Here is a 72089-nt window from a genome sequence, read left to right on the forward strand (position 1 = left end):
TGCCACTGAAGGGGTGTCTGTGTGGCCCAATTTTTGGAAAAAGGGAGACTCCGCTTAGAATAACCCTTGCTTGCAGTGTTTCTAAAAATGATCCAAGATGAACAGATCTGGGATCAGCAAAGACTTTGCTACCTACCCCGTTGCCATCCTGGGGACGGTTAAGGATGGCGTATTTTTGAATGTGCTTGATGCAAATCTACCTGTGAAGTGTACAACTGGGGCACAAGTGCTGCCACTGAAGGGATGTCTGTGTGGCCCAATTTTTGGAAAAAAAGGGAGACTCCGCTTGGAGTATCCCTTGCTGTGTTTTTAAAAAGGAGCCAAGATGAACAAGTCATGGTTCAGCAAAGACTTTGCTATCCACACCAGTGTCATCCTGGGGACGGTTAAGGATGGCGTATTTTTGAATGTGCTTGATGCAAATCTACCTGTGAAGTGTACAACTAAGGCACAAGTGCTGCCACTGAAGGGGTGTCTGTGTGGCCCAAGTTTTGGAAAAAAGGGAGACTCCGCTTGGAGTAACACTTGCTTGCAGTGTTTCTAAAAATGATCCAAGATGAACAGATCGGGGATCAGCAAAGACTTTGCTACTCACCCCGGAGTCATCCTAGGGACGGTTAAGGATGGCGTATTTTTGAATGTGCTTGATGCAAATCTACCTGTGAAGTGTACAACTGGGGCACAAGTGCTGCCACTGAAGGGATGTCTGTGTGGCCCAATTTTTGGAAAAAAGGGAGACTCTGCTTGGAGTATCCCTTGTATGTTGGGCAACACCCCATACTTACACCGATCCTGGGACCTCACACCACTTTAAATCGGACCTCTAGTAGGCGGTAAAATTACCTGGTGATTCAATTTGGACAGTAGTAGTTTACTTATTCTCCAATTATTGACTGTGGTATATTGATCTTCTTCAGCTTTTTTCCTGCTAGTGGCTTGGAGTTATTACATTGTACCAATCAATGGTGGTGTCAGATAAAGTAGTATACTTTTTAGTACGATAGGGTATTTAGGTTGCAGTGACAGACTATATATATGTCCTGCATCCCAACTAGAGATGAGCGAACCAGCCGTGGTTCGGCTCGAGTTCAGATCGTCGAACGGAGGTCTCGTTCGAGTTCAGTTCGGCGAACGTTCGACGAACCGAACTTGAACCACATAGGAAACAATGGCAGGCAATCACAAACACATAAAAACACCTAGAAAACATCCTCAAAGGTGTCCAAAAGGTGACAAACAAGTCACAACACAACACAAACACATGGGAAAGTGACAAGGACATATACTCATGCGAAAACAAAAGAGCTGGACAAGGAAAAAGTGGAGGAGACACAGATATAGGCATGGCACGCCCTTCTAAAATCATGTAAAACACCACAAGGTGACTCCAAGCGGAGTTCTCCCATTTTTCCAAAAATTGGACCACACACACACACACCCACCCCTTCAGTGGCAGCATTTGTGCCCCAGTTGTACACTTCACAGCTAGATTTGCATCAAGCACATTCAAAAATACGTCATCCTTTTCCGTCCTCAGGATTGCACCGGGGTAGGTAGCAAAGTCTTTCCTGATCCCAGCTCTGTTCATCTTGGACCATTTTTAAAAACAATGTAAGCAAGGGTTACTCCAAGCGGAGTCTCCCTTTTTTCCAAAAATTGGGCCACACAGATACTCACCCCTTCAGTGGCAGCACTTGTGCCCCAGTTGTACACTTCACAACTAGATTTGCATCAAGCACATTCAAAAATACGCCATACTTAACCGTTCCCAGGATGACCCCGGGGTAGGTAGCAAAGTCTTTGCTGAACCATGACTTGTTCATCTTGGCTCATTTTAAAAAACAATGTAAGCAAGGATTACTCCAAGCGGAGTCTCCCTTTTTTCCAAAAATTGGGCCCCACACACACCCACCCATTCAGTGGCAGCAGTTGTGCTCCAGTTGTACACTTCACAGCTAGATTTGCATCAAGCACATTCAAAAATATGCCATACTTAACCGTTCCCAGGATGACCCCGGAGTAGGTAGCAAAGTCTTTGCTGAACCATGACTTGTTCATCTTGGCTCCTTTTAAAAAACACAACAAGCAAGGGTTACTCCAAGAGGAGTCTCCATTTTTTCCAAAAAATGGGCCCCACACACACCCACCCATTCAGTAGCAGCACTTGTGCCCCAGTTGTACACTTCACAGCTAGATTTGCATCAAGCACATTCAAAAATATGCCATACTTAACTGTTCCCAGGATGACCCCGGGGTAGGTAGATAAAGTCTTTGCTGAACCATGACTTGTTCATCTTGGCTCCTTTTAAAAAACACAGCAAGCAAGGGTTACTCCAAGCGGAGTCTCCTTTTTTTCTAAAAATTGGGCCCCACACACACCCACCCATTCAGTGGCAGCACATGTGCCCCAGTTGTACACTTCACAGCTAGATTTGCATCAAGCACATTCAAAAATACGCCATACTTAACCGTCCCCAGGAGGACACCGGGGTAGGTAGCTAAGTCTTTCCTGATCCCAGCTCTGTTCATCTTGGCTCCTTCTAAAAAACACAGCAAGCAAGGGTTACTCCAAGCGGAGTCTCCTTTTTTTTTCTAAAAATTGGGCCCCACACACACCCACCCATTCAGTGGCAGCACTTGTTCCCCAGTTGTGCACTTCACTGCTAGATTTGCATAAAGCACATTCAAAAATACGCCATACTTAACCGTAACCAGGATGACACCGGGGTAGGTAGCAAAGTCTTTCCTGATCCCAGCTCTGTTCATCTTGGATCATTTTTAAAAACACAGCAAGCAAGGGTTACTCCAAGCGGAGTCTCCCTTTTTTTTCCAAAAATTGGGCCACACACCCACCCACCCATTCAGTGGCAGCACTTGTGCCCCAGTTGTACACTTCACAGCTAGATTTGCATCAAGCACATTCAAAAATACGTCATACTTAACCAATCCCAGGATGACCCTGGGGTAGGTAGATAAAGTCTTTGCTGAACCATGACTTGTTTATCTTAGCTCCTTTTAAAAAACAGCAACAAAAAGAGGACAATGTCCTCCAAAAATTAAGTATTACTCACAGCAAGTTGGGCTGTAGTGTGTACATCGCCCAGGCCAAAAGCTAATGCTCTACCAGGATACCGCTAAACCCCCACTAATGTGGAAGCGTCACAGGTGCAGGAGAAGCAGATCACACACACACCTCCATGGAATGGAGGGGAGGCGAATGCTAGATAATAAAACTGCACACAAGTGGCTTGCATAGAGCGCTGTTCACATGCAGATGGCACAGTCACAAACCCGCAGCCTATTAGGTAACGCCCTTCTATTAGATCAGGCGGGCTGCCAAGCCGTACCCCACTGTGTATCATGCACGGACAGACACTCCACAATGCAAGGCCCAACAGTAAGGGTACCTTCACACTTAGCGATGCAGCAGCGATCCGACCAGCGATCTGACCTGGTCAGGATCGCTGCTGCATTGCTACATGGTCGCTGGTGAGCTGTCAAACAGGCAGATCTCACCAGCGACCAGTGAACAGCCCCCAGCCAGCAGCGACGTGCAAGCGACGCTGCGCTTGCACGGAGCCGCCATCTGGAAGCTGCGGAGACTGGTAACTAAGGTAAACATCGGGTATGGTTACCCGATGTTTACATTAGTTACCAGCGCACAGCTGTGTGTGCAGGGAGCAGGGAGCCGCGCACACTGAGCGCTGGCTCCTTGCTCTCCTAGCTACAGTACACATCGGGTTAATTAACCCGATGTGTAATGCAGCTACATGTGCAGAGAGCCGCGCACACTGCTTAGCGCTGGCTCCTTGCTCTCCTAGCTGCTGTACACATCGGGTTAATTAACCCGATGTGTACAGCAGCTACATGTGCAGAGAGCCGGAGCCGGCAGCACAGGCAGCGTGAGAGCTGCAGAGGCTGGTAACTAAGGTAAATATCGGGTAACCACCTTGGTTACCCGATGTTTATCTTGGATACAGCTTACCTCAGCTGTCAGACGCCGGCTCCTGCTCCCTGCTCGCTTCATTTGTCGCTCTCTCGCTGTCACACACAGCGATCTGTGTGTCACAGCGGGAGAGCGGCTTTAAAGAAAACGAACCAGGGCTGTGTGTAACGAGCAGCGATCTCGCAGCAGGGGCCAGATCGCTGCTCATTGTCACACACAGCGAGATCGCTAATGAGGTCACTGCTGCGTCACAAAAAGCGTGACTCAGCAGCGATCTCGGCAGTGAGCTCGCTGTGTGTGAAGCACCCCTAAGGGGCCTGGCTGTATCTTGTACAAACAAAAAAATATGAGGTTTTTGTTGGTATTTATGGCCATAAAACGTAAGCCTACACCCTCGTCACGGGACCTCATGTCTGTAGGTCCCTACACTAAATATAAAAATAGCAACAAAAAGAGGACAATGTCCTCCAAAAATTAAGTATTACTCACAGCAAGTTGGGCTGTAGTGTGTACATCGCCCAGGCCAAAAGCTAATGCTCTACCAGGATACAGCTAAACCCCCACTAATGTGGAAGCGTCACAGGTGCAGGAGAAGCAGATCACACACACACCTCCATGGAATGGAAGGGAGGCGAATGCTAGATAATAAAACTGCACACAAGTGGCTTGCATAGAGCGCTGTTCACATGCAGATGGCACAGTCACAAACCCGCAGCCTATTAGGTAACGCCCTTCTATTAGATCAGGCGGGCTGCCAAGCCGTACCCCACTGTGTATCATGCACGGACAGACACTCCACAATGCAAGGCCCAACAGAAAGGGGCCTGGCTGTATCCTGTACAAACAAAAAAATATGAGGTTTTTGTTGGTATTTATGGCCATAAAACGTAAGCTTACACCCTCGTCACGGGACCTCATGTCTGTAGGTCCCTACACTAAATATAAAAATAGCAACAAAAAGAGGACAATGTCCTCCAAAAATTAAGTATTACTCACAGCAAGTTGGGCTGTAGTGTGTACATCGCCCAGGCCAAAAGCTAATGCTCTACCAGGATACAGCTAAATCCCCACTAATGTGGAAGCGTCACAGGTGCAGGAGAAGCAGATCACACACACACCTCCATGGAATGGAGGGGAGGCGAATGCTAGATAATAAAACTGCACACAAGTGGCTTGCATAGAGCGCTGTTCACATGCAGATGGCACAGTCACAAACCCGCAGCCTATTAGGTAACGCCCTTCTATTAGATCAGGCGGGCTGCCAAGCCGTACCCCACTGTGTATCATGCACGGACAGACACTCCACAATGCAAGGCCCAACAGAAAGGGGCCTGGCTGTATCCTGTACATACAAAAAAATATGAGGTTTTTGTTGGTATTTATGGCCATAAAACGTAAGCCTACACCCTCGTCACAGGACCTCATGTCTGTAGGTCCCTACACTAAATATAAAAATAGCAACAAAAAGAGGACAATGTCCTCCAAAAATTAAGTATTACTCACAGCAAGTTGGGCTGTAGTGTGTACATCGCCCAGGCCAAAAGCTAATGCTCTACCAGGATACAGCTAAACCCCCACTAATGTGGAAGCGTCACAGGTGCAGGAGAAGCAGATCACACACACGCCTCCATGGAATGGAAGGGAGGCGAATGCTAGATAATAAAACTGCACACAAGTGGCTTGACCCCGGTAGGTAGCAAAGTCTTTGCTGAACCATGACTTATTCATCTTGGCTCCTTATAAAAAACACAGCAAGCAAGGGTTACTCCAAGCAGAGTCTCCTTTTTTTCCAAAAATTGGGCCCCACACACACCCACCCATTCAGTGGCAGCACTTGTGCCCCAGTTGTACACTTCACAGCTAGATTTGCATCAAGCACATTCAAAAATACGCCATCCTTTTCCGTCCTCAGGATTGCACCGGGGTAGGTAGCAGAGTCTTTGCTGAACCATGACTTGTTCATCTTGGCTCCTTTTTGAAAAACACAGCAAGCAAGGGTTACTCCAAGCGGAGTCTCCTTTTTTTTCCAAAAATTGGGCCCCACACACACCCACCCATTCAGTGGCAGCACTTGTGCCCCAGTTGTACACTTCACAGCTAGATTTGCATCAAGCACATTCAAAAATACGCCATACTTAACCGTTCCCAGGATGACCCCGGGGTAGGTAGCAAAGTCTTTGCTGAACCATGACTTATTCATCTTGGCTCCTTATAAAAAACACAGCAAGCAAGGGTTACTCCAAGCAGAGTCTCCTTTTTTTCCAAAAATTGGGCCCCACACACACCCACCCATTCAGTGGCAGCACTTGTTCCCCAATTGTACATTTCACAGCTAGATTTGCATCAAGCACATTCAAAAATACGCCATCCTTTTCCGTCCTCAGGATTGCACCGGGGTAGGTAGCTAAGACTTTCCTGATCCCAGATCTGTTCATCTTGGCGCCTTTTAAAAAACACAGCAAGCAAGGGTTACTCCAAGCAGAGTCTCCTTTTTTTCCAAAAATTGGGCCCCACACACACCCACCCATTCAGTGGCAGCACTTGTGCCCCAGTTGTACACTTCACAGCTAGATTTGCATCAAGCACATTCAAAAATACACAATACTTAACCGTCCCCAGGATAACACCGGGGTAGGTAGCAAAGTCTTTCCTGATCCCAGCTCTGTTCATCTTGGATCATTTTTAAAAACACAGCAAGCAAGGGTTACTCCAAGCGGAGTCTCCCTTTTTTTCCAAAAATTGGGCCACACAGACACCCCATCAGTGGCAGCTCTTGTGCCCTAGTTGCAAACAGGATGTTTTGATTTGCATCAAGCACATTCCAAATCCACAAGCATTTACTCTCCCCAGGATGACACAGGGGTAGTTAATTCCTTGTGGATCCATGACTTGTTCATTTTGATGAACGTTAGTCTGTCCACATTGTCACTGGACAGACGCGTGCGCTTATCTGTCAGCACACACCCAGCAGCACTGAAGACACGTTCAGAGACAACGCTGGCACCTGGACACGACAAAATCTCCAAGGCGTAAGTTGAGAGCTCTGGCCATTTTTCAAGATTTGAAGCCCAAAATGAGCAAAGCTCCATTTGCAAAGTCATGGCATCGATGTTCATTTGGAGATACTCCTCTATTATCCTCTCCAGCCGTTGACTATGTGTCAGACTTAATAGATTGTCCAAGGACAAAAGTGAGCGCTAGATCCAACCATTCACTTAAGATTCTGCAGCTGGTTTGTAGGCAAAAAAACCCCAAAATTGCCTGGATACAACCAAATAATAATAAAAATGGAGATTTTTTTCTCATAAGGAAAAAAGCTCACCAACCAGCGCTGAATAATAAGAATATTTGATATAATTAATTTTTTAATCGACAATATAAAAAATATTGACACTGCTACATAAGATAAGAAACAAAAACAAAAACAAAAAAATATAACCAAGAGAAAATATCATAAATTGCACTATCGTGGGGCCCCGGCCGGTGGCACCACGTATATTAATAATAAATGTGGGTAAACTAGAGATCCAAACAAGAGAAAAGGATTTTTTCTAGAATATCCAAAAAAATAATGAATAGTTTATCCGCCCAAGGGGGAGGGGGGGGGAAAATAACACATTCGTGCTAGCTCGTATGTGAGGGCAAAGGTTCCTTCTGGCGAGTGTTAGTGCACAGGTAAATCCTTCAAAATTAGTTGAATAGTGCTAATATCCACGCTGCAAGTTTTCACGGTTCCATGAAATAGGATTAAATATGCCGCGCTCCTACCGCAGATTCTGGCAGGCAGAGGAATCAGTGCCCCAGAGACTCGTTACAAGTCTCGGTGTAGATTACCTGACACCCGCGCTGGCATGGTAATTGCAATACCTGTCTAAATATATAGATGTTCACCTCCAAAAATGCGTCCCACTTTTACCTGCTTCCTTGAAAGATAGTACACAGGTATTGCAATTACTACAGGAATTCAAATGGGAGAGTAATTTTATTCTTGGTTCTATTGATGTTACTTCTCTGTATACTGTCATTGAACACCAAAAAGGATGTGAAGCCTCAAAGTATTTTTTAAATAAATCGGGCCTGTCTGGTCAGGTGATGAACCTTCCCTTATCGAATTCTTGGAGGGTTTAAATACTAATGAATTTCATTTAAAATTCACCTATACATTTAGTACCAAAATGATTAACTTTTTGGATTTGAGTATTTTTGTTCAAAATGACAAAGTTGAAACTAAAACTTTCCACAAATCAACGGATACCAACAGTTACATTTCTTTAACCAGCTGCCATCTACCCAGCTGGCTCCTTAATGTGCCAAAAAGCCAATACATTAGGGCCTACAGGAATTGCAGTAGGCAGATGGATTTTGAAAAGGAGGCCGCCTCATTGACTAGTAAATTTGTGGAAAAAGGATATGAGGAGAAGTTCCTGGAGGGTGCATATTTACAAACTAAATCAATTATGAGAACAGATTTACTTCAGGACAAGCCTGTTGCCTGCATGCCTCAGGAAAAAGACGAATTAAATATACCAATAATTTTACAATATACAGCACAAACAAAGATTATAAAAAATATTGTGAAAAAGTATTGGAACCTCCTTAAGGATGACAAAATAATTGGCGGTTTGTTGCCTCCTTTTCCAAAGTTTGTTTTCAGAAAAGCCAATAATCTGGGCAACTTAGTAGCACCAACTATACAAAAAAGAAAAAAGAAAAAAGATGGAGGTATATGTAATTTGAAAGGCTACTTCCCATGTAAAAGATGTATTGTATGCAGGAATACAAAGAATATCACACGGAAAACTTTTTTGAAAGGACAGGAGGAGATTTTTATTAGTGATTTGATTACCTGTCATACTAAAGGTGTTATCTATTGTATCCAGTGCCCCTGTCAAAAGAGATACGTAGGTAGAACAATCAGACCCCTATGTAGAAGAGTGGGTGAACATATTAGAAATATCAGGAATAAATGTATTAAACACCCATTATCTAAGCATTATTTGTTGAAACATGGGGGTTCTTTTAAAGGTTCTCAAGTTTGGGGCATACAAAAGGTAATAAAAGATTGGAGGGGAGGTGACTATATTAGGAAAATGTCAAGGGCTGAAAGTCAATGGATTTTTGAGTTGAATACACTAAGACCTAATGGACTCAATAATGACATTGAACTCTTTGCCTTTGACTGAATAAGTTGGCTGCATATATAAGTATCCCTCCTCCCCCCCTTTCTTCCCCCCCCCTCTCCCCCCCCCCTCTTCTTCTCTCCCTTCCTCCCCCCTTTCCCCCCCTTTCCCTTCCCCCCCCCCCTCCCACCCCTCTCCTTCCCCCCCCCCTTTTTTTCCCTCATGTACCATATTAAATAAAGACCAAATTTGCTCTTTTCTACATCTAATATAATTCTTTGTAAAATATTTTTTATATATATATTTTTTACATACAAATTTTTAAAATGAAGGAAAAAGTTTTTTTCAAGTTTTTATTTCAAAAAGATTATTGTGTATATAATGGTGTAAGAAAAATTAAAACTAAAAAGAAAAATTAAATATATGAATAATTTTTTTACAATTTTAAAAAAATTTTTTATAACTACATATTTTTATAACTATATATTTTTATAATTATATTTTTATATATCAGATAATTAGATACATATATTTTTGTATGTTTTCTGAAAATTTTTTAAAAATCAAACATTTATAACATCTATATATCTTTTCTCTATATATATTTATTATATATATTTTTTATATATTTTATGCAATCTGGATGGTTACAGTTTGGTTTGGAACTCCTTATTTAGTATAAAAAATTTTTTTTCTGTAAGAATTTTCCTTTTAAAAAAATCTCTGCACTTGAAAAACCTTTGCACTATATATAGAAGAAATCTCTGCAATAAACATATTATGTAGCATGTGCAACACATGTTGATTTTATTGTTGGAATTTGTAGTCCTTTTTCTTTTGTTATAAATAGGTTTTAACAGAATGACTGCACTAAATATGTTTTGTAATGTGATTAATGTAGGATTTTCTTGTGGGAATCCGCAGTTTTTTATTGCCTCTTTTTTTCTCTATAAATAGGCTTTAATGGATTTACTGAGCTATCCTTGAGGAAGGGGGACTGGTGACGCCCCCGAAACGCGCGTCGGATCTAGCTCAGTGTATTATTGTGAAGTGGACACAGTTATCTGCTTGTTCCTACCGATTACGGACTTTGCCGATTTACTGGCAACTGAATATTTGAGTAAGGCGCACGGAGAAATCCATGTCCTGGGACGGTGCAAGCTTACTTCAGCAACTTTCAACCAATATCCTGCTTGGACCTAAGGGGTTTTTTCAAAATCCAAACCCGGCATTGTTCCCTTTTCTTCAGCGGTGTAAGAGTCATTCCACGCAAGGACCATACTTCACTGAGTTCCCATGCCAGCGCGGGTGTCAGGTAATCTACACCGAGACTTGTAACGAGTCTCTGGGGCACTGATTCCTCTGCCTGCCAGAATCTGCGGTAGGAGCGCGGCATATTTAATCCTATTTCATGGAACCGTGAAAACTTGCAGCGTGGATATTAGCACTATTCAACTAATTTTGAAGGATTTACCTGTGCACTAACACTCGCCAGAAGGAACCTTTGCCCTCACATACGAGCTAGCACGAATGTGTTATTCCCCCCCCCCTCCCCCTTGGGCGGATAAACTATTCATTATTTTTTTGGATATTCTAGAAAAAATCCTTTTCTCTTGTTTGGATCTCTAGTTTACCCACATTTATTATTAATATACGTGGTGCCACCGGCCGGGGCCCCACGATAGTGCAATTTATGATATTTTCTCTTGGTTATATTTTTTTGTTTTTGTTTTTGTTTCTTATCTTATGTAGCAGTGTCAATATTTTTTATATTGTCGATTAAAAAATTAATTATATCAAATATTCTTATTATTCAGCGCTGGTTGGTGAGCTTTTTTCCTTATGAGAAAAAAATCTCCATTTTTATTATTATTTTATGTGTCAGACTTGTTGTCTCTGGTGGTCTTGCAAAGGACGGTCTAAAAAAATTATGAAAAGATTCAATAAAATTGCTGTTACCAGCACCAGATACGGTGCTACTGGTACGGGTAGACTGTTGAAGATGACGAGATCGTCCCACGTTTGTCAAGTTACAACTGGGAGATTCACTCCCTGCACCTGCACGGTTGTTTGGTGGAAAAGCCGAGCTAAGATCGAGTAACAGCTTCTGCTGATACTCCTGCATACGTGCGTCCCTTTCTATGGCTGGAATTATGTCACAAAATTTGGACTTATACCGGGGATCTAATAGTGTGGCAAGCCAGTAGTCATCATCACTTCTAATTTTGACAATACGAGGGTCATGTTGGAGGTAGTGCAGCAAGAAGGAGCTCATGTGTCTTGCGCAGCCATGCGGACCAAGTCCTTGCTGTGTTTGTGGCATAGAGGTGCTAACCGTTCTTTCTTCCTCTGACATCTCCCCCCAACCTCTTTCAACTGAAATTTGACCAAGGTCTCCCTCATCCGCTGAGTCTTCCATGTCCATGGACAGTTCGTCCTCCATTTCTTCATGTTCTCCTGCACCTTCCTCAACATTTCACCTGCTACCATGTGCCCTTGTTGATCCCTGTCCCCCATGGTCCCATGCCTGCCGCGTTGGTGATGATGAACGTCTGGACCTTGGTGATGTTGTTGTGTCTTGCGCATATGAATCCTCCTGTAGTTCCTCCCCTTTCTGTTGTCCCATCCCCTTACTCCGAATAGTGTTTAGCGTGTGCTCCAGCATGTAAATGACTGGAATTGTCATGCTGATAATGGCATTGTCAGCGCTAAACATATTCGTCGCCATGTCGAAACTGTGCAGAAGTGTGCATAGGTCCTTGATCTGAGACCACTCCATCAGGGTGATCTGCCCCACCTCTGCATCTCGTTGGCCCAGGCTATATGTCATGACATATTGCACCAGGACTCGGCGGTGCTGCCACAGTCGCTGTAACATGTGGAGAGTTGAATTCCAGCGTGCCGCCACATCGCATTTCAGGCGATGAACCGGAAGGCCGAAAGACTTCTGGATAAATGCAAGTCGCTCAGCTGCGGCGGTTGAACGGCGGAAGTGAGCAGACAGTTTTCGTGCCCTGGTCAGAAGGACATCTAGGCCGGGATAGTGTGTTAAAAATTGCTGGACAACAAGGTTCAACACGTGAGCCATACAAGGCACGTGTGTCACCTTGCCCAGGCGAAGGGCCGCACCCAGGTTTGCAGCATTGTCGCACACGGCCTTACCAGGCTGCAGGTTGAGTGGAGACAACCATTTATTAAACTCAGTCTCTAGAGCTGCCCACAACTCAACCGCCGTGTGACTCTAATTTCCAAGACATGTCAAGCCAAAGACCGCCTGATGCCGTTGCGCTCTGCTGCCAGCATAGTAATGAGGGGTGTGTGATTCTTTCTGCGCAGTGAGAACGCTGGTGGCCTGACCAGGCAGGCTTGGGGCGGAGGTGGAGGACCCAGATGAGGTGGAGGAGGCAGAAGCAGTGGTGGAACTTGGGCAGACAGAGGATTGACACACAAGTCGTGGGGATGGCAAGACTTGTGCAGCAGACCCTTCACAATCTATCACCATAGTTGCCCAGTGCCCAGTCAGCGACATGTAACGTCCCTGTCCATGCTTACTGGTCCAAGTATCGGTGGTGAAATGCACCCGTTCACACACAGAGTTTCTCAAGGAAGCAGAGATGTTGTGTGCGACATGCTGGTGTAGTGCGGGCACACCTTTCTTAGAGAAGTAGTGGCGACTGGGCATCTGGTACTGGGGCACAGCGACAGACATAAGGTCTCTAAAATCCTGTGTGTCCACCAGGCGGAAAGGCAGCATTTCGGTAGCCAAGAGCTTACAGAGGGATAAAGTCAACCTCTTAGCTTTGTCATGGGTCGCAGGAAATGGCCTTTTATTTGTCCACATCTGAGGGACAGAGATCTGGCTGCTGTGTGTAGACGGTGTTGAGTAGGGTGTCCCTGGAAAAAGGCAGCTTTGTGAGGAAAGTGCAGGCGTAGACATGATGTTGCCTTCATCCAACGTTGGTGCTATCGATGTCTGAGAGAGCTGTACACACGTACTTGTTTCCCCTTTCAAACCAACTGACGACCTACCAAGCAAACTGCCTGTTGCGATTACAGTGGTGGAAGTTGTGCGTGGAAAACCAGGTGTGACAGCTGTCCCCACAGTCCTAGAAGATGAAGAGCGCGCGGATGCACTGGAAGGGGCAGGCGGTGGATTGTTCGTTCCACTAGGCCGCATTGCAGCACGGTGAGCTTCCTACTGGGCCATATGATATTTATTCATGTGACGATTCATGGAAGAAGTTGTCAAACTCCTGAGGTTTTGCCCTCTACTAACAGAATCACGACAAATTTTACAGATCACATAATTTGTGCGATCTTTTGCTATGTCAAAAAAGGACCAGGCTAGGCAAGGCTTAGAGGGCATGCGACCTGCTGAGCCCCCCTGACTAGTGCTCAGAGGCAGAGTGGTGGCTGAGGATGCAGTTGTAGACGTGCTACCAGTGCTCCGACTCTGTCCAGGAAGGCACAAGGTAACTTCGTCGTCGGTTGCATCCTCCTCCACCGCCTCTGTTGACCTCCTCGAGTGCCTGACTGTGGGTTGACAGTAGGTGGGATCTAGAACTTCCTCATCAATTGTTGTGTTTGCACTCCCCTCACCCTCAGACTGAGCCTCTTCTTGCCCTGACCGAATATTTAAGTTATCATCCCAATCTGGTATCTGCGTCTCATTGTCATCAGTATGTTCATCATTGTCTATAACAACAGGTGTTACAGTTTGTGAAAAAGGGTCAACATTATGCTCATAAACTTGGTCCTCACGGCCTGAATCAAAGTCACAAATGTTCTGGGCATCACTGCAGACCATTTTCTGGTCTGTACTCACTGTAGCTTGGGAGCAGACTTCTGATTCCCAGGCTATAGTGTGACTGAACAGCTCTGCAGACTCAGCCATCTCAGTTCCACCATACTGTGCAGGGCGGATGGAGACTTCAGAGCTGGGAGAATGCAAGTGTGATTGGGCTGACATCTCAGAGGACTGGTGTTTTTTGGATGCGGTAGTTGAGGTGGCGGAGAGGGCACTTGTTGGACCACTTGAGATCCATTTAAGCATTTTCCTTTTTTGGCCATCATCTACCTTTGTTACAGTTGTTTGTGTCCGTAAAAAAGGGAGCACATCGGATTGTCCACGGTAAGTAGTAGACATCTTACTTTTGCTGGAAGATGGTCTATCTTCAGCAGATGTTAATGGAGCTTTGCCACCTTCCCCATGGACAAACCCTTTTTTCCCTTTTCCAACACGACTGTTCCCCTTTCCACCAGCATCTGTCATTTTGCCACTCATTTTGATTGCGACAAGATTGGGCACTTAAAATGTGGTAGTAAAAATTGAGAGGTGGTGTAGATTTCAGCGGTGGTCTAGCTTTATTAATAGCAGAATAAACAACAATAATTATCCCTGAAAATGCAACTACGGCCCTTAAACTGGCAGCATAGTTTGCTAGTATAATGGCGTAGTAACAATGAGTTTGAGTGTGCAATGCAGGCAGACGTGCTGCAAATATCTTTGCACTAGTGGGACAATACAGAAGTCCAACAGCCACTTTAAGGATGCCACTAATTTTCCTCAGTGTTTGCTAGTATAATGGCTTAGTAACAAATGAGCTTGAGTGTTCAATGCAGGCAGACGTGCTGCAAATATCTTTGCACTAGTGGGACAATACAGAAGTCCAACAGCCACGTTTAGGATGCCACTAAGTTTCCTCAGTGTTTGCTAGTATAATGGCTTAGTAACAATGAGTTTGAGTGTGCAATGCAGGCAGACGTTCTGCAAATATCTTTGCACTAGTGGGACAATACAGAAGTCCAACAGCCACGTTTAGGATGCCACTAAGTTTCCTCAGTGTTTGCTAGTATAATGGCTTAGTAACAATGAGTTTAAGTGTGCAATGCAGGCAGACGTGCTGCAAATATCTTTGCACTAGTGGGACAATACAGAAGTCCAACAGCCACGTTTAGGATGCCACTAAGTTTCCTCAGTTGTTTCTAGTATAATGGCTTAGTAACAAATGAGTTTGAGTGTGCAATGCAGGCAGACGTGCTGCAAATATCTTTGCACTAGTGGGACAATACAGAAGTCCAACAGCCACGTTTAGGATGCCACTAAGTTTCCTCAGTGTTTGCTAGTATAATGGCTTAGTAACAAATGAGTTTGAGTGTGCAATCCAGGCAGACATGCTGCAAATATCTTTGCACTAGTGGGACAATACCGAAGTCCAACAGCCACGTTTAGGATGCCACTAAGTTTCCTCAGTGTTTGCTAGTATAATGGCTTAGTAACAATGAGTTTGAGTGTGCAATGCGGGCAGACATGCTGCAAATATCTTTGCACTAGTGGGACAATACCGAAGTCCAACAGCCGCGTTTAGGATGCCACTAAGTTTCCTCAGTGTTTGCTAGTATAATGGCTTAGTAACAACTGAGTTTGAGTGTGCAATGCAGGCAGACGTGCTGCAAATATCTTTGCACTAGTGGGACAATACCGAAGTCCAACAGCCACGTTTAGGATGCCACTAAGTTTCCTCAGTGTTTGCTAGTATAATGGCTTAGTAACAAATGAGCTTGAGTGTGCAATGCAGGCAGATGTGCTGCAAATATCTTTGCACTAGTGGGACAATACAGAAGTCCAACAGCCACGTTTAGGATGCCACCAAGTTTCCTCAGTGTTTGCTAGTATAATGGCTTAGTAACAATGAGTTTGAGTGTGCAATGCAGGCAGACATGCTGCAAATATCTTTGCACTAGTGGGACAATACCGAAGTACAACAGCCACTTTTAGGATGCCACTAAGTTTCCTCAGTGTTTGCTAGTATAATGGCTTAGTAACAAATGAGCTTGAGTGTTCAATGCAGGCAGACGTGCTGCAAATATCTTTGCACTAGTGGGACAATACAGAAGTCCAACAGCCACGTTTAGGATGCCACAAAGTTTCCTCAGTGTTTGCTAGTATAATGGCTTAGTAACAATGAGTTTGAGTGTGCAATGCAGGCAGACGTGCTGCAAATATCTTTGCACTAGTGGGACAATACAGAAGTCCAACAGCCACGTTGAGGATGCCACTAAGTTTCCTCAGTGTTTGCTAGTATAATGGCTTAGTAACAATGAGTTTGAGTGTGCAATGCAGGCAGACATTTTGCAAATATCTTTGCACTAGTGGGACAATACAGAAGTCCAACAGCCACGTTTAGGATGCCACTAAGTTTCCTCAGTGTTTGCTAGTGTAATGGCTTAATAACAATGAGTTTGAGTGTGCAATGCGGGCAGACGTGCTGCAAATATCTTTGCTCTAGTGGGACAATACAGAAGTCCAACAGCCACTTTTAGGATGCCACTAAGTTTCCTCAGTATTTGCTAGTATAATGGCTTAGCAACAATGAGTTTGAGTGTGCAATGCAGGCAGACATGCTGCAAATATCTTTGCACTAGTGGGACAATACCGAAGTCCAACAGCCACGTTTAGGATGCCACTAAGTTTCTTCAGTGTTTGCTAATATAATGGCTTAGTAACAAATGAGTTTGAGTGTGCAATGCAGGCAGACGTGCTGCAAATATCTTTGCACTAGTGGGACAATACAGAAGTCCAACAGCCACGTTTAGGATGCCACTAAGTTTCCTCAGTGGTTGCTAGTATAATGGCTTAGTAACAATGAGTTTGAGTGTGCAATGCAGGCAGACGTGCTGCAAATATCTTTGCACTAGTGGGACAATACAGAAGTCCAACAGCCACGTTTAGGATGCCACTAAGTTTCCTCAGTGTTTGCTAGTATAATGGCTTAGTAACAATGAGTTTGAGTGTGCAATGCGGGCAGACATGCTGCAAATATCTTTGCACTAGTGGGACAATACCGAAGTCCAACAGCCACGTTTAGGATGCCACTAAGTTTCCTCAGTGTTTGCTAGTATAATGGCTTAGTAACAACTGAGTTTGAGTGTGCAATGCAGGCAGACGTGCTGCAAATATCTTTGCACTAGTGGGACAATACCGAAGTCCAACAGCCACGTTTAGGATGCCACTAAGTTTCCTCAGTGTTTGCTAGTATAATGGCTTAGTAACAATGAGTTTGAGTGTGCAATGCAGGCAGACGTGCTGCAAATATCTTTGCACTAGTGGGACAATACAGAAGTCCAACAGCCACGTTTAGGATGCCACTAAGTTTCCTCAGTGTTTGCTAGTATAATGGCTTAGTAACAATGAGTTTGAGTGTGCAATGCGGGCAGACATGCTGCAAATATCTTTGCACTAGTGGGACAATACCGAAGTCCAACAGCCACGTTTAGGATGCCACTAAGTTTCCTCAGTGTTTGCTAGTATAATGGCTTAGTAACAACTGAGTTTGAGTGTGCAATGCAGGCAGACGTGCTGCAAATATCTTTGCACTAGTGGGACAATACCGAAGTCCAACAGCCACGTTTAGGATGCCACCAAGTTTCCTCAGTGTTTGCTAGTATAATGGCTTAGTAACAATGAGTTTGAGTGTGCAATGCAGGCAGACATGCTGCAAATATCTTTGCACTAGTGGGACAATACCGAAGTACAACAGCCACTTTTAGGATGCCACTAAGTTTCCTCAGTGTTTGCTAGTATAATGGCTTAGTAACAATGAGTTTGAGTGTGCAATGCAGGCAAACATGCTGCAAATATCTTTGCACTAGTGGGACAATACAGAAGTCCAACAGCCACGTTTAGGATGCCACTAAGTTTCCTCAGTTAGTATAATGGCTTAATAACAAAGCGTTTGAGTGTGCAATGCAGGCAGACGTGCTGCAAATATCTTTGCACTAGTGGGACAATACAGAAGTCCAACAGCCACTTTTAGGATGCCACTAAGTTTGCTCAGTGTTTGCTAGTATAATGGCTTAGTAACAATGAGTTTGAGTGTGCAATGCAGGCAGACATGCTGCAAATATCTCTGCACTAGTGGGACAATACCGAAGTCCAACAGCCACTTTTAGGATGCCACTAAGTTTCCTCAGTGTTTGCTAGTATAATGGCTTAGTAACAATGAGTTTGAGTGTGCAATGCAGGCAGACGTGCTGCAAATATCTTTGCACTAGGGGGACAATACAGAAGTCCAACAGCCACGTTTAGGATGCCACTAAGTTTCCTCAGTGTTTGCTAGTATAATGGCTTAGTAACAAATGAGTTTGAGTGTGCAATGCAGGCAGACATGCTGCAAATATCTTTGCACTAGTGGGACAACACCGAAGTCCAACAGCCACGTTTAGGATGCCACTAAGTTTCCTCAGTGTTTGCTAGTATAATGGCTTAGTAACAATGAGTTTGAGTGTGCAATGCAGGCAGACGTGCTGCAAATATCTTTGCACTAATGGGACAATACAGAAGTCCAACAGCCACGTTTAGGATGCCACTAAGTTTTCTCAGTGTTTGCTAGTATAATGGCTTAGTAACAATGAGTTTGAGTGTGCAATGCAGGCAGACGTGCTGCAAATATCTTTGCACTAGTGGGACAATACAGAAGTCCAACAGCCACTTTTAGGATGCCACTAAGTTTCTTCAGTGTTTGCTAGTATAATGGCTTTGTTACAAATGAGCTTGAGTGTGCAATGCAGGCAGACGTGCTTCAAATATCTTTGCACTAGTGGGACAATACAGAAGTCCAACAGCCACGTTTAGGATGCCACTAAGTTTCCTCAGTGTTTGCTAGTATAATGGCTTAGTAACAATGAGTTTGAGTGTGCAAAGGGCAGGAGGGTACAATGGCAGGGTTGTGGGTCTGTGTAGAGGAAAGGAAGCCTCCCTTTCTATCCCTCACAATGGGGAAATGCAGCGAGGAAATCCCTGACCTTAGCTACACAGACGCTGTCATCTTGTGGAGCTGTTAAAATCTGTTTTCACGGACCTGACTGTCACCTATGGCTCTGACCCTGCCGGTATTAGCCCTTACAAGGGCTGAAAGAAACTTCTATCCCTATTCTGTATAGCGCTGTGTATAGAGCGTACACAGCAGTATTGGAGACAGGAGCTACGCCAGCGATGACTGACACCAAGACGCAGAAGGCAGATAATGGCGTGCTGGAGGAAAATGTCCGTTTTTATAATGCAGGGACATGTGACATGGACATCCTATTACACATGCCATTGCTTCTCTGGCTAAAAGTCCACTTAGCTGTGTGTGTGCCTGGGATTGGCTGACATGCTGGCCCGCCCCACTACACGCGCGCGCTTAGGGAAGGAAGACAAGGAAAAAAAAAATGGCGATCGCCATTATCCAAACAGCAGTCATCTGAATGCGCTGTTCCCGCACACTATACACTGAATTTTCATAATAGTGTGAGTCACAGAGTGACTTACACTATTACAGCGGAAAGCCAGCTAGTAATTAGCTTGTCTTTTTGCTGCTAGAACCGTTCTCGAACGTATCTAGAACTATCAAGCTTTAGCAAAAAGCTTGAGTTCTAGTTCGATCTAGAACAGCCCTCAAAATCACTCGAGCCGCGAACTGGAGAACCGCGAACCGCGCTCAACTCTAATCCCAACCTGGATTGATCACGGAATGATATACTTTGTATAGTCCTACTCAGGATCTTGGTGTTAGTTTCCTGACATGGAACTTTGTATTGGGGTATTTGTTGACTATTTGTATTTTAAATGTTTTTAACCCTTTCAGTGTCTTGTGCGGATATTATGTGTATAAATTTTTGTATCAATAAAATTATTATTTGTGAATTAAACAAAGTTTTCATTGGTTGATCCCTATATACAGCGATTCTTTCCCTCTCTTTTTTGATTCAGTCTTATTATTGCTGATAGTGATCCCAATAGGGGAATGGTGCCCCGTACTTTTTCAATTTGGGTCTTAGAACATTGTGACAAAAGCGCAATTCATTTTTTTAAGAAACTTCTGATTTTTTTAACCCCTTAGATAAAAGTAAAAGTATACATGTTTGGTATCTACGAATTCCTACAAACCTAAGGCATCAGACTGATATGTTAGGTTTACCATATAATGAGCAGGGTGAATAAAAGACTCCAAAACCAATGGTACAATTGCACTTTTTTGCAATTTCACAGCACTTTACATTTACCTCCCATTTTCCAGTACACTATTTGGTAAAACTAATGGTTTCATTTAAACTTACAAACTAGCACTCATTTGGCAATATTGATGGAAAAATAAAAATGTTATGGCTCTTGGAGGAAGGGGGAGGAAAAACAAAAGCGAAAAATGAAAACTCACCCGGGGGTTGAAGGGGTTAAGCATCATGTTTGTTTTCAGCACCACAAATTTAGTTCAGTTCAACTGTTTTCATCTCTGAGCCAATTTGATAGTAGAACAGTGTGGTGGTGACAAGATGCAGACTGAGAACAGAGCTGGTGATTTACCCTAGGTCTGTCCTATCTAGTTGTGCCACATCTTGCTGCCAGAGAAAGCTTTTGAAAGTGAGCAAAAACTGGCAATTCAGCTGTAGGACGCATATTAAAAATTCATTTTTTTTTTCCTTCCAAATGGTCAATAAAGTCAGAAACATTTTTGGCGATTATGTTTTATACTATATTGCAACACATAATTGTTTTCCAAAAGTTCTTAAATACAAAGTATCCTCCATAACATAACATTTTAAATACCTCAAATACTAATTGGTTCACTTCTAACAGGTCATGTTCTTTCCTGTACTTTGCTATGTCATCTGGCATTCCTTAACATGCATATCTTCAGTGAAGCATTACTTTATCATTTCTTTCCTTCCCTGGGGGGGGGGGCAAAGTATTTTTTTTGTGATGCAGGTAGCAAGCAAAAAAATATGTTATACTGTATTTAGTAGTAAAAATTTTATGACAGACAGAACAAAAGAGAAACTATTTTCACATTACGAAAGGAAACACATCTGTCATGAGTACGCACTTCTGCCAATGTGATGGCATTTGAAAAAGAGACTAAAACTGAGTTCCCCAATTACTAAATTAAGACAAAAGGGGTCAAAGTACCCAGGCGGTATATCCACCTATTCTCTACTTGGGATAAGGATCTAGCTAAATTACTCCCTCTGGGTCCCAATGGTGTTTAATAGGTTGGGGTTGGATCCATGATGTTTTTTAAAATGCCTCCGATTTGTCTTTAATGTTGTTTCATCCTTGATACATTTGGCTTTCTCTATATTGAGACAATGCTCTCTTATTCTCACTTTCAATTCCCTTGTAGTAAGGCCAATGTAAACCTTTTTACAAGGGCACTTGGCTCTGTAGAGGACACCCTTTGATTAACAGTTAATAAATCTTCTGATGTCATACACCTTTGAGGCATCATGATTATGGAAGTTTGGGCTTTCACTAAGATCGCACAGGCCTTACATAGGCCAAAGGGAAGAAACCAACTATTCTATTTTTTCCAAAATTTGAATTTTTTTTTCTGGGATCATAGTGGCTGTGGACCAATAAATCATGTACATTTTTGACCCTCCTAGCCACCATGGATTCTTACGAAGGAAGGATTCTACGTAAAATCGGATCCATTTGTAAAACTTACAAATGTTTCTTAACGATGCCCCTAAGGTTTTGCCATTTATTAAAGTAGGTGGTAATAAGATGTACCCGTTGACACTCTTTTTTTATCTGGTCACTAGAGTTTGTGTATAGTAGAGAATCTCTTGAAGACTGCTTGACTCTTTTGTATCCTTTTTTAATGGATCGTCGGCTATAACCCCTTTCTATAAACCTTTGTGCCAATTCCTCCGAATATGCTTAGAAACTGTCATTTTCTGAACAAATTACTCTGGCCCTAAGAAATTGCCTGATGGGGAGTCCTCTGATGGTATTTATTGGCTGGGCAGACGTGGCATGCAGGAAAAAATTTGTAGCCGTGGGTTTCCTTAATATTTGGGTAGATAAACATCCATTTTTCAAGGTTTTTATGTTTAAGTCAAGAACTATGACTTCTTGGCAAAATTCATATGTCAATTTTTTGTTAACTGTATTCCTGTTAAGCAGTTGTATGAAGTCATGAAGATCCAAAAAATCCTCCTCCCATATGAACCATATATCATTGATGTATCTCATCCAGTTCAAAACCCTATCTATATTGGAGGTGTTGTCTCCCAGGAAAATATCGCATTCCCATGCCCTGAAAAATAGGTTTACATAGGATGGTGCGCAACAAGCACCCATGGCTGTTCCTTGAGTTTGAAGATGTCTTTCCTTGGAATAAAATGATGTTATGGGTTATCATAAATTGTAACAATGTAAGTATTAATTCAGCTATGAGTTTTTCAATGTTGCTTGAATCAAGATACAGTGAAACTGCTTTTAACCCGTCAGCATGTTTGAATGTGAACTGACTGTTCAAAAAACAGCAGGAAATTAGTATAACACTAAATAGTCCTGGTAAATAAAAATACATGAAAGACAGCACTGAAAATATGATATATTCTACATTTTCAGCCAAAATGGCTGACAAAAACACTTTGACAAAGTCTAAAAATTAACATGAATTATTTTATTTATAACAATTAAAAACAACAATTCATGCTTCATTCAATAAATTATAATTACAGGGACAGGGACTTAAAAGGTAATATAAAAACTAAACCCCTATTATTAATAAATGGACTTTGTACAATCCCATGCTAAAGGTAAATGAAGACAACACACCCTCAGAATCTGATATAATAAGTACTCAGACCAACAGGTCATGAGATGTAAATAAACATGGTATGTACCAAGCGAAAAGGCTTAAAAAAATCAAGGATTTTACCTATAATCAGCTTTGGTGGTAGAAAGTGCCAAATGGAGTCTGTTTCCCCTCACCCCGACACGTGTTTCACCCAAAGCATCCTTTAGGGGCATGTCTATGGTAGAGGGCACCGTTGTTTAAGTAGTGGTTAATATTTAGTGGCGAGAGGGGAGGGAAAGTGGCCGCAGATTCTGAGGATGTGTTTTCTTCATTTACCTTCACCTTGTGATGGTATTTTTGTCAGCCATTTTGGCTGAAAATTTGGGAGCTATCATATTTTAAGTGCTGTCTTTCATGTTTGATTTATCAGGACTATTGTTACGGTTCGGGGTTCCCCTGAACCTCGAACCGATCCAGTCCCGTCTCTATCTTCTGTACTAGGATTGCTGGACTCCACAGCGCCACCTGTTCATCATTCAAGGAGTCTGGCTGAGAGGCATCAGGTGACTAGAGCCAGTACCCAGCCTGAAACTAAGTGCTCTTTCAGCCATACTGAGCATGTGCGTGATGTCATCGATGACACGGCGGCCACTGATTGGTCTTCATGACATCAGCAATAACATGGCAGCTTCTCTATGGCTGCAGCTGACTCCATTACCACATACCATGTGGCCTGGGCCAGGGAGGCGGCTATAAAAGGTCTGTAGCTCCGCCCATCAGCACGCAAGAGTCATTCTATATGCTGACAGCTAAGGCAGCTGACCTGGCAGTGAGAGTGCGTAGGTTCCAGCGCCATTTACCTGCAGTGCGTGTGGCAGGCATATATATAGAAAAGGAAAGTGACAACTTCAGGGCTAGGCATCGGTGCTGGGTATTCGTATCCGTGCACACCTGTACTTTGGTATGGTAAGGGTCAACAATTGTCCTACCAGTCCTTGGGTCTGACAAGGAAAAATACTAATGCGAAAACAAAACAGCTGGACGAGGAAAAAGAGGACGAGGCACAGATATAGGCATGGCATGCCCTTCTAAAATCATGTGAAAAACAGCAAGGGGACTCCAAGCAGAGTCTCCCTTTTTTCCAAAAATTGGGCCCCACAGACACCACTTCAGTGGCAGCACTTGTGCCCCAGTTGCAAACTGGACAGGTTGATTTGCATCAAGCACATTCAAAAATACGCCAGCCTTAACTGTCCCCAGGATGACACCGGGGTAGGTAGCAAAGTCTTTGCTGAACCATGTCTTGTTCATCTTGGCTCATTTTTAAAAACACCACAAGGGGATTCCAAGCAGAGTCTCCCTTTTTTTCCAAAAATTGGGCCCCACAGATACCACTTCAGTGGCAGCACTTGTGCCCCAGTCGCAAACTGGACAGGTTTATTTGCATCAAGCACATTCAAAAATACGCCATCCTTTACTCTCCCCAGGATGACACAGGGGTAGTAAATTCCTTGCGGATCCATGACTTGTTCATCTTGATGAACGTTATTCTGTCCACATTGTCACTGGACAGACGCATGCGCTTATCTTTCAGCACACACCCAGTAGCACTGAAGACACGTTCAGAGACAACACTGGCTGCGGGACACGACAAGATCTCCAAGGCGTAAGTGGCGAGCTCAGGCCATTTTTTAAGATTTGAAGCCCAAAATGAGCAAGGCTCCAGTTGCAAAGTCATGGCATCGATGTTCATTTGGAGATACTCCTGTATCATCCTCTCCAGCCATTGACTATGTGTCAGACTTCTTGTCTCTTGTGGCCTTGTATTGGATGGTCAAAAAAAATATGAAACGATTCCATAAAATTGCTGTTCCCAGCACCAGATACGGTGTTGCAGGTACGGTTTGACTGATAATGACTAGACAGTCCCATGCTTGGCAAGTGACAACTTCAGAGATAATTCACAGAAGCAATAAGCAAATAACACACAAAAAGTATGAAGCAAAACCAAGAACTTATCTTTGCTTGATAGAGGGGAAGCCAGGAGGACAAGAAACAGATTCCTATGGTCTTTGGAATTTCAGACAACTGGCAGAGACAAACAGCCAGCACACGCCTATATCCAAAATCAAGGTTTGAGCTGCCAACCAGATGTGCAGAACTGAGGAACAGAATCCAACCTACTAACATCAACGACCACAGGAGGGAGTCCAAGAACGGAGCTCCAACAGACAGTGGTCACAACACTTTCCCATGATTTACAGTGCAGCTCTGCTCATTCACGTTTCCTTTCCCATGCTTTACACTGCAGCTCTGCTCATTTACCTTTCCTTTCCCGTGCTTTACACTGCAGCTCTGCTCATTCACATTTCCTTTCCCGTGCTTTACACTGCATCTCTGCTCATTTACGTTTCCTTTCCCATGATTTATACTGCAGCTCTGCTCATTCATATTACCTTTTGTCATGATTTACACTGCAGCTCTGCTCATTCACATTCCCTTCCTCATACTTTACACTGCATGTGCATTTCAAAAAGCATCCAAAGCGCTGTAATTTGGATGCATTTTGAATGTGGTCCCACTAGGCTCTGCTACATCCACATAGAGCATGGCTAGCTGTGAGACAGAGATGTGCAATCAGAATGAACTCGGATGAACTTCACCCGACTTCATTGTCATCGCGCGGCTGTCTGTGGAGCAGCCTGATTTGCGATCACAGGTAAAGGACTCACCAGTGACCGCAAATCTTGAGTCACTGAAGTGAGCCACATTATCAGCGGTGCCGTCACTCAGGTTGCTCGCGGGTAACCTGAGTGACGTCATCGCTGATCGCACAGCTTGCTTCAGTTGCTGCGTGGAACTGACAGAGAGCGACGGTGTTCTACGGCCACTCTCGTCAGCTTCATGTAGCAGAGCTGAAAGCATCGCAGGACCTCGTGGGGATTACGTCGGACCTGGAGGGATGTTTTGGGATTAATAAAGTGGTGAAAGAGGGTGGGTTTTTTTTCGTCTTTTATTCCAAATAAAGGATTTTTTGGGTGTATGTGTTTATTTTCTTAAACTTAGAGGTTAATCAAGGGGAGGTGTCTCAGACGCCTGCCATGATTAACCTAGGACTTAGTGGCAGCTATGGGCTGATTGCCAGCGCACCAGGACAATTCAGGATGAGCCGTGTAGAGTCCCGGGACTGTCGCATCTAATGGATGTGGCAATTCCGGGTGGCTGCTGACTGATATTTTTAGGCTGGGGGGGCTCCCAATAACGTGGGGCTCCCCATCCTGAAAACACAAAAAGAGAAACTTTCAGCTCACCCATTCCATGTGCTCAGATTTTCTTCTGCTGCTCGGGCTGCAGGTGCTGTTACCTGTGTATAATGAAGAGGGAAGAGTTCTGCCCAGCGCAAGAAGGAGAAATACGTCAGTAAATTTCCAGGTGCTTTATTCTGCTTGGTTTCCAATAAAAACGGTCATATAAACATATGAACAGTTAAGACATAGTCCTCCATGGATATTGACACAACAGCGACGCGTTTCGGCTACTGGAGTGTAGCCTTTGTCAAGTGGCTTTACTATGTGAACTGAGTCCTCTTTATACCCATACAGCAGCAAGGGGGGAGAATGCACCACAATAGCAAAATAAATCAATAAAGGGGGTGCTGATAATGCAATGGAACACGTAATGGATAAAGAGGGATAATACCTCTGCTCCATTGGCATGCACAGGTTTTTCCACTTCTTACTCCCTTGGGCTTTATTTAGGTGAGCCCTCCTCCCTCCCTTCCCAGGGAACAGGTTTCAACCCTGGATTGCCAGGAACTTGTGGGCCCTGTGCTTCTTGCCCAGCAGGGCTATGATGCCCTTATGATCATACAATGATTTATTCTGCAGGTCCAGAGGTATTATAGGTGATTTAGCCTTATATAGAGCTATTTAAATTGCATGGTTTCTGGCTATTGTTTCCAGGACTGATTGTAGTCATTTTTCATCCTGACTGCATGTGATACTCCTGGTCTTTTGGCCTTTTGTATATATATATTCTACCAGTTCGCAATTTATTTCCTATTTGTGGCTTGGCTTCACTAGTGTACTCTGTTGAATTATGATAATTATTATACACTTGTGGGTACAGGATCTTGTTTTTTTCTACATGTTTTAATTGTTTTTAAATTGTATTTTTGTACTGCTAATAAAGGTTCTTGTATATTTCATTGTGGGTTGTGCGTTATATGCAATGTCTCTCCTCCCTCTTTACTCTTTATACCCATACATGAAAAAGTCCTCCAAACAAACAGGTGCAGGTTCTTGCTGAAATCCTCAGAGTTAACCCATGATGGATCCACTAGCTCAAGACGTATCACAGCACATTACAGGTACATGGGTTCAAATACAATATAAAAACAAAAGATAGGCACATTATATAACAGTTCTCTCATATCAAAAGACACTGCTTGAAAGTTACATTATAATATTCATATAATAAAAGTTACATGAAAAATACATGAATGTATAACAATCAGAGTGACGTGAATGAGTGACGTGACCAAAGAGAGTGTGTCACAATTACAATTGCCCTTGTTCCTTAGAAATGATGGAATAACATATGTAGTAAATATTCCATACCCGACGATCAATGCACAAATACAATTGAATCCAGAGAAAAAAAAAGGGAAATTTTGATGGGTTTATAAACCTTTTCTATGTCCCCAGAGCTGAAACTACTATTGTATAACAGTTCTCTCGTATCAACAGACACTGCTTGAATGCTACATTATAATATTCACATGATAAAAATTACATAAAAAATATACAAATGTATAACAATCAGTGATGTGAACTATTACCAAAGAGAGTGTGTCACAATATAGATGCATTTTCATAGTTGTCCTGTTCATAGATATGATAGAATAACATATGTAATAGATATTCCATACCCAACGGTCAATGCACTAGTACAAGTACAAGTACAATAAAAAAAAAAAAATATATATATATTTATGAAAAAATACCTATGTGGTTGTTCTTTAAGTCCCACCAAACCGCAACTCCACTGAATACAACTAACAATAGTATTGACAAATCTCCGCTATAGGGGAAGGAAAAAGGGGAGGGGGGGGAAGAGGGAGGGGAAAGGGGGGGGAAGTATATGTATATTTCTCTGTTCATTTATTATATATCATGTATAATTATAATTCTTTATTTTATTTTCGTATATATTATCATTTGTTTAATCAATTATACATGTATTACACCCTAAGGAGACATGTCAATCAATTGTATTGCAATATCAGATCTTTGCGTATATTCAAACCATTTGGCTGCCTAGTTCCCAATTTAAAGATCCAAAAAGACTCACGATTTAAGATTTTACGTCTATAACATCCCCCTCTGATAGGTTTCTGAACCCTTTCTATGCCACAAAATCTGAAACTACTGTTGTCACCTCCGTGTACTTCAGAAAAATGTTTTGATACCATTGAAGTACCAATTTTATTCGTTCCCAAGGCATCAGATAAGTGTCGCCTTATTCGTTTCTTAAGGGGACCAATAGTGCACCATACATACTGGATTCGACATAGGGTGCATGTTATTAAATAAATTACTCCGGTGGTGTTACAGTTAATGAATCCATTAATGTCATAAGTATGGCCATTAACTATAGAGGTAAATGTTTTTGTCCTACCAGCATGGGAGCAAGAAATACAAATATTGTGATGACATTTAAAAAAACCCTTAAGGTCCAACCATGTAGAACCCTTTTGCGGGGGAGATTTTAAAAAACATGGGGATACTATATTACCAATTGTGGGAGCTTTTTTTGGAATGAATCTAATATCACACTTGGTCAGTACTTCTCTGGTTGTCAGATCACTGTTCAAAATGGGAATGTATTTTCTCACAATTTTAACAATGTCATTAAAATCTTCACTGTAAGTGGTGACAAAGTTTATGACATTGTTGTCATTACTACATGAGTGTTACGAACCGGCGCCGCCATAGCCGCAAGCAGCCTGCTGCGGTTCCTGTTGCGCCCAGGCGGCGGCTGCTGTTCTTGGCCGTGCCTCGGGTCGTCCAGTTGGCTGTTCCTTCCACCACGTCTAAGTGTGGAGAGGCGGCTAGTGCGCATGCGTGTGCCGATTTACCCTAGCCAGAGTCTAAGCCCGGTGTTTTGCCTAGTGAGCATGCTCAGCCTGATTGTGTTTCGTCTGAGACTAAGTCCTCAGTTCAGGCTCCCACAATTAACCCTAACAGCCTCTTTGCACAGGTACTTGGACTTCGTGCTGTGTCTAAGTTCTGGGCTGTGCCTACTGAGCATGCTCAAACTGATAGTCTGCTTTCTAAGCCTGTGGCTCAGGCTACTGAGGATGCTCAGGCACTTAGTGCATCAGAGGCTAGGTCCGGTAAGGACCTCACTGAGCATGTCCGTGAGGTGGCAGGCCCTGATAGGGCAGAGGGTGTCAGGTGTCCTGATGACGTGGCAACTCCGGACTGGCTCGCAGAGGCCCGCCCCTATGATCTGGCACCTCAGTATTGGTCGTCAGACGATGACTGGTGAAGTGTTTGGGGCGTGGCTGCCATGAGGTCATCAATGACGTGGCGGATCTGGATAGGTCGCATGTGACGTCACTGATGACATGGCACTCTGCTATTGGACCTTGGTGGTTCCACCCTGGGTTTGGGGCGGACCCAGGTTATAAAGGGGCTGGAGACAACATGGAGGTGCGCAGTCTTCACTTTTGCTCAGTCAGAGCACACCTCCATGTTAGAGCCTCATTGCGGCATAAGCCTATGTTGGGAAGCGGTAGGTAGGGTTAGGCGAACGGTGCCTGTCACGCCAAGATTCGTGGCTCGGCACATCAGGGTCAGGCGCCGTGCTTCCCTCCTGCCGTTCCAGTCTTGCTATAGCAGCCCAGTGGCGTTAACTGGGCTGTGGCTGCTGTGTTTCCTTTCCGATTGTGCTCCCTACGCACACGGACAACGCACCTTCTGCGCCACCTGTCCGATTGTGCCCCCTACGCACACGGACAACGCACCTGCTGCGCCACCTGTCCGATTGTGCTCCCTATGCACACGGACAACGCACCTGCTGCGCCACCTGTCCAGTTGTGCCCCCTACGCGCACGGACAGCGTACCCCAGGACCCCTGTGGAGTTAACAGGGTATTCCTTATCCTCTTCGGCTTCCCGGTCAACGCTACTGGTGTACCCATCTGGCCTGACGTGTCCTACACACACGTGGCCAGTTGAGAGGTGGCCAGAAATGCTAATCGGAGGACCGCTCGGCCTGACGTGTCCTACACACGTGGCCGACAGGGCGCTTTCGTGGCGGTCTTCCGGTCAACGCTACCTGGTTACCACCCGGCCTGACGTGTTTCCTGCACACGTGGTTGGTGTAGCGCTAGGTGCACCAAAACGCTAATCGGGTTGTCGTCCGGTCTGACGTGTCCCAACACACGTGACCGGTTCCCAGAGTTCCTGGGTTATCTCAGAGCCATCCAGCTCTATAGTCTCCGCCTAACCCTTAGGTGCCAGCAGCTCCTTTGTCATCTGGAGCACGGTGGGCCCCGACTGGCGATTAGGATATATACCCCCTGGTCCTAATCTGCCGGTCCCCCCATAACAATGAGGGTTTTACCCTATCTATTAGCAGTGACTCATGTTTGATCTGAGAGACCTCCTCATATGTCCTAGCTAGCAAATCTTTGGGGTAACCCCTATCTCTTAGATCCTTACACTTGTCCCTTAATACTTCATCCAAATACCTACTATCTGAGCAATTATGTCTAGTTCGAATTAACTCCCCCTTAGGGATGTTAGAAGTCACATGACTAGGATGACATGAACCATATCTCAAAATGGTGTTCTCACTTATGTCCTTATGGTAAGGAGTAATAAGCACATCAGGCGTACCTCCGCCGGCCTGCAGGGTGATGTCCAGGAAGTTTATTTGGCTTTGATGATAATTTGAAGTAAAACGCAAATTAAAGTCATTGCGATTGATATACTCTATAAACAGACCGATTTCTTCCTGGGTACCACCCCACACCAACAGGAGGTCATCAATGTACCTTCCGTACAACATTATTTGCCGTTGCCACGGGTTACCATCATTCATCAGAAAAATCTCTTCCCAGAAACCCATAACGAGGTTAGCAAGGGAGGGTGAATATTTCCCTCCCATGCTAACTCCCTGCTTCTGGATGTAAAAAGTTCCATCAAAGAGAAAATAGTTTTTATTCAAAAGATATTTAGTAACATCAAGTATAAAGGACTGCATGTAATTGTCATAGTCGCTATATTTGCATAAAAAATGTTTGAGTGATGTCATGATGACCTCATAAGAGATAGAGGGATAAAGAGCTACCACATCTGCTGTCAGCCATATAAAACGATCCTCCCATTGAAAACTTTCAAAGGCACAAAGGACACTTTTCGTGTCTCTTATGTACCCCGGCAAAGATTTGACCAAGGGCTGCAAGGCATGGTCTAGCCACGCCCCTATTCTCTCCGATAGAGACCCTATGGCCGACACGATGGGTCTAAATTTAGGGGGGAATCCACCCTTATGCACCTTGGGGAGGGATTGGTAGATGGGGATAACAGGATTATCAACGTATAAAAAATCCATTAATTTTTGCGTAATGATCCCCATCTCCACTCCATCACATAGTACTGATAGCAGTTCCTTTTGAAAAAATGAGGTGGGATCCCCCCCCAAAATCCCATAGGTGTCACTATTGCTAAGAAGTTCTACATTGCTCTTAATATACATATCCGTGTCCATAATTGTGATTGCGCCCCCCTTATCCGCCCTTTTTACCGTGATATGCCAGTCATTTTTTATTTCTTGTAAAGCTGCTTTTTCTAGTTTGGTAAGATTAGATCTAAAATCCCTGTGTGAGGAGTGCAGTTTTACCAAATCTTCCTCAATGAGATCTTGGAATCTATCAAAAATCAAGGGTCTAGAATTAATAGGATAGTAGTCCGTATTGTGTGTATGAAAGGAATTCATGTTTGCTTTAATAAAACCACCACTTTCTGCTTCCAATTGACTCAAAGAAGTAATACCACACAGTTCAGAAAAACTGGGAATTAAAGTGGTAGTAGCAACACTAATCTCTTCCATTCCATCAATATTAGTAGTGACATTTTCCCCTTCACAACCCAAAAAATGACATTTCAATGTTAAATTGCGTGTAAACTTATTAATGTCTAACAGGGTAGAAAACAAATTAAAGCGTGTTTTAGGAGCAAATCCCAAACCTTTGGAGAGCGCAGACAAATGTTCAGGTTGAAAAATTCTGGTGGTAAGATTCCAAACGGTGTTCATATTTTCTTTTTCCTGGTAGATTGCCTTGTTTGCATTGTGCTTTCTACCGGCTCTCCGTCCCCGTTTTTTGACTGCAATGGACCCAAATCGTCCTGACTGTCACTCTGATCCAACTTCTCAGATGAGGAATGAGTAAGGGAATCCCCTGATGTCTCCGGATAGGAAAAACTGACGCGTCTTTTGCTTTTATTCCTTTTAAATGTAAATTTGCATCCACTTCTATGTTTTTTCCACGTATAAACTTGATTTTTTGAATAATCCTCATTATCTCGTTCCCATTTACGTCTTTTAATGTCCACAATTTTGTTTTCTAAATTTTCTATGTTGCTAGACATTTTCTTCATTAGATTTTCATAGTTGTCGGGTTTGACCACATCAGACCTTTTTTCTTCTATTTCAGTAATGGTTTGTTGTACTTTCACTAACTCCAATTGCTCATATTTAATAATGCAATTCATCAAACTCAATGAGCAGGTAGACAGAATGTCATTCCAATCAGAAAAAAATTGATCTGGATAAGGATAAGTGCAGTCTTTCGTGATTCTCAAACCTCTTGGCACCATTTTTTTATCCACATAATTACTGAGGAATTCAGCATCCAACCATAATTTTGTTTCTTTAGTTTTTTTTGCTGTTAGTTGTTTGTATAGGTTTTTAAAGTCCTCTTTAGCAATATCCCCTGGAGGAGTTGCTTGATTCTTGTTCAAAAAAACATTTTGTACCAAGCGTTTGCGTCTGTCCTGGACTGACATTGCGGGTTCTTGTCCGGTGTCCATATTATATAAAAATCACCAAGGACAAAAATAACCCCGTTATGGAAGCACAGGGTATCCTGGCACAACGGACTCCAACAAGTGATTGCGCCAGAGCGCCAACTGATGTCAGGGTCATGGAGTTGTAGCCAGGACAGACCCAGCAGAAGCGCGGGAGCCATTCTCGGGATGACATAGAAAGTAATAGTCTCCGTGTGCAGAGCACCAACACAGAGTCTCACGGGTTCGGTTGTTTATATGACGGGTTCGTATAACGGTTTTCCGTCCACGGAGGCGAACCAGAGGGGTTTGGCAAGCGGGGTCACAGGTATCTGGTATCGGGACACTGTAGATTGGTGAATGAAATTACCCGCTGCCCCCGAATCAATGTAAGCCTCTGCCGTGAACCAGGTCTTCTCAGTCGTTATCTGGACAGTCTGAGTAACCGGGACTGAGGGGATTCCGGTACCATGGGTGGTGGTTCCCACCATCCCTTGGACTCGGGGTCTTCCTGGTCTCTCAGGGCATGAGCGGAGCAGATGTGAACCGCTTCCACAATAGAAACACAGGCCCTGGGCGAGTCGCTCTGCACGGCGTTGCTCACCTTGGCTCAGTCGGTCAATTTGCATTGGTTCAGGAGTAGAACCGCAGAACGGCAGTGGCGGGGGAACGGTAGAACTCTGCGGAACGGAGATGTGACGGATTGGTCGCTTCTCCCGGGATACTTCCTTGGTTCGCTCTTGGAAACGGAGGTCAATCCGGGTGGCTAGGGATATCAGAGCGTCCAAAGTACGGGGAACGTCACGACCGGCTAATTCGTCCTTAATGCGGCCCAACAGGCCCTCCCAAAAGGCTGCCGTCAATGCCTCGTTGTTCCAGCCTAGCTCGGAGGCAAGCGTGCGGAACTGGATGGCGTACTGGCCCACCGTCAGGGTTCCTTGGCGTAGCCGGAGGAGCGAGGAGGTAACCACGGTGGTGCGTCCCGGTTCATCAAAGGTATCACGGAAGGCCTGCAGGAATTCCAGGAGGTCGGTGGTCACTGGGTCCTCATTCTCCCACAAAGGATTCATCCAGGCCAATGCTTCGCCTTCCAGATGGGACATTAGAAAGGCCACCTTAGCTTGGTCTGAAACAAACAAATGGGGAAGCAACTTGAAATGCAGGGAGCACTGGTTCAAGAAGCCTCTGCAGGTCTTGGGATCCCCCGCATAGCGAGGCGGAGCAGCGAGGCAGAGTTGCGAAGCCGAGGGGACAACAGGTTTGGACTTAGACGCTGTCTGCTGCGTCGACGGAGACGAGGCGGCTGCCTGTAACATGTACAACCGGTGGTCAACAGACGTCAGGAACTTCAGTATGCGGTGTAAGGTGTCACGCTATTGCACCAGTTCCTGGCGTAGTTCAGCCAGCTCAGACGCTTGTGCTCCAGCGGAATCCATGGCCTGATCAATCTGTCAGGACCGGGAGGACTGGTAGACCCAGGAGGTGGATCCACTGGACCGAGCTCCCCACCGGGGGGCAGGGTACACGGCAGCCGGAGCACTGGCGTGGCCGGGATGGGAGCCGCGTCCCACAGGGGACGGGAAGAACAAAGTCACTGGGGTCACGGAGTTCCTAAGACTGTACGGTATACTGGTACAGGTGCCGGGTAGCAAAGACAAACAGTAGTCCAGGTAACGGGACACGGCACAAGAGGACCTGAGCACCTAGCTCATAAGACTAAGCTTCAAGACACGTTGATCAGGCGCCGCCCACATGGAAAGGCCAGTCTTATATACCCAGCACATCCTCATGTCATTTCCTGCTGCAGGTGTGCTGGGCCTATAAGACCAGGAGAGTGGGCGCGGCCTTGTCCTATACAGAACCATGTGGCTAAGACTCAGAGTCAGACTCATAAGACCAGGAGCAGGACACAGGAGAGCACGAGCGGGAGCGGCAGCCATGACCGGTGGACACGTAGACTGGATCAGTGGTTAAGGAGCAGTGCAATGACGGTGAGGCCGGATCAGTGGGTACGGAGCGGTGCCGGGATGGTGCGACCGGATCAGCGGGTAAGGAGTGGTGCTGAGGCATCGGGAGCGTGACAATTTTGCTTAGGAATCGAGGCCCAAACTCTAATAAAATGACCTTTTGTGCAAGAAAAAACAAAACTATTTTAATGGTGGATTTCAATGGAAACATGCAAAGTAGTGGGTCCCCGTAATTGCATGAGTTTCTCCAAACCCATGAGTGATGGTTCCCCTGCAGATTTCCCCCCTGACAAAAGAGTGCTGACCCAAAGTAGGATCTCCTGGGAATGTGGTCTATCCATTCTATCTCAGAGATGTCTATCCACACATATGGCCAAGGACATGGTAGCATCCAAGGTCTCAAGGGTTTCATAAATCACCAAGGCACCCATCACCCTCTCTGAGAGTCCCTGGCAAAACTAATTTCTAAGAGACAGGTCAATCCACTTGATGTCGGTAGCCCATCTAAGAAATTCAGAGCAATAAGACTCCGTTGACTGACTTCCCTGCTGGAGGCAATGCTGCCTGAACTCCACTAAAGAGATTCGGTCAGGATTATCATAAATGAGACTCAAGGCCTCAAAAAATTAATCCACCGATCAGAGCCAACCAGAGGCATGTGGCAAAAAGAAAAGCCCAAGATTGTGGATCCCCCTGTAACAGCGGGATCACAATCCCCAATCTTTGCTCCTCATTCCCAGAGGAAGAAAGGTCGAAGCACAAAATACAATCTTCAGGACACCTTGAACACAATAATTTGTCTTTTCCCCCTGCAAGCCTGTCTGGGAGAGCAATCTTGGGCTCTGGGTGGGCCTACCCACATAATCCCCTAAATTGGGAGTCTGCAAGCTCTGCTGCTATGAAACAGCTAATTTAAGGTCTGCTACCTCCAGGGACAGACCCTGAAGCCGCTCAGCCAGGACAGTGACAGGATCCATGGAAAAAAAGAAAAAACCCACAACAACCAAAGTAAAAAAAAGCCGACTTTCAGGTTTTTTTTTGTGCAGCTGGTGATAATGTCACACTAGGTACGGGGAAGTATCAAGCGAAAGGCAAAAGGGAAGGGAAACCCTGTGTCTAGGGAAGGGTGAAATGTAACCTCTGACCATGCCTACCACAGGGCCATGGCTTACCTCACTACCTTAGAAATGTGCTGCACCTATGCGCAAAGTAAAATACCTGCCGCTGGCTGACCCAGAAGTAGGCCCTAGGTAGGGAACTAATGGGATGAGCACTTAGTCAACCTTACTAAGCTCTAAAGCTGGTGTCACACACAGCGACAACGACAACGACGTCGCTGCTACGTCACCATTTTCTGTGACGTTGCAGCGACGTCCCGTCGCTGTGTGTGACATCCAGCAACGACCTGGCCCCTGCTGTGAGGTCGCCGGTCGTTGCTGAATGTCCAGCTTCATTTTTTGGTCGTCACTCTCCCGCTGTGACACACACATCGCTGTGTGTGACAGCGAGAGAGCGACGAAATGAAGCGAGCAGGAGCCGGCACTGGCAGCTGCGGTAAGCTGTAACCAGCGTAAACATCGGGTAACCAAGGGAAGCCCTTTCCCTGGTTACCCGATGTTTACGCTGGTTACCAGCCTCCGCTCTTGCTGCCAGTGCCGGCTCCTGCACTGTGCACATGTGGCTGCAGTACACATCGGGTAATTAACCCGATGTATACTGTAGCAAGGAGAGCAAGGAGCCAGCGCTAAGCAGTGTGCGCGGCTCCCTGCTCTCTGAACTGTGACATGTAGCTGCAGCACACATCGGGTTAATTAACCCAATGTGTACTGTACCTAGGAGAGCAAGGAGCCAGCGCTAAGCGCGGTTCCCTGCTCTCTGCACATGTAGCACAGCGACGTTATGATCGCTGCTTCTGCTGTGTTTGACAGCTAAGCAGCGATCATAACAGCGACTTACAAGGTCGCTATTATGTCACCGAAAATGGTGACGTAACAGCGACGTCGTTGTCGCTGTCGTTTAGTGTGAACCCAGCTTAAAGAAGACACAGAGATAACAAACGGGAAAGAGAACAAATAACTTATCTCCAGATGACTCAGGGAGAGGAACTGCTCCAACCACAAAGTTTCTTCAGATACACAGTATAAAAGCCTGCTGCTTGCACTGAAGACTAGTTAAGGGTATAAGAGCTATCACCAGCACAAAATAAGAGGAAATGAAAGTATATAAAGACACCAAGAGAGTGTTGATGAAAAACAGCTGAAATCTGAGGAACTCTGCAGGGTCGTAAAGGGAAGAGCAGAAATAATAGAAGTTCAAGGAGCAGTTTGCACAGCCAAATGCTGTGACCTTCTATACCAGACACCACAGGATTGTCTGTCAACCATGACACACCCATAACACTGATGTGCTGAGAGAGGGTGGAGTAGAGTGTACACGACAAACTGGTGGGCTGTGAAGGAGGTGTTATAGTGGATTAAGAAAAATGTGGTGTGCTCGGTGTCTGAGATTGTTGAAAAACACCAGGCATGTTCACTTCCATAATAGCTGATTGGCTCTCACTCACCCCAAAGTTAGCGTGAAAACAAGTTGAGATTCTGCGGCTGGAGACCTGTGTAAGAACACTGGACATGGAGAAGGAGGAGGAAGAAGGAGCAGACGCGGTTGATCGGGCGTCCAATAGCTAGCCAGGTCCACTAGGCCACGTTTTAGCACAGTAAGATTCCCAAAATAATGCATGTTGTTTGCACATATGCCTAGAGTTGAGCGATGTTCGAGGTTCGCCAATTTCATGTTCGAGTGATTTTGGGGGTGCTCGAGATCGAACTCGAATGCAAGCTTTTTGCTAAAAGCTCGATAACTCGAGTTACGTTCGAGAACGGTTCGATCAGCAAAAAGGCTAGCTAGTTACTAGCTGGCTTTTCACTGTAATAGTGTGAGTCACTCTGTGATTCACACTATTATCTAATTTCAGTGTATAGTGTGCGGGAGAGGCGCGTTTAGATCAGTGCTGCTGGTGGAATAATGGCGATCGCCATTTTTTTTTTTTTTCCTAAGCGCGCGTGCAGTGGGGCATGCCAGCATGTCAGCCAATCCCAGACTCACACACTGCTAAGTGGTCTTTTTTGCCAGACAAGCAAGGGCATGTGTCATAGGCTGTCCATGTCACATGTCCTTGCATTATAAATACGGCCATTTTCCCTCACAGCGCCATTATCTGCTTTCTGCGTGTAGGTGACAGTCACCGCTCACGCAGCTCCTGTCGCCGCTCCGGCTATGTACGCTATACACACAGCGCTCTTCAGATTAGGGACAAAAGTTTATTTCAGCCCTTTTCAGGGCTCATTTCCTCGGGTTCAGAGCCATAGGTGACAGTCAGGTCCGTGGAAACGCTGTATACAGCTTCAGATAACAGCGTCTGTGTACCTAAGCTCAGGGAATTCCTTGCTGCATTTCACCATTAGAAGGGATAGAAAGTGAGGCTTCCTTTCCTGTCCACTGACCCAGAGACACCCGGCCACTGTACCCACCTGCCCACTTTTGCCACGCTATTTTTATAGCAAACAGTGCTGAAAATTAGTGGCATCCACAAAGTGTCTGCTATACTAATTTTGTGTCCCACTGGTGCCAAGCAAGTCCCAGCACCTCTGCAATCAACCCTCATGCACATTTTGCTACGCTATTTTTATAGCAAACAGTGCTGAAAATTAGTGGCATCCAAAAAGTGGCTGCTATACTCCATTGTTGTCCCACTGGTGCCAATCAATTTCCAGTACCTCTGCATTCAACCCTCATGCACATTTTGCTACGCTATTTTTATAGCAAACAGTGCTGAATATTAGTGGCATCCACAAAGTGTCTTCTATACTAATTTTGTGTCCCACTGGTGCCAAGCAAGTCCCAGCACCTCTGCATTCAACCCTCATGCACATTTTGCTACGCTATTTTTATAGCAAACTCAGGGAATTCCTTGCTGCATTTCATCATTAGGAGGGATAGAAATTGAGGCTTCCTTTACTGTCCTGGTACCCACAGAACACGGCCACTGTACCCACCTGCCCACTTTTGCAACGCTATTTAATTTGCCCAAAGAGCTGACACTTTTGCTGCCATCCTAAAATTGTCTGGAATACTAGGTTAGTGTTCCTTTGCTGCCAAGGAAGGTACAACACATGTGCATTCTACACTCCTTTCCATTTCTGGAACGCAATTATTAACTGCAGGTGATTTGAAACATGATACTAGTATGCGGATGTCTAATGATGAGTGGATGTCATTCAGTCAGAAATTAGATAAAAAACTGGTGATTGTGCAAACTGAGATAAAAAAACAGGAAAAGGGAGAAGTTCCTGAGGGATAAGAGAGATTATGAGAAAAAACATTTTTTTGCTGGACTAAGGACAAGGCTAAAAACTATAGACAGAAGTCCTATATTAAAAGGAAAGGCACTAGTGGCTCTAACAGAGGATACTGGACCACGGACTCGGAATCTAGTGGTTCTGAGGACAGGATAACAGGGCCCTCTAGTATAGCACCTGCCCTACCTAGACCTGCTGCCCCTTTAGAAAACGCACCCGATGGAGGGTGGGAAGAGGCGGAAGAGGCAGAGGCCACAAGAGGAACTCGGTCTCTTGGAGGAATTGAATCGAGACCTCCAATCTCCCCCTGATTCAATCATCAATTTGTCTTCGCATACGTTGTCCCCGGATATGATTTCAGTATATCTAAAGGGTTCAAATTTTGCATTCCTGAGGAGTTTGACTTTGCAGACTTTAAAGTGGATTTATTTAAGGATATCAGGAAGATCCACTTATGTAAACATTTTCAAGTGGCACCCAGCACGTCTGGCATGATTCTAGAGGGGCGTTTACCTTGTGTGGCGGATAATGATGTGTTTGATATCATCGGGGCGTTTGACTTAGCCACGGTCCACGATGCAGGACTCTTGCTGAGTCTCAATGAACCCGAAGTGGTATCACACCCTGAGTTAATTACTGCTGCCAGTGAACCTCCAAAATTCACAAAAGGAGTAAAAGCAGATTTTTACCCTCCCACTGCACCTGGTAACCTCATTAATGTTTTTCAGGACTCGGTCTTGAAGAACATTGAGGCATTGATTTATAAAAAACCCATACAAAATCTTAGCCAGGCGGAGCTTTCTGCTATACATACTATGCGGGGTTGGGAGCACACGGTATTCCGGGAGGCAGATAAGGGGGGCAACGTTGTCCTCCTAACCAGTCAGAAGTATGTCCAGGAATGTTTTAGACAATTGTCGGAAAGAACCACCTATACTCCTTTGTCCTCTGATCCTATCCAAGGGTATAAGAAACAGCTTGTGCGTTTCTTGGATAGATATGTAATTTTGGGACTCATCTCGCGTGCGCAGGCTGACAAGTTGATCCCTCCTCACTCTAAAAAACCTCACTGGTACTGCATACCCAAGCTCCATAAGAATAGGGTGATCCACCTGGCCGTCCGATAGAGGCAGGGATTGGCTCACTTACGGAGCCCCTGTCACATTATCTGGATTGGCTGCTCAGACCTATTCTGAAGCATATCCCTTCTTATGTTAAAGACAGCGGTGACTTTTTGACACTTCTCAAGGGTATAATTTGGCAGGAGAATTACAAATTGACATCCATTGATGTGGAAAGCCTGTACACCCGTATCCCACAGGATATGGGTGTACAGGCGGTTAAAGAGATGGTTGCACAGAGCGGCAAGAGCGAACATTTTTGTTATTTTGTGGGGGAGGCCCTGGAATTTGTTCTAGCAAAGAACGCTTTTATGTTTTTGGACCAATGGTACTTGCAGTGCGGGGGTACCGCTATGGGTACCCCCGTATCTTGTGCCATGGCCAACATATTTTTGGGGGCCTTCGAATGCAGATATGTTTTCTCGGACACCAATCCATATTTGAGATATATTCGCCATTTTATAAGGTATGTGGACGACATTTTCATTGTGTGGGACGGTACGGAGGCCTTGTTCTTTGACTTTGTGTGTCATCTCAACACTGTCAACACAATGAATATGTCCTTCACTTCCTCCTTTGGTGGCAATACCCTCAGTTTTTTAGATGTGGAGGTCTCTATTTATAATGGCGGGATCCACACTAAAGTTTTCAGAAAGCCCACGGCGAAAAATTCGCTCTTGCACTTTCAGAGTGCACATCCAGTCCACACCAAAATAGCTCTGCCTTATAGCCAGTTTTTGAGAGTGAGGAGGGTCAACAGCACGGAGGAGTCATTTTTACAGCAGTCTTTGGATCTCCAAGAAAGATTACAACAAAGGGGTTACCCCAAAAAATTAATCAGCAGTGCGTACGAGAGAGTGAGATCCACAGGTGACCAACCCGATGGGAGATTTGGTTTTAGGGACAAAGGTGACAGTATAAAGAGGTTCATGTTCAGTTTTAAGTTTGGACCCCAGGAAAATGTTATCAGGACAACGTTGGGTAAAAATTGGCACATTCTTGAGAAAGACTCCGACCTAAGTGAGATGACTAAGGCGAAACCCTTGGTCACGTTCAGACGTTGCAACAATCTGCGGGACATGCTAGTAAAGAACAGAATTACCAGCCCATCGACATGAATGGATAAGAGTTGCCCACCGGGTAACTACCGGTGTGGGAACTGTAGGTTTTGAAACCTACATGTTACTGGCCGGTCCCTGCAGATTGGAGCACACATGCATAAGATCCAGGAATTTATTTCGTGCAAAACCAAGTTCGTTGTCTATGTGATTTTCTGCCCATGTGGCAGATTTTACATAGGCAAAACGATAAGGTGTTTGTACGTTAGATTCAGGAAGCACTACAAATCAATTGCATCCGGAAAAGGGTCACCTAGGTTGATTTCCCATATACGGGACCACCATGATGGTAACCCGGACATTTTACGCTTTGCTGGCCTCAAGAGTAGAGATGAGCGAACCGGTCGTGGTTCGGCTCGAGTTCGGTTTGTCGAACGGAGGTCTCGTTCGAGTTCAGTTCGTCGAACGTTCGACAAACCGAACTCGAACCGCATAGGAAACAATGGCAGGCAATCACAAACACATAAAAACACCTAGAAAACACCCTCAAAGGTGTCCAAAAGGTGACAAACAACTTACAACACAAACACATGGGAAAGTGACAAGGACATATACTCATGCGGAAACAAAAGAGCTGGACAAGGAAAAAGAGGAGGAGACACAGATATAGGCATGGCACGCCCTTCTAAAATCATGTAAAACACCACAAGGTGACTCCAAGCGGAGTCTCCCTTTTTTCCAAAAATTGGGCCACACACACACCCACCCCTTCAGTGGCAGCACTTGTGCCCCAGTTGTACACTTCACAGCTAGATTTGCATCAAGCACATTAAAATACGCCATACTTAACCATTCCCAGGATGACCCCGGGGTAGGTAGCAAAGTCATTGCTGAACCATGACTTGTTCATCTTGGCTCCTTTTAAAAAACACAGCAAGCAAGGGTTACTCCAAGCGGAGTCTCCATTTTTTCCAAAAATTGGGCCCCACACATACCCACCCCTTCCGTGGCAGCACTTGTGCCCCAGTTGTAAACTTCACAGGTATACTTGCATCGAGCACATTCAAAAATACGCCATACTTAACCGTCACCAGGATGACAACGGGGTAGGTAGCAAAGTCTTTCCTGATCCCAGCTCTGTTCATCTTGGATCATTTTTAAAAACAATGTAAGCAAGGGTTACTCCAAGCGGAGTCCCCCTTTTTCCAAAAATTGGGCCACACAGACACTAACGCATTCAGTGGCAGCACTTGTGCCCCAGTTGTACACTTCACAGCTAGATTTGCATCAATCACATTCAAAAATACGCCATCCTTAACAGGATGACACCGGGGTAGGTAGCTAAGCCTTTCCTGATCACAGCTCTGTTCATCTTGGCTCCTTTTTAAAAACACTGTAAGCAAGGGTTACTCCAAGTGGAGTCTCCCATTTTTCCAAAAAGTGGGCCCCACACACACCCACCCCTTCAGTGGCAGCAGTTGTGCCCCAGTTGTACACTTCACAGCTAGATTTGCATCAAGCACATTCAAAAATACGCCATTCTTAACCGTCCCCAGGATGACACCGGGGTAGGTAGCTAAGTCTTTCCTGATCCCAGCTCTGTTCATCTTGGCTCCTTTTTAAAAACACTGAAAGCAAGGGTTACTCCAAGCGGAGTCTCCCTTTTTTCCAAAAATTGGGCCCCACAGACACCCCTTCAGTGGCAGCACTTGTGCCCCAGTTGTACACTTCACAGCTAGATTTGCATCAAGCACATTAAAAAATACGCCATCCTTAACCGTCCCCAGGATGACACCGGGGTAGGTAGCAAAGTTTTTGCTGAACCATGACTTGTTCATCTTGGCTCCTTTTTAAAAACACGGCAAGCAAGGGTTACTCCAAGCGGAGTCTCCCTTTTTTCCAAAAATTGGGCAGCACACACACCCACCCCTTCAGTGGCAGCAGCTGTGCCCCAGTTGTACACTTCACAACTAGATTTGCATCAAGCACATTCAAAAATATGCCATTCTTAACCGTCCCCAGGATGACACCGGGGTAGGTAGCAAAGTTTTTGCTGAACCATGACTTGTTCATCTTGGCTCCTTTTTAAAAACACGGCAAGCAAGGGTTACTCCAAGCGGAGTCTCCCTTTTTTCCAAAAATTGGGCCCCACACACACCCACCCCTTCAGTGGCAGCAGTTGTGCCCCAGTTTTACACTTCACAGCTAGATTTGCATCAAGCACATTCAAAAATACGCCATCCTTAACAGGATGACACCGGGGTAGGTAGCTAAGTCTTTCCTGATCACAGCTCTGTTCATCTTGGCTCCTTTTTAAAAACACTGTAAGCAAGGGTTACTCCAAGTGGAGTCTCCCTATTTTCCAAAAATTGGGCCCCACACACACCCACCCCTTCACTGGCAGCAGTTGTGCCCCAGGTGTACACTTCACAGCTAGATTTGCATCAAGCACATTCAAAAATACGCCATTCTTTACCGTCCCCAGGATGACACCGAGGTAGGTAGCAATGTCTTTGCTGAACCATGACTTGTTCATCTTGGCGCCTTTTCAAAAACACGGCAAGCAAGGGTTACTCCAAGCGGAGTCTCCCTCTTTTCCTAAAATTGGGCCCCACACACCCACCCCTTCAGTGGCAGCAGTTGTGCCCCAGTTGTACACTTCACAGCTAGATTTGCATCCAGCACATTCAAAAATATGCCATTCTTAACCGTCCCCAGGATGACACCGGGGTAGGTAGCAAAGTCTTTGCTGAACCATGACTTGTTCATCTTGGCTCCTTTTAAAAAACACAGCAATCAAGGGTTACTCCAAGCGGAGTCTCCCTTTTTTCCCAAAATTGTGCCACACAGACACTAACCCCTTCAGTGGCAGCAGTTGTGCCCCAGTTGTACACTTCACAGCTAGATTTGCATCAAGCACATTCAAAAATTCGCCATCCTTAACCGTCCCCAGGATGACACCGGGGTAGGTAGCTAAGTCTTTCCTGATCCCAGCTCTGTTCATCTTGGCTCCTTTTTAAAAACACTGTAAGCAAGGGTTACTCCAAACAGAGTCTCCCTTTATTCCAAAAATTGGGCCCCACACACACCCACCCCTTCATTGGCAGCAGTTTTGCCCCAGTTGTACACTTCACAGCTAGATTTGCATCAAGCACATTCAAAAATACGCCATTCTTAACCGTCCCCAGGATGACACCGGGGTACGTAGCAAAGTCTTTGCTGAACCATGACTTGTTCATCTTGGCTCCTTTTAAAAAACACAGCAAGCAAGGGTTACTCCAAGCGGAGTCTCCCTTTTTTCCAAAAATTGGGCCACATAGACAATAACCCCTTCAGTGGCAGCAGTTGTGCCCCAGTTGTACACTTCACAGCTAGATTTGCATCAAGCACATTCAAAAATAGGCCATCCTTAACCGTCCCCAGGATAACACCGGGGTAGGTAGCAAAGTCTTTGCTGAACCATGACTTGTTCATCTTGGCTCCTTTTTAAAAACATGGCAAGCAAGGGTTACTCCAAGTGGAGTTTCCCTTTTTTCCAAAAATTGGGCCCCACACACACCCACCCCTTCAGTGGCAGCAGTTGTGCCCCAGTTGTACACTTCACAGCTAGATTTGCATCAAGCACATTAAAAAATACGCCATCCTTAACCATCCCCAGGATGACACCGGGGTAGGTAGCAAAGTCTTTGCTGAACCATGACTTGTTCATCTTGGCTCCTTTTGAAAAACACAGCAAGCAAGGGTTACTCCAAGCGGAGTCTCCCTTTTTTCCCAATATTGGGCCACACAGACACCAACCCCTTCAGTGGCAGCAGTTGTGCCCCAGTTGTACACTTCACAGCTAGATTTGCATCAAGCACATTCAAAAATACGCCATTCTTAACCGTCCCCAGGATGACACCGAGGTAGGTAGCAAAGTCTTTGCTGAACCATGACTTGTTCATCTTGGCTCCTTTTTAAAAACACGGCAAGCAAAGGTTACTCCAAGCGGAGTCTCCCTTTTTTCCAAAAATTGGGCCACACAGACACCCACCCCTTCAGTGGCAGCACTTGTGGCCCAGTTGTACACTTCACAGCTAGATTTGCATCAAGCACATTCAAAAATACGCCATCCTTAACCATCCCCAGGATGACACCGGGGTATGTAGCAAAGTCTTTGCTGAACCAAGACTTGTTCACCTTGGCTCCTTTTAAAAAACACAGCAAGCAAGGGTTACTCCAAGCGGAGTCTCCCTTTTTTCCAAAAATTGGGCCACACAGACACCCCATCAGTGGCAGCACTTGTGCCCTAGTTGCAAACAGGATGTTTTGATTTGCATCAAGCACATTCCAAATCCACAAGCATTTACTCTCCCCAGGATGACACAGGGGTAGTAAATTCCTTTTGGATCCATGACTTGTTCATTTTGATGAACGTTAGTCTGTCCACATTGTCACTGGACAGACGCGTGCGCTTATCTGTCAGCACACACCCAGCAGCACTGAAGACATGTTCAGAGACAACGCTGGCAGCTGGACACGACAAAATCTCCAAGGCGTAAGTTGAGAGCTCTGGCCATTTTTCAAGATTTGAAGCCCAAAATTAGCAAGGCTCCATTTGCAAAGTCATGGCATCAATGTTCATTTGGAGATACCCCTGTATCATCCTCTCCAGCCATTGACTATGTGTCAGACTTGTTGTCTCTGGTGGCCTTGCAAAGGACAGTCTAAAAAAATTAAGAAAAGATTCCATAAAATTGCTGTTACCAGCACCAGATACGGTGCTACTGGTACGGGTAGACTGTTGAAGATGACGAGACCGTCCTATGTTTGTCAAGTTACAACTGGGAGATTCACTCCCTGCACCTGCACGGTTGTTTGGTGGAAAAGCCGAGCTAAGATCGAGTAACAGCTTCTGCTGATACTACTGCATACGTGCTTCCCTTTCTATGGCTGGAATTATGTCACAAAATTTGGACTTGTACCGGGGATCTAATAGTGTGGCAAGCCAGTAGTCATCCTCACTTCTAATTTTGACAATACGAGGGTCATGTTGGAGGTAGTGAAGCAAGAAGGCGCTCATGTGTCTTGCGCAGCCATGCGGACCAAGTCCACGCTGTGTTTGTGGAATAGAGGTGCTAACCGTTCTTTCTTCCTCTGACATCTCCCCCCAACCTCTTTCAACTGAAATTTGACCAAGGTCTCCCACATCCGCTGAATCTTCCATGTCCATGGACAGTTCGTCCTCCATTTCTTCATGTTCTCTTGCACCTTCCTCAACATTTCGCCTGCTACCATGCGCCCTTATTGATCCCTGTCCCCCATGGTCCCATGCCTGCCGCGTTGGTGATGATGAATGTCTGGACCTTGGTGATGTCGTTGTGTCTTGCGCATATGAATCCTCCTGTAGTTCCTCCCCTTCCTGTTGTCTCACCCCCTGACTCCGAATAGTGTTTAGCATGTGCTCCAGCATGTAAATGACTGGAATTGTCATGCTGATAATGGCATTGTCAGCGCTAAACATATTCGTCGTCATGTCGAAACTGTGCAGAAGGGTGCATAGGTCCTTTATCTGAGACCACTCCATCAGGGTGATCTGCCCCACCTCTGCATCTCGTTGGCCCAGGCTATACGTCATGACGTATTGCACCAGGGCTCGGCGGTGCTGCCACAGTCGCTGTAACATGTAGAGAGTCGAATTCCAGCGTGTCGCCACATCGCATTTCAGGCGATGAACCGGCAGGCCAAAAGACTTCTGGAGCGATGCAAGTCGCTCAGCTGCGGCGGTTGAACGGCGGAAGTGAGCAGACAGTTTTCGTGCCCTGGTCAGAAGGCCATCTAGGCTGGGATAGTGTGTTAAAAATTGCTGGACAACAAGGTTCAACACGTGAGCCATACAAGGCACGTGTGTCACCTTGCCCAGGCGAAGGGCCGCACCCAGGTTTGCAGCATTGTCGCACACGGCCTTACCAGGCTGCAGGTTGAGTGGAGACAACCATATATTAAACTCAGTCTCCAGAGCTGCCCACAACTCAGCCGCTGTGTGACTCCTATTTTCAAGACATGTCAAGCTAAAGACCGCCTGATACCGTTGCGCTCTGCTGCCAGCATAGTAATGAGGGGTGCGTGATTCCTTGTGCGCAGTGCGAACGCTGGTGTTCTGACCAGGCAGGCTTGGGGCAGAGGTGGAGGACCCAGATGAGGTGGAGGAGGCAGAAGCAGTGGCAGAACTTGGACAGACAGAGGATTGACACACAAGTCGTGGGGACGGCAAGACTTGTGCAGCAGACCCTTCACCATCTATCACCATAGTTACCCAGTGCCCAGTCAGCGACATGTAACGTCCCTGTCCATGCTTACTGGTCCAAGTATCGGTGGTGAAATGCACCAGTTGACACACAGAGTTTCTCAAGGAAGCGGTGATGATGTGTGCGACATGCTGGTGTAGCGTGGGCACACCTATCTTCGAGAAGTAGTGGCGACTGGGCATCTGGTACTGGGGCACAGTGACAGACATAAGGTCTCTAAAATCCTGTGTGTCCACCAGGCGGAAAGGCAGCATTTCGGTTGCTAAGAGCTTACAGAGGGATAAAGTCAACCTCTTAGCTTTGTCATGGGTCACAGGAAATGGCCTTTTATTTGTCCACATCTGAGGGACAGAGATCTGGCTGCTATGTGTAGACAGTGTTGAGTAGGGTGTCCCTGGAAAAATGCAGCTTTGTGAGGAAAGTGCAGGCGTAGACAAGATGTCACCTTCATCCAACATTGGTGCTATCGATGTCTGAGAGAGCTGTACACACGTACTTGTTTCCCCTTCCAAACCAACTGACGACCTACCAAGCAAACTGCCTGTTGCGATTACAGTGGTGGAAGTTGTGCGTGGAAAACCAGGTGTGACAGCTGTCCCCACAGTCCTAGAAGATGAAGAGCACGCGGATGCACTAGAAGGGGCAGGCGGTGGATGGTTCGCTCTGCTAGGCCACATTGCAGCACGGTGAGCTTCCCACCGGGACATATGATATTTATTCATGTGACGATTTATGGAAGAAGTTGTCAAATTGCTGAGGTTTTGCCCTCTACTAACAGAATCATGACAAATTTTAAAGATCACATAATTTGGGCGATCTTTTGCTATGTCAAAAAAGGACCAGGCTAGGCAAGGCTTAGAGGGCATGCGACCTGCTGATCCACCCCGACTAGTGCTCAGAGGCACAGTGGTGGCTGAGGATGCAGTTGTAGACGTGCTAGCAGTACTCCTACTCTGTCCAGGAGGGCGCAAGGTAACTTCGTCGTTTTCAGTTGCATCCTCCTCCACCGTCTCTGTTGACCTGCTCAAGGGCCTGACTGTGGGTTGACAGTAGGTGGGATCTAGAACTTCCTCATCAATTGTTGTGTTTGCACTCCCCTCACCCTCAGACCGAGCCTGTTCTTGCCCTGACCGAAAATTTAAGTTGTCATCCCAATCTGGTATCTGCGTCTCATCGTCATCAGTATGTTCCTCATTGTCTATAACAACAGGTGTTACAGTTTGTGAAAAAGGGGTCAACATTATGCTCAGAAACTTGGTCCTCTCGGCCTGAATCAGAGTCACAAATGTTCTGGGCATCACTGCAGACCATTTCCTGGTCTGTACTCACTGTAGCTTGGGAGCAGACTTCTGATTCCCAGGCTATAGTGTGACTGAAGGGGGGGATGGAGACTTCAGAGCTGGGAGAATGCAAGTGTGATTGGGCTGACAACTCAGAGGACTGGTGTTTTTTGGATGCGGTAGTTGAGGTGGCGGAGAGGGCACTTGTTGGACCACTTGAGATCCATTGAAGCAATTTCCTTTTTTGGCCATCATCTACCTTTGTTCCAGTTGTTCTTGTCCGTAAAAAAGGGAGCACATCGGATTGTCCACGGTAAGTAGTAGACATCTTACTTTTGCTGGAAGATGGTCTATCTTCAGCAGATGTTAATGGAGCTTTGCCACCTTCCCCACAGACAAACCCTTTTTTTCCTTTTCCAACACGCCTCTTCCCCTTTCCACCAGCATCTGTCATTTTGCCACTCATTTTGATTGCGACAAGATTGTGCACTTAAAATGTGGTAGTAAAAATTGAGACGTGGTGTAGATTTCAGCGGTGGTCTAGCTTTATTAACAGCAGAATAAACAACAATAATTATCCCTGACAATGCAACTACGGACCTTAAACTGGCAGCATAGTTTGCTAGTATAATGGCTTTGTAACAAGGAGTTTGAGTGTGCAATGCAGAGGTGCTGCAAATAGCTTTGCACCAGTGGGACACTAATGGAAGTCCAACAGCCACTTTTAGGATGCCACTAAGTTTCCTCAGTGTTTGCTAGTATAATGGATTAGTAACAATGAGTTTGAGTGTGCAATGCAGGCAGACGTGCTGCAAATATCTTTGCACTAGTGGGACAATAATGAAGTCCAACAGCCAATTTTAGGATGCCACTAAGATTCCTCAGCGTTTGCTGGTTTAATGGCTTAGTAACAATGAGTTTGAGTGTGCAATGCAGGCAGATGTGCTGCAAATATCTTTGCACTAGTGGGACAATAATGAAGTCCAACAGCCACTTTTAGGATGCCACTAAGTTTCCTCAGTGTTTGCTAGTATAATGGCTTAGTAACAATGAGTTTGAGTGTGCAATCCAGTCAGACGTGCTGCAAATATCTTTGCACTAGTGGGACAATACAGAAGTCCAACAGCCACGTTTAGGATGCCACTAAGTTCACTCAGTGTTTGCTAGTATAATGGCTTAGTAACAATGAGTTTGAGTGTGCAATGCAGGCAGACGTGCTGCAAATATCTTTGCACTAGTGTGACAATACAGAAGTCCAACAGCCACGTTTAGGATGCCACTAAGTTCACTCAGTGTTTGCTAGTATAATGGCTTAGTAACAATGAGTTTGAGTGTGCAATGCAGGCAGACGTGCTGCAAATATCTTTGCACTAGTGGGACAATACAGAAGTCCAACAGCCACTTTTATAATGCCACTAACTTCACTCAGTGTTTGTTAGTATAATGGCTTAGTAACAATGAGTTTGAGTGTGCAATGAAGGCAGACGTGCTGCAAATATCTTTGCACTAGTGGGACAATACAGAAGTCCAACAGCCACGTTTAGGATGCCACTAAGTTCACTCAGTGTTTGCTAGTATAATGGCTTAGTAACAATGAGTTTGAGTGTGCAATGCAGGCAGACGTGCTGCAAATATCTTTGCACTAGTGGGACAATACAGAAGTCCAACAGCCACGTTTAGGATGCCACTAAATTCACTCAGTGTTTGCTAGTATAATGGCTTAGTGACAATGAGTTTGAGTGTGCAATGCAGGCAGACGTGCTGCAAATATCTTTGCACTAGTGGGACAATACAGAAGTCCAACAGCCACGTTTAGGATGCCACTAAGTTCACTCAGTGTTTGCTAGTATAATGGCTTAGTAACAATGAGTTTGAGTGTGCAATGCAGGCAGACGTTCTGCAAATCTCTTTGCACTAGTGGGACAATACAGAAGTCCAACAGCCACTTTTATGATGCCACTAAGTTCACTCTGTGTTTGCTAGGATAATGGCTTAGTAACAATGAGTTTGAGTGTGCAATGCAGGCAGACGTGCTGCAAATATCTTTGCACTAGTGGGACAATACAGAAGTCCAACAGCCACGTTTAGGATGCCACTAAATTCACTCAGTGTTTGCTAGTATATTGGCTTAGTGACAATGAGTTTGAGTGTGCAATGCAGGCAGATGTGCTGCAAATATCTTTGCACTAGTGGGACAATACAGAAGTCCAACAGCCACTTTTATGATGTCACTAAGTTTACTCAGTGTTTGCTAGTATAATGGCTTAGTAACAATGAGTTTGAGTGTGCAATGCAGGCAGACGTGCGGCAAATATCTTTGCACTAATGGGACAATACAGAAGTCCAACAGCCACGTTTAGGATGCCACTAAGTTCACTCAGTGTTTGCGAGTATAATGGCTTAGTAAAAATGAGTTTGAGTGTGTAATGCAGGCAGATGTGCTGCAAATATCTTTGCACTAGTGATACAATACAGAAGTCCAACAGCCACTTTATGATGCCACTAATTTCACTCAGTGTTTGCGAGTATAATGGCTTAGTAACAATGAGTTTGAGTGTGCAATCCAGGCAGACGTGCTGCAAATATCTTTGCACTAGTGGGACAATACAGAAGTCCAACAGCCACGTTTAGGATGCCACTAAGTTCACTCAGTGTTTGCTAGTATAATGGCTTAGTAACAATGAGTTTGAGTGTGCAATGCAGGCAGACGTGCTGCAAATATCTTTGCACTAGTGGGACAATACAGAAGTCCAACAGCCACGTTTAGGATGCCACTAGGTTCACTCAGTGTTTGCTAGTATAATGGCTTAGTAACAATGAGTTTGAGTGTGCAATGCAGGCAGACGTGCTGCAAATATCTTTGCACTAGTGGGACAATACAGAAGTCCATCATCCACGTTTAGGATGCCACTAAGTTCACTCAGTGTTTGCTAGTATAATGGCTTAGTAACAATGAGTTTGAGTGTGCAATGCAGGCAGACGTGCTGCAAATATCTTTGCACTAGTGGGACAATACAGAAGTCCAACAGCCACGTTTAGGATGCCACTAAGTTCACTCAGTGTTTGCTAGTATAATGGCTTAGTAACAATGAGTTTGAGTGTGCAATGCAGGCAGACGTGCTGCAAATATCTTTGCACTAGTGGGACAATACAGAAGTCCAACAGCCACGTTTAGGATGCCGCTAGGTTCACTCAGTGTTTGCTAGTATAATGGCTTAGTAACTATGAGTTTGAGTGTGCAATGCAGCCAGACGTGCTGCAAATATCTTTGCACTGGTGGGACAATACAGAAGTCCAACAGCCACTTTTATGATGCCACTAAGTTCATTCAGTGTTTGCTAGTATAATGGCTTAGTAACAATGAGTTTGAGTGTGCAATGCAGGCAGAAGTGCTGCAAATATCTTTGCACTAGTGGGACAATACAGAAGTCCAACAGCCACTATTATGATGACACTAAGTTCACTCAGTGTTTGCTAGTATAATGGATTAGTAACAATGAGTTTGAGTGTGCAATGCAGGTAGACTTGCTGCAAATATCTTTGCACTAGTGGGACAATACAGAAGTCTAACAGCCACGTTTATGATGCCACTAAGTTCACTCAGTGTTTGCTAGTATAATGGCTTAGCAACAATGAGTTTGAGTGTACAATGCAGGTAGACGTGCTGAAAATATCTTTGCACTAGTGGGACAATACAGAAGTCCAACAGCCACTTTTATGATGCCACTAAGTGCACTCTGTGTTTGCTAGTATAATGGCTTAGTAACAATGAGTTTGAGTGTGCAATGCAGGCAGACGTGCTGCAAATATCTTTGCACTAGTGGGACAATACAGAAGTCCAACAGCCACTTTTATGATGACACTAAGTTCACTCAGTGTTTGCTAGTATAATGGCTTAGTAACAATGAGTTTGAGTGTGCAATGCAGGCAGACGTGCTGCAAATATCTTTGCACTAGTGGGACAATACAGAAGTCTAACAGCCACGTTTAGGATGCCACTAAGTTCACTCAGTGTTTGCTAGTATAATGGCTTAGTAACAATGAGTTTGAGTGTGCAATGCAGGCAGACGTTCTGCAAATCTCTTTGCACTAGTGGGACAATACAGAAGTCCAACAGCCACTTTTATGATGCCACTAAGTTCACTCTGTGTTTGCTAGGATAATGGCTTAGTAACAATGAGTTTGAGTGTGCAATGCAGGCAGACGTGCTGCAAATATCTTTGCACTAGTGGGACAATACAGAAGTCCAACAGCCACGTTTAGGATGCCACTAAATTCACTCAGTGTTTGCTAGTATAATGGCTTAGTAACAATGAGTTTGAGTGTGCAATGCAGGCAGACGTGCTGCAAATATCTTTGCACTAATGGGACAATACAGAAGTCCAACAGCCACGTTTAGGATGCCACTAAGTTCACTCAGTGTTTGCTAGTATAATGGCTTAGTAAAAATGAGTTTGAGTGTGTAATGCAGGCAGATGTGCTGCAAATATCTTTGCACTAGTGATACAATACAGAAGTCCAACAGCCACTTTATGATGCCACTAAATTCACTCAGTGTTTGCGAGTATAATGGCTTAGTAACAATGAGTTTGAGTGTGCAATCCAGGCAGACGTGCTGCAAATATCTTTGCACTAGTGGGACAATACAGAAGTCCAACAGCCACGTTTAGGATGCCACTAAGTTCACTCAGTGTTTGCTAGTATAATGGCTTAGTAACAATGAGTTTGAGTGTGCAATGCAGGCAGACGTGCTGCAAATATCTTTGCACTAGTGGGACAATACAGAAGTCCAACAGACACGTTTAGGATGCCACTAAGTTCACTCAGTGTTTGCTAGTATAATGGCTTAGTAACAATGAGTTTGAGTGTGCAATGCAGGCAGACGTGCTGCAAATATCTTTGCACTAGTGGGCCAATACAGAAGTCCAACATCCACGTTTAGGATGCCACTAAGTTCACTCAGTGTTTGCTAGTATAATGGCTTAGTAACAATGAGTTTGAGTGTGCAATGCAGCCAGACGTGCTGCAAATATCTTTGCACTGGTGGGACAATACAGAAGTCCAACAGCCACTTTTATGATGCCACTAAGTTCATTCAGTGTTTGGTAGTATAATGGCTTAGTAACAATGAGTTTGAGTGTACAATGCAGGTAGACGTGCTGAAAATATCTTTGCACTAGTGGGACAATACAGAAGTCCAACAGCCACTTTTATGATGCCACTAAGTGCACTCTGTGTTTGCTAGTATAATGGCTTAGTAACAATGAGTTTGAGTGTGCAATGCAGGCAGACGTGCTGCAAATATCTTTGCACTAGTGGGACAATACAGAAGTCCAACAGCCACTTTTATGATGACACTAAGTTCACTCAGTGTTTGCTAGTATAATGGCTTAGTAACAATGAGTTTGAGTGTGCAATGCAGGCAGACGTGCTGCAAATATCTTTGCACTAGTGGGACAATACAGAAGTCTAACAGCCACGTTTAGGATGCCACTAAGTTCACTCAGTGTTTGCTAGTATAATGGCTTAGTAACAATGAGTTTGAGTGTGCAATGCAGGCAGACGTTCTGCAAATCTCTTTGCACTAGTGGGACAATACAGAAGTCCAACAGCCACTTTTATGATGCCACTAAGTTCACTCAGTGTTTGCTAGGATAATGGCTTAGTAACAATGAGTTTGAGTGTGCAATGCAGGCAGACGTGCTGCAAATATCTTTGCACTAATGGGACAATACAGAAGTCCAACAGCCACGTTTAGGATGCCACTAAGTTCACTCAGTGTTTGCTAGTATAATGGCTTAGTAAAAATGAGTTTGAGTGTGTAATGCAGGCAGATGTGCTGCAAATATCTTTGCACTAGTGATACAATACAGAAGTCCAACAGCCACTTTATGATGCCACTAAATTCACTCAGTGTTTGCGAGTATAATGGCTTAGTAACAATGAGTTTGAGTGTGCAATCCAGGCAGACGTGCTGCAAATATCTTTGCACTAGTGGGACAATACAGAAGTCCAACAGCCACGTTTAGGATGCCACTAAGTTCACTCAGTGTTTGCTAGTATAATGGCTTAGTAACAATGAGTTTGAGTGTGCAATGCAGGCAGACGTGCTGCAAATATCTTTGCACTAGTGAGACAATACAGAAGTCCAACAGACACGTTTAGGATGCCACTAAGTTCACTCAGTGTTTGCTAGTATAATGGCTTAGTAACAATGAGTTTGAGTGTGCAATGCAGGCAGACGTGCTGCAAATATCTTTGCACTAGTGGGCCAATACAGAAGTCCAACATCCACGTTTAGGATGCCACTAAGTTCACTCAGTGTTTGCTAGTATAATGGCTTAGTAACAATGAGTTTGAGTGTGCAATGCAGCCAGACGTGCTGCAAATATCTATGCACTGGTGGGACAATACAGAAGTCCAACAGCCACTTTTATGATGCCACTAAGTTCATTCAGTGTTTGGTAGTATAATGGCTTAGTAACAATGAGTTTGAGTGTACAATGCAGGTAGACGTGCTGAAAATATCTTTGCACTAGTGGGACAATACAGAAGTCCAACAGCCACTTTTATGATGCCACTAAGTGCACTCTGTGTTTGCTAGTATAATGGCTTAGTAACAATGAGTTTGAGTGTGCAATGCAGGCAGACGTGCTGCAAATATCTTTGCACTAGTGGGACAATACAGAAGTCCAACAGCCACTTTTATGATGACACTAAGTTCACTCAGTGTTTGCTAGTATAATGGCTTAGTAACAATGAGTTTGAGTGTGCAATGCAGGCAGACGTGCTGCAAATATCTTTGCACTAGTGGGACAATACAGAAGTCTAACAGCCACGTTTAGGATGCCACTAAGTTCACTCAGTGTTTGCTAGTATAATGGCTTAGTAACAATGAGTTTGAGTGTGCAATGCAGGCAGACGTTCTGCAAATCTCTTTGCACTAGTGGGACAATACAGAAGTCCAACAGCCACTTTTATGATGCCACTAAGTTCACTCTGTGTTTGCTAGGATAATGGCTTAGTAACAATGAGTTTGAGTGTGCAATGCAGGCAGACGTGCTGCAAATATCTTTGCACTAATGGGACAATACAGAAGTCCAACAGCCACGTTTAGGATGCCACTAAGTTCACTCAGTGTTTGCTAGTATAATGGCTTAGTAAAAATGAGTTTGAGTGTGTAATGCAGGCAGATGTGCTGCAAATATCTTTGCACTAGTGATACAATACAGAAGTCCAACAGCCACTTTATGATGCCACTAAATTCACTCAGTGTTTGCGAGTATAATGGCTTAGTAACAATGAGTTTGAGTGTGCAATCCAGGCAGACGTGCTGCAAATATCTTTGCACTAGTGGGACAATACAGAAGTCCAACAGCCACGTTTAGGATGCCACTAAGTTCACTCAGTGTTTGCTAGTATAATGGCTTAGTAACAATGAGTTTGAGTGTGCAATGCAGGCAGACGTGCTGCAAATATCTTTGCACTAGTGGGACAATACAGAAGTCCAACAGCCACGTTTAGGATGCCACTAAGTTCACTCAGTGTTTGCTAGTATAATGGCTTAGTAACAATGAGTTTGAGTGTGCAATGCAGGCAGACGTGCTGCAAATATCTTTGCACTAGTGGGACAATACAGAAGTCCAACATCCACGTTTAGGATGCCACTAAGTTCACTCAGTGTTTGCTAGTATAATGGCTTAGTAACAATGAGTTTGAGTGTGCAATGCAGGCAGACGTGCTGCAAATATCTTTGCACTAGTGGGACAATACAGAAGTCCAACAGCCACGTTTAGGATGCCACTAAGTTCACTCAGTGTTTGCTAGTATAATGGCTTAGTAACAATGAGTTTGAGTGTGCAATGCAGGCAGACGTGCTGCAAATATCTTTGCACTAGTGGGACAATACAGAAGTCCAACAGCCACGTTTAGGATGCCGCTAAGTTCACTCAGTGTTTGCTAGTATAATGGCTTAGTAACTATGAGTTTGAGTGTGCAATGCAGCCAGACGTGCTGCAAATATCTTTGCACTGGTGGGACAATACAGAAGTCCAACAGCCACTTTTATGATGCCACTAAGTTCATTCAGTGTTTGCTAGTATAATGGCTTAGAAACAATGAGTTTGAGTGTGCAATGCAGGCAGAAGTGCTGCAAATATCTTTGCACTAGTGGGACAATACAGAAGTCCAACAGCCACGTTTAGGATGCCACTAAGTTCACTCAGTGTTTGCTAGTATAATGGCTTAGTAACAATGAGTTTGAGTGTGCAATGCAGGCAGAAGTTCTGCAAATATCTTTGCACTAGTGGGACAATACAGAAGTCCAACAGCCACTATTATGATGACACTAAGTTCACTCAGTGTTTGCTAGTATAATGGCTTAGTAACAATGAGTTTGAGTGTGCAATGCAGGTAGACTTGCTGCAAATATCTTTGCAGTAGTGGGACAATACAGAAGTCTAACAGCCACGTTTATGATGCCACTAAGTTCACTCAGTGTTTGCTACTATAATGGCTTAGTAACAATGAGTTTGAGTGTGCAATGCAGGCAGACGTGCTGCAAATATCTTTGCACTAGTGGGACAATACAGAAGTCCAACAGCCACTTTTAAGATGCCACTAAGTTCACTCAGTGTTTGCTAGTATAATGGCTTAGCAACAATGAGTTTGAGTGTACAATGCAGGTAGACGTGCTGAAAATATCTTTGCACTAGTGGGACAATACAGAAGTCCAACAGCCACTTTTATGATGCCACTAAGTGCACTCTGTGTTTGCTAGTATAATGGCTTAGTAACAATGAGTTTGAGTGTGCAATGCAGGCAGACGTGCTGCAAATATCTTTGCACTAGTGGGACAATACAGAAGTCCAACAGCCACTTTTATGATGACACTAAGTTCACTCAGTGTTTGCTAGTATAATGGCTTAGTAACAATGTGTTTGAGTGTGCAATGCAGGCAGATGTGTTGCAAATATCTTTGCACTAGTGGGACAATACAGAAGTCTAACAGCCACGTTTAGGATGCCACTAAGTTCACTCAGTGTTTGCTAGTATAATGGCTTAGTAACAATGAGTTTGAGTGTGCAATGCAGGCAGACGTTCTGCAAATCTCTTTGCACTAGTGGGACAATACAGAAGTCCAACAGCCACTTTTATGATGCCACTAAGTTCACTCTGTGTTTGCTAGGATAATGGCTTAGTAACAATGAGTTTGAGTGTGCAATGCAGGCAGACGTGCTGCAAATATCTTTGCACTAGTGGGACAATACAGAAGTCCAACAGCCACTTTTATGATGATACTAAGTTCACTCAGTGTTTGCTAGTATAATGGCTTATTAACAATGAGTTTGAGTGTGCAATGCAGGCAGAAGTTCTGCAAATATCTTTGCACTAGTGGGACAATACAGAAGTCCAACAGCCACGTTTAGGATGCCACTAAGTTCACTTAGTGTTTGCTAGTATAATGGCTTAGTAACAATGAGTTTGAGTGTGCAATGCAGGCAGACGTGCTGCAAATATCTTTGCACTAGTGGGACAATACAGAAGTCCAACATCCACTTTTATGATGCCACTAAGTTCACTCAGTGTTTGCTAGTATAATGGCTTAGTAACAATGAGTTTGAGTGTGCAATGCAGGTAGACTTGCTGCAAATATCTTTGCACTAGTGGGACAATACAGAAGTCCAACAGCCACGTTTAGGATGCCACTAAGTTCTCTCCGTGTTTGCCAGTATAATGGCTTAGTAACAATGAGTTTGAGTGTTCAATGCAGGCAGACGTGCTGCAAATATCTTTGCACTAGTGGGACAATACAGAAGTCCAACAGCCACTTTTATGATGCCACTAAGTTTACTCTGTGTTTGCTAGTATAATGTCTTAGTAACAATGAGTTTGAGTGTGTAATGCATGTAGACGTGCTGCAAATATCTTTGCACTAGTGGGACAATACAGAAGTCCAACAGCCACGTTTTGGATGCCACTAAGTTCACTCAGTGTTTGCTAGTATAATGGCTTAGTAACAATGAGTTTGAGTGTGCAATGCAGGCAGACGTGCTGCAAATATCTTTGCACTAGTGGGACAATACAGAAGTCCAACAGCCACGTTTAGGATGCCACTAATTTCACTCAGTGTTTGCTACTATAATGGGTTAGTAACATTGAGTTTGAGTGTGCAAAGGGCAGGAGGGTACAGTGGCAGGGTTGTGGGTCTCTGGTAGAGGAAAGGAAGCCTGCCTTTCTATCCCTCCTAATGGGGAAATGCAGTGAGGAAATCCCCGACCTTAGCTACACAGACGCTGTCATCTTGTGTAGCTGTTAAAATCTGTTTTCACGGACCTGTCACCTATGGCTCTGACCCTGCCGGTATTAGCCCTTAAAAGGACTGATAGAAAGTGCTATCCCTATTCTGTACAGTGCTGTGTATAGAGCGTACACAGCAGTATTGGAGATAGGCGCTGCGCCAGCGGGGACTGACACCAAGGACGCAGAAGAGATAATGGCATCCGGACGGGCAGATACTCATTTTTATAATGCAGGGACATGTGACATGGACATCCTATCACACATGCCGTTGCTTCTCTGGCTAAAAGTACACTTAGCTGTGTGTGTGTCTGGGATTGGCTGACATGCTGGCCCGCCCCACTACACGCGCACGCTTAGGGAAGGAAGACAAGGAAAAAAAAAAAAATGGCGATCGCCATTATCCATACAGCAGTGATCTGAATGCGCTGTTCCCGCACACTATACACTGAAATTTCATAATAGTGTGAGTCACAGAGTGACTTACACTATTACAGCGGAAAGCCAGCTAGCAATTAGCTGGTCTTTTTGTTGCTAGAACCGTTCTTGAACGTATCTAGAACTATCGAGCTTTAGCAAAAAGCTCGAGTTCTAGTTCTATCTAGAACAGCCCCCAAAATCACTCGAGCCGCGAACTGGAGAACCTCGAACCGCGAACCGCGCTCAACTCTACTCAAGAGGGTCACCCTCCCTCCTCAGGGGGGTGATTTACAGAAAGTGTTATTACAGATAGAGGCAAAACTAATAATAAACTATGGAGCGCAGGGCGACCTAGGTTTGAATGACCGTGTCGATCTTGCAATATTTTTGTGATAATTGAACTCCCATTTTGTGTTTTGTTTTTTTTTTCTTTTTTCTTTTTTCCTGTACCTCGTGTCTTGGTTTTTTAATGTAAATATCATGATGTTTTGTATTTGCATGCATGATTCATGTAGTTTTAATGTTATGTCATTCCCCATTGTTTTTAACGTGGTTGTGATGTAACTTGTATGCACTCCTATAAAAGGGGTGGTGTTCTACTACCACATGTGGACCCGTGGAAGCCTAATGAATAGGCGAAACGGCCGTCGTCCATAGCAGGAGCTGGCATACAGGTTGCCTCCAGCTTTTTACCTTGCACCTGTTTGAATAAAGTTTCCAGCACAGCGAAGGAGAGCGGTCCTCTTTCTTTTCTTATCATCATCCTTGGATCTTGTTTTGCGACGCGCACCCCGCTCTGGACTGAATCACCGGCAAGTAAATACCCCGGGCATATGCGGTACCGCAGATGACAGGCAGTGGTGCACGACCTCTCTTCATTTGTACATATTAACTGCAGGTAGTCCAGCCAATCTGTGATGAAGGTGCAGGCGTGGATATAATGTTGCCTTCATCCAATGGTGGTTCTCTCGATGTCTGACAGCTCAACAATACCATCTGTTTCCACTTCCAAAACAAGTGACGACCTGCCAATCACACTCCCGCTTACGGGTAAAAGGGTGGAAGTTCAGCGTGAAAAAGCATGTGTGACTGCTGTCCCCACACTCACAGAGGATGAAGAGCATGCAGATGCACTTGATGGGGCAGGTGGTGGTTGCACAGCCCCACTAGGCTGCATTGTAGCACAGTGAAATTCCCATTGCGACTTATGCTTCATTTTAAGTCGTGTACAGGGAGGGCTCCCCAGTATGCAGCAAAACCACGCAACAGGAAAAGGACTCTAGGCAGTTGGGTTGATAAATGATTGTTTAACTTTCCCAAAACAAACAATAAGAACCATGCAAAAAATTGAAATAATAGAACAATCTATTCTGTTGCCTACCACCTGCTAATCCCTCTGCGTAGCAGCAGTAATTGTGTGTTTGTGCACGTGTGTGTGCGCGTGTGTGTGTGCGAACACGACTTACCAGTGGCGCATCACAAGAGCTTCAAAGTTATCTACCTAAACATAGACAAAACACATTACCCCCCCTGAATACTTTTGTTAGCTGAAGCCTCACAGATAAGGCAGATGATAACAGTGTAAATGCAAACCACACAGCTCTGCAACACAATCATGGAAATCTTGAAAAGCAACAGTCAATGCAAACATGTGTCGCTGTCCCTCTATGATTTAAACTGTAAGTGACAATTTGACAGTGCAGAGGCAGCAAGTCTTAAGCGGGCTTTACACGAGACGATAGATTGTGCGATATGTCGTTGGTGTCACGGTTTTCGGGACGCACATCAGGCATACCGCACGATGTGGTTTCGTGTGACACCTCCTAGAGACGCAGTATCGCTCATAAATCGTGAGTCGTGTACTCGTCGCTAGGTTTTATAAAACTGTTTAATTAAAATGGTGGCGGTTGTTCATCTTTCCGTGGCATCACACATTGCTTCGTGTGACACCCCGGGAACGATGAACAGCAGCTTTACCTGCCTCCCACGGCACCCGCCGGCTTAATGGAAGGAAGGAGGTGGGCGGGATGTTTACATCCCGCTCATCTCCGCCCCTCCGCTTTTATTGGCCGGCTGCTGTGTGACGTCGCTGTGACACTGAACGTTCCGCCCACTCCAGGAAGTGGATGTTCGTCGCCCACAGCGAGGTCGTCCGGAAGGTAAGTATGTGTGACGGGGGTTAAACGAGTTTGTGCGCCATGGGCAACTAATTGCCCGTGATGCAAAAACGACGGGGGTGGGTACGATCGATTGTGCTATCGCACAATCTATCATCTCGTGTAAAGCAGGCTTTATTGTCTATATAGTCGGCCCACCCAGAACAGATATGTGTTTTGCTAATAAAACAAAGTGTTGCATGCACGCATTACTGTCTGGGCACAGCGTACCGTACCCGGGTACTGTGATGTCCAGTTGCCAGAAATACAGACTTTACGCTCATCTCATGGTAAACGGTGTAGACAGCACCGGAAGAATGTTGGTCTGTGGCACAGGATGCTGCTCATTGGCGCTACGGTGCTCCTCACCAAATTCCAACACGACTCCCCTCACAATTGAACGAAATGTTTCCGCTGTGGCTCCTTGCTGTAACACACACCTTTAGTTTTTCCTTCTGTTCATAGACAGCATCTCCAAGTCCACACCCGAAGACCAATTTGCTATTGCTATAGTGACCAAACAGACAAAGACAGATCCAAAAAAATAGCAGCCTCTTGTGTGTAGTCTGCAACAATGCATGCAATGAACGGCAAATAAGCATGTTGCATTGACAGTGGCTAAAGCTGAGCAATACACCCTCACGCTATCAATTAATATCCATGTGACACTTCATGGAGGAAGTACTCAAAGTTCTGAGTTTTTGCCTTCTACTTAGAGATTGTTGACAAATTTTACAGATTACATGACTTGGGTGATCCTTTGCGATGTCCAAAAAGTCCCAGGCTAGGCAAGGCTTACAGCCCATGGAACCTGCATAGCCAATATGACTTATGCTCAGAGACAGAAATGTGGCCGAGGATTCAGTTGTTGATGTGCTTCCAGTACTTTGTCTCTGCCCAGGAAGACACAACGTAAACTCGTCGTCATTAGCATCCTCCTCCACCTCCTCTGCTGTTACGGGGGGACCGGCAGATTAGGACCAGGGGGTATATATCCTAATCGCCAGTCGGGGCCCACCGTGCTCCAGATGACAAAGGAGCTGCTGGCACCTGAGGGTTAGGCGGAGACTATAGAGCTGGATGGCTCTGAGATAACCCAGGAACTCTGGGAACCGGTCACGTGTGTTGGGACACGTCAGACCGGACGACAACCCGATTAGCGTTTTGGTGCACCTAGCGCTACACCAACCACGTGTGCAGGAAACACGTCAGGCCGGGTGGTAACCAGATAAAAACAAAAACAAAAAAGTGAGCCGGAGTATGAGATGGTATACATGGTACTTGTGAGACCATGTTCACACTGGCCATAAGACAAAGAGAAACCAAGGAAAAAATTGTGAAAAAATACCCTGCTGTAACTAAATAAAAGCATAGTGCATATAAACATAGGGTACTTAGTAAACACTGTTTTTGATCAAAAAAAGCATAAAGGTGTACCCAGTTGGGATAGTACCTACACTCTCTAATATTAAAACCTTACCATGGGTCTAAAATAGGCCTCAATGTGGCTAAGGGCTGAGAGCGACCGGGTCCCAACAGGACACACACAGTCAGGGGGATTCACAGAATGAAATGTCCAGCTCGCTGAGAAGGGGGCCACTCCCTGTTTGTACTGAATACAAAAAAACTACATAAAAACAAAAAAGTGAGCCGGAGTATGAGATGGTGTACATGGTACTTGTGAGACCATGTTCACACTGGCCATAAGACAAAGAGAAACCAAGGAAAAAATTGTGAAAAAATACCCTGCTGTAACTAAATAAAAGCATAGTGCATATAAACATAGGGTACTTAGTAAACACTGTTTTTGATCAAAAAAAGCATAAAGCTATCCCACCAACGCCAAGGTGTACCCAGTTGGGATAGTACCTACACTCTCTAATATTAAAACCTTACCATGGGTCTAAAATAGGCCTCAATGTGGCTAAGGGCTGAGAGCGACCGGGTCCCAACAGGACACACACAGTCAGGGGGATTCACAGAATGAAATGTCCAGCTCGCTGAGAAGGGGGCCACTCCCTGTTTGTACTGAATACAAAAAACTACATAAAAACAAAAAAGTGAGCCGGAGTATGAGATGGTATACATGGTACTTGTGAGACCATGTTCACACTGGCCATAAGACAAAGAGAAACCAAGGAAAAAATTGTGAAAAAATACCCTGCTGTAACTAAATAAAAGCATAGTGCATATAAACATAGGGTACTTAGTAAACACTGTTTTTGATCAAAAATTTTTTTTTTTTTGTATTTAGTACAAACAGGCCTCAATGTGGCTAAGGGCTGAGAGCGACCGGGTCCCAACAGGACACACACAGTCAGGGGGATTCACAGAATGAAATGTCCAGCTCGCTGAGAAGGGGGCCACTCCCTGTTTGTACTAAATGCAAAAAAAAAAAAAAATTTTTGATCAAAAACAGTGTTTACTAAGTACCCTATGTTTATATGCACTATGCTTTTATTTAGTTACAGCAGGGTATTTTTTCACAATTTTTTCCTTGGTTTCTCTTTGTCTTATGGCCAGTGTGAACATGGTCTCACAAGTACCATGTATACCATCTCATACTCCGGCTCACTTTTTTGTTTTTATGTAGTTTTTTGTATTCAGTACAAACAGGGAGTGGCCCCCTTCTCAGCGAGCTGGACATTTCATTCTGTGAATCCCCCTGACTGTGTGTGTCCTGTTGGGACCCGGTCGCTCTCAGCCCTTAGCCACATTGAGGCCTATTTTAGACCCATGGTAAGGTTTTAATATTAGAGAGTGTAGGTACTATCCCAACTGGGTACACCTTGGCGTTGGTGGGATAGCTTTATGCTTTTTTTGATCAAAAACAGTGTTTACTAAGTACCCTATGTTTATATGCACTATGCTTTTATTTAGTTACAGCAGGGTATGTTTTCACAATTTTTTCCTTGGTTTCCCCGGGTGGTAACCAGGTAGCGTTGACCAGAAGACCGCCACGAAAGCGCCCTGTCGGCCACGTGTGTAGGACACGTCAGGCCGAGCGGTCCTCCGATTAGCGTTTCTGGCCACCTCTCGACTGGCCACGTGTGTGTAGGACACGTCAGGCCAGATGGGTACACCAGTAGCGTTGACCGGGAAGCCGAGGAGGATAAGGAACACCCTGTTAACTCCACAGGGGTCCTGGGGTACGCTGTCCGTGCGCGTAGGGGGCACAACCGGACAGGTGGCGCAGCAGGTGCGTTGTCCGTGTGCGTAGGGGGCACAATAAGACAGGTGGCACAGCAGGTGCGTTGTCCGTGTGCGTAGGAGGCACAATCGGACAGGTGGCGCAGCAGGTGCGTTGTCCGTGTGCGTAGGGGGCACTGGGCTGCTATAGCAAGACTGGAACGGTAGGAGGGAAACACGGCGCCTGACCCTGATGTGCCGAGCCACGAATCTTGGCGTGACAGGCACCGTTCGCCTAACCCTACCTACCGCTTCCCAACAAAGGCTTATGCCGCAATGAGGCTCTAACATGGAGGTGTGCTCTGACTGAGCAAAAGTGAAGACTGCGCACCTCCATGTTGTCTCCAGCCCCTTTTATAACCTGGGTCTGCCCCAAACCCAGGGTGGAACCACCAAGGTCCAATAGCAGAGTGCCATGTCATCAGTGAAGTCACATGCGACCTATCCGGAACCGCCACGTCATAGATGACCTCATGGCAGCCACGCCCCAAACACTTCACCAGTCATCGTCTGACGACCAATACTGAGGTGCCAGATCATAGGGGCGGGCCTCTGCGAGCCAGTCCGGAGTTACCACGTCATCAGGACACCTGACACCCTCTGCCCTATCAGGGCCTGCCACCTCACGGACATGCTCAGTGAGGTCCTTACCGGACCTAGTCTCTGATGCACTAAGTGCCTGAGCATGCTCAGTAGCCTGAGCCACAGGCTTAGAAAGCAGACTATCAGTTTGAGCATGCTCAGTAGGCACATCCCAGAACTTAGACACAGCACGAAGTCCAAGTACCTGTGCAAAGAGGCTGTTAGGGTTAATTGTGGGAGCATGCTCAGTAGCCTGAACTGAGGACTTAGTCTCAGACATAACACAATCAGGCTGAGCATGCTCACTAGGCAAAACACCGGGCTTAAACTCTGGCTGGGGTAAATCGGCGCACGCATGTGCACTAGCCGCCTCTCCACACTTAGACGTGGTGGAAGGAACAGCCAACTGGACGACCCGAGGCACGGCAAAGAACGGAAGCCGGCGTCTGGGCGCAACAGGAACTGCAGCAGGCTGCTTGCGGCTATGGCGGCGACAGTTCGTAACATCTGCTGACGTCATCGACTGGCTGACTTTGGTTTGATAGTAAGTGGGGTCTCCAAACTCATCATTACCTTGTGTGTTTTCATTACCCTCGTCCTGAGTCCTCCGTGACAACCTCTTCCTGCCCTGACTGAATAGTAAAGTTGTCTTTACAATCAGGTATCTGAGTCTCCTCATCATGTTCCCCATTGTCTGCACCAGGATGATGTATGGTTTGCAAATAAGGGTGTACACTATGCTCAGCACCTTCTTCATCGGGGCCTGGATCCAACTCACAAAGCTTCTGGCCATCTGTGCAGATCATTTCCCCTGTCTCCTGGAACTTGCTGCCTCAACACATTAGATTATCTGCTACACCCGCAAACTTCAAACGGAACCTGAAAAATCATCTGTTCAGAAATGACTTTAACCTTCAATGACACCACCACTGTGCGTAGCTGCCGCCCAACCTACACCACACCTACTGTCTCCTCCCCAAAATACTTTACAATGTAATCCCGCAAGGGCTGGGCCCTCTTCCCTCTTTACCAGTCTGTCTATTGTTACTTGTATATGTATTCTGTATGTAACCCCCTTCTCATGTACAGCACCATGGAATCAATGGTGCTCTATAAATAAATAATAATAATAATAATAATAATAATAACTTCTTTGTCTGTACTCACTGCAGTTTTGGAGCAGACCTCTGATTCCCAGGCTACAGTGTGACTGAACAGCTCTGCAGACTTAACCATCTCTGTTACCCCATACTCAGCAGGGCTGGTGGAAACTTGAGAGCTGTTAGAAAGCAAGTGCGATTGGGTTGACACCACAGTGGAATGTAGTATTTGTGATATCGAACTTGAGGTGGAGGAGAGGCCACTTTATGGAGCACTTGAGATCCATTGAAGCAGCTGCTGTTTTGGTGCCTCATCTACATTTGTTAGCGATGGTCGTGTCCGTGAAAAAAGGATCATATCAGATTATCCACAGGAAGAAGTACACCTGTTATTTTGGCTGTTATTTGTTGTTACGAATCGGTGCCGCCATAAACGCAAGCAACCTGCTGCGGTTCCAGTTGCGCCCATGCGTCAGCTGCCATTTAGGGCTGTGCCTCAGGTTGTCCAGCTGGCTGCTTTCTCCTCCACGTCTAAGTGTGGAGAGGCAGCTAGTGCGCATGTGTGTGCCAATTTACCCCAGCCGCAGCCTAACTCCAGTGTTTCGCCCAGTGAGTATGCTCAGCCTGACTGTGCCATTCCTGAGGCTAAGTCGTCATTTCAGGCTACAGCGCATGCTCCCACACTTAGTGCGAAAAGCCTCTTTGCACAGGTACTTGGACTTCTGGCCGGGTCTAAGTCTTGTGTTGTGCCTAGACAGCATGCTAAAGCTGATAGTCTTTTTTCAAGGACTGTATTTCATGCTACTGAGCATGTTCTGGTACATATTTCATCAGAGGCTAGGTCCGGTAATGAACTCTTTGGCCCTGCCCCTGATGTGGGGGGCCCATATAGACCACAGGGCATCAGGTGTCCTGATGATGTGGCCAGTCAACTCCCAACTGGCTTGCAGAGGCCCGCCCCTATGACTTGTCACCTCATTATTGTTGGTCAGATGTTGACTGGTGAGGTGTTTGGGTCGCTGCTGCCATGAGGTCATCATTGAAGTGGCGGTTCCGAATAGGACACTAGTTATGCCACTCATGACGTGTCACTCTGCTTTTGTCTCCAGGAGATGCATTGTGGTCCACCCTGGTTTGGGGCGGACCCAGGTTATAAAAGGGGCTGGAGCCAACAAGGAGGTGCGCAGTTTTCTATTATGCTCCGAAAGAGCACACCTCCATGTGTTGAACTCATTGCGGCTTTAGGCCATAGGTAGGCAGGGATAGGGCGTCGATGCAGGCCGCCACCACAGTTGGCAACGCAGAATGGTTAAGACCAGCTCCTGTCCTACCAGTCCTGCTAGTGCAGCCCAGTGGCATTAACAGGCCTGCTGCTGCTGATGTCTGCTGTCCACAGGTGTGGCCCTTACGCACACGGACAGCGTACCCAATGGCCCCTGTGTTGTTAACAGAGAGTTCCTGGGCTGGGTGGGTGTGTAGACCCTGTGACGCTAACAGGGTTCCCAATCTCAAGATCCGAGTGTCGTCTAACTCGGTTCAGGCTACTATTAGTTTCAGAGTCACCCAGCTCTGAATCCTCCACCTAACCTTCCAGTTGCAAATCTCTCCTTTTCCATTTGGGAGCACGGTGGACACCAACTGGCGATGGGGATATATACCTTTCTCTTTCTTTTCTTCTTAATTTTTTTATATAGCGGTAACATAGTATATACCACCTTATCCAAATCTGCCAGTTCCACCGTAACAGATGTTGTTTCTTCAGCAAATGTTACTGTTGCTTAACCACCAAACCCACAGACACAAACTTTTTTCCCATTTCCAACACACCTGTTCCCCTTTCCACCAGCATCTGTCCTTTTTCAACTCAAAAGTGCAACTCTGCAGGAACTCCGTACTCAACACCATCTCAGCACAGCAGCCAGCCCTTGGTCCCTCAGATGTGGACAAGTAAAAGACCATTTCCTCCTATCCATGACAAAGCGTTGAGATTCACTCTGTGCACCACTGGTGTTTAGTGGAAAAGAAGATCTAAGATTGCGTACCACCTTCTGCTTATACTCTTGCATACGTGCATCCCTTTCTATGGCAGGAATTATTTTGCCAAATTTTGTCTTGTACTGGGGATCTAACAGTGTGGCAACCCAGTAGTCAGCATTACTTCGAATTCGTACAATACGAGGGTCATGTTGTAGGTAGTGCAGCAAGAAGGCACCCATGTGTCTTGTGCATCCAGGAGGACCAAGTCCTTGGTGTGTTGGTGGCGGAGAGGTGAGAATCATGCCTCCTTCCTCTGCCCTCTCCCCCCAACCTCGCACAACCGAAATGTGAGCAAGCTCTCACTCACCTGCTGAGTCTTCCATGCCATTCGCCAGTTCGTCCTCCATTTCTTCATGGGCTCCTGCACCTCCCTCAACAGTTTTGCTGATACTATGAGCCCTTGATAATCCCTCGCCCCTACCGTCCCATGATTGCCGCCTAGGTGCCGCTAACCATCTGGACCTTGGAGATCTTGTTATCCCTTCGCATATGACTCCTCCTGTACTTCCTCCCCTTCCTCTTGTCCCAACACCTGACTCCGAATAATGCTTACAGTGTGCTCCATCATGTAGATGACCAGAATTGTCGTGCTGAAAATGGCAACGCCAGTGCTAAACATCTTCGTCGACATTTGTAAACTGTGTAGAAGGGTGCATAGGTCCTTGATCTGCCACCACTCCAGCAGCGTGATCTGCACCACCTCTGCATCGATTTAGCCCAGGGTATACGTCATAACGTATTTCAGCAGGGCTCGGCGGTGCTGCCACAGACGCTGCAACATGTGCAGATTCAAATTCCTGCATGTCGGCACATCGCATTTCAGGCGTTGAACCGCCAGACCAAAAGACTTCTGGAGCGAATAAAGTTGTTGAGCTGCTGGGTGCGAACGATGGAAGTAAAAACATAGCGAACGTGCCCACCGCACAAGGCCATGTAGGCCGGGATGGTGGTTTAAAAATTGCTGTAGAATCAGATTTAACATGTGAGCCATACAAGGCACGTGTGTCACATTGCCCTGACGAAGGCCCGCAGCCAGGTTTGCATCATTGCCGCACACGGCTGTTAAGTCACCACCGGAGTCCGCTCCATCAATTTGTACTCCAGTCGCCAGTTAACAACGTGTTCCTTTTGTGCATAGTGCTGATGATGGGAGAGGAGTCGATGCCAGCAGCGCAGGTGGATGCAGGTTATGCTCACCCACTGGGCTGCGTTACCTTAACAGATGCAGAACCACTGGCTGAATGTAGGTGGTGGGTGTCTCACAGATGAAGTACCATCACTCAGCTACAACCAATGGGAAGACACCACACCCTTTTTTAGGCCCATCCTGTCTGCTGACCACTGCCAGACATAGCTATGAATCTCTGGTTACTGTTACCCAGTTCTGTTTTGTGATTTTGTGTGCTTGTTTCCTGACTACTTTTCCTACTTGCTGTTTATGTACCTCGTTTGCTGATCCGCATTTCAGCTCTGCTTGTTTTCTGATTAAGTCCTGGCCGTCCCATTCTGTTCCTCTTCCTCAATTAATGTTTTGTCCCTGCCTGACAACTATTCTCTGGAACTGCAGCCTTCCACAGGTATTGATCACCTTGGGCCCTGTGTAATTCTAAATCCCTGTATAGGGGTTAAAGAGTTTCAGGGTTCTGGGGGTCCTGCTTGGTGAGTGGCTTCCGTCTAGCCTATCCTTTATAGCCCGTCTGAGTGTGTGGATCAAGGAAGGCATTACACCATGCTCTCTGCAGAAGGCCATGTAGGCCAGGATAGTGCTTTAAAAATTGCTGGACAACCAGGTTCAACACGTGAGCCATACAAGGCACGTGTGCCACATTGTCACGGCGAAGGGCCGCACCCAGGTTTGCATCATTGTCACACCCGGCCTTCCCTGACTGCTGGTTGAGTGGAGACAACCATTGATGAAACTCGCTCTCACTCTCCAGAGCTTACCATCCACAACTCCTCAGTGGTGTGACTCACAACTCACAGACACTTCAAAGAAAAGAGTCGACCGCCTCATGATGTTGAGCTCTGCTGCCAGCATAGTAAGGAGGTGTGTGGGATTCCTTGTGTGCAGTTACAATGCGGGTGGCCTGAACACACAGGGTTTGGGCCGAGGTGGAGGACCCACACGAGGTTGAGGAGGCAGAAGCAGTGGAGGAACTTCTACATACAGTGGAAGGATTGATACACAACTTGTGGGGACGGCAAGACTTGTACAGCAGACCCTTCTCCATCTCACACCATAGTTACCCAGTGCCCAGTCAGCGACATGTAACTCCCTGTCCATGCTTACTAGTCCAAGTATCTGTGGTGAAATGAACCCTGTCACACACAGAGTTTCTCAAGGAAGCGGGGATGTTGTGTGCGACCTGCTGTGGTAGCGCGGGCACGCCTTTCTTGGAGAAGGAGTGGCGACTGGGCATCAGCTCTTGGGGCACAGCGATGGGCATAAGGTCTCGAAAATCCTTGGTCTCAAAAGGGTGAAAAGGCAGCCTTTCTGTAGCAAACAAGTTGCAGACTCCAACCACAGTCTCCCTCGTTTCCACTAATTGGGCCACATACACCCCACTTGACTGGCATCAGTTGACCTCCATTTTCAAGCTTACAAAGATGCTTTGTATGAAGCACTCTCAAAAATACACCAGCCTTTCGCCTCCCCTGGCTGACACCGGGGAAGAAAAGTCCTCTGTGAACCATGACTTCCTCATCTTGGTGAACGTTAGTATGTCCACATTGTCAGTGGACAGACGCGTGTGCTTATCTGTCAGCATACCTCCAGCAGCACTGAAGACACGTTCGGAGAGAACGCTGGCTGCGGGACACGACAAGATCCCCAAAGCGTACGTGGCGAGCTCAGGCAATTTATCCAGATTGGAAGCCCAAAATGAGCAAGGTTCAAGTTACACAGTAATGGCATTGATGTTCCCTTGCAAATGTAAGACCTGTTAACATTTATATATATATAGGTTAAAAGACTGTTTGGTGGACTTCCTTGTGTTATGCTGCCACCTGCTGTCAAAAACAGAGAACAGCAGGCAAAAGTCCTGCAGCTCGAGTGATTTGGTTCAGTCTGGAACAGGAGGAGGAGGAGTCTACATGTGGCTGTTTTTGCAGAGAGGAGTGGGCTGGAGTGGGCTGTAAGATAGAAGGCCTCAATCTGCCCTGTTTTCCGAGGTCCAAGTACCTTAGAGTGTTGCGTGGTATCCCCCCCAAGACACAGATCCAAAGAGGCTGGATGTGGAGCGAGGAGTCAGACAGCACGTGCAAATTACAGATCCAAAGAGGCTGGATGTGGAGCGAGGAGCCAGGCAGCACGTGCAAGTTACAGATCCGGGACAAAGACTGAACTTTAGAGGTGTCTGCCGGCGGAATACGGGCCCCAACGGTGACGAGGTACCCCACGCTGAAATCTACAGTTAAGTGTGCACACTACTTTTAGTTAGGGACAGATAGGAAAAGACTCTGCACTGTGTTATACAAGTAAGATAACAAGGACTCTGCGTTTTTTTTGTTTAATAAGGATTTCTGT

This window comes from Anomaloglossus baeobatrachus, chromosome 7, assembly GCF_048569485.1.
Source record: "Anomaloglossus baeobatrachus isolate aAnoBae1 chromosome 7, aAnoBae1.hap1, whole genome shotgun sequence".
Classification (NCBI taxonomy): Eukaryota; Metazoa; Chordata; class Amphibia; order Anura; family Aromobatidae; genus Anomaloglossus; species Anomaloglossus baeobatrachus.